The sequence below is a fragment of the Hordeum vulgare genome, chromosome 4H, assembly GCF_904849725.1.
Source record: "Hordeum vulgare subsp. vulgare chromosome 4H, MorexV3_pseudomolecules_assembly, whole genome shotgun sequence".
Taxonomy (NCBI): domain Eukaryota; kingdom Viridiplantae; phylum Streptophyta; class Magnoliopsida; order Poales; family Poaceae; genus Hordeum; species Hordeum vulgare.
In genome coordinates, this window is record NC_058521.1 from 602,419,508 (window position 1) to 602,491,596 (window position 72,089).

General features: G+C 45.1%; 2 protein-coding genes across 2 annotated transcripts; both read right to left on the bottom strand.

Moving 5' to 3' along the window:
* Window positions 1-28,163: 28,163 nt before the first annotated feature.
* Window positions 28,164-29,760, bottom strand: LOC123447510 (coniferyl alcohol acyltransferase-like). The gene has a single exon (XM_045124117.1). It carries the CDS (start codon window positions 29,736-29,738, stop codon window positions 28,332-28,334), a length of 1,407 nt encoding a protein of 468 aa, XP_044980052.1. The 5' UTR covers window positions 29,739-29,760; the 3' UTR covers window positions 28,164-28,331.
* Window positions 29,761-31,930: 2,170 nt separating this feature from the next.
* LOC123447511 (flavin-containing monooxygenase FMO GS-OX-like 4) lies at window positions 31,931-37,188 on the bottom strand. Its single transcript, XM_045124119.1, has 7 exons — window positions 36,654-37,188; window positions 36,451-36,521; window positions 36,057-36,206; window positions 35,829-35,911; window positions 35,566-35,713; window positions 35,313-35,486; window positions 31,931-32,264 (listed from the first exon to the last, which is right to left on the bottom strand). The coding sequence occupies exons 1-7, from the start codon at window positions 37,186-37,188 to the stop codon at window positions 32,082-32,084; spliced, it is 1,344 nt and encodes a 447-aa protein (XP_044980054.1). The 3' UTR covers window positions 31,931-32,081.
* Window positions 37,189-72,089: the final 34,901 nt, after the last annotated feature.

Consider the following 72,089-nt stretch of genomic DNA (forward strand, 5'->3'; position numbering starts at 1 on the left):
GTTAAAATCTACGGAAAAACTAACTAAAAATAATAAAAACAATAATTAAATGACTAAAACAACTATATAAGCAAAACAATATTTCTTTAATTAAAATCCTAATTTAAATTATTCTAAAAATAACCAAATATTACTGTGACAACAATCTAACACATGAGTGGGAGCAAAAAGAATTAAATTAAAAACTATTTGTAAACTCAAGTTATTCAAAAACTGGGTTTGAAGCAAATTTAAACAAATTCAAATTTAAACCATTCAAATTTGAAAACTAATGGCACAAACAGAAACTAGACAAAATTTGGAATCTAATGCAAAAAGAATCAATCAAAAACATCAAATATCCTAAAAGATATAAGCAATTTAAAACAGAAACTACAAACAAGAATTTAAAAACAGAAAAAAAAATCTGAACACCTTTAGTCCCGGTTCGTGTCTGTCTACCCTTTAGTCCCGGTTCAAGACACCAACCGGGACTAAATCCTCCAAACCCTTTAGTCCCGGTTCGAGACACGAACCGGGACTAAAGGTCCAAGACACGAACCGGGACTAAATCCTCCAAACCCTTTAGTCCCGGTTCGAGACACAAACCGGGACTAAAGGCTCCTTACGGGCCGGGACCAAAGCCTCGTGCGATTTGGGGCGACGTGGCCGGGCCTTTAGTCCAGGCCAAAGGCCCTTTTTCTACTAGTGTCACTCCCTTATGACACTTGTCCCAAGCTAAGAGTTTTCCCTTTTTTTCATATATTATTTTATTCAAAACGTTTCATCTCTCAACCCGATTGTCCAAATTTCAAACTATTTTCACGATTGGATTCCTTGCGTCGAGATCTTCAAATCTAGCTCCCGTGTTGATAGGTTTCGACGAAAAAAACGAACGAGAAGCACGGTTTTTTTATTACAAGAGAGGCAAAAATTAAACGTATCTCTAGCGTAAGAAAATTTGTGCCTGCACGTGAAGTAAACGCATGCCTCTCACAGATGGAAAAAATATGTCTTCCACCTTTCCAAGAGGCACAGCCGTGCCACTCACGAAAGTAAATCCGTGCCTCTACGAGAAGTAAATTTGTAATACTCATGGTAGGAAAAAAAAAGTAAACACAGTTTTTTTTTCCTTTACAAGAGGCACGACCATACCTTTCACGGGGACAAATCCGTGCCTCTACGAGAACTAAATTCATGCCTCTCATGGTAGGAAAAAAGTGCATTCTTTTTGTATTTTGCAAGAGGCATGGCCCGGAAGCAAATCCATGCACATACGAGAAGTAAATTAGAGGCTCTTGTGGTAGGTAAAAAAAGGTAGGACAAAAATGAAAATGTATTTTTTCCGTTGTTCGAGAGGCACGACCATACCTTTCGCGAAAGCAAATCCGTGTCTCCACCTCTCTTGCGGAAGAAAAAAATACAGAAAACATGTTTTTCCAGATCAAAAATATTTTTTCTTCGACATTGTTGGAAGGCTGAGGCCTCGTGCCCAAGCGTACACTACAGAGAATGACCGCCCATTTAATGCGAGGTGGAAAAACGCTCGCCTAGAGCGCTATAACCAGCAAAGCGACGATTTTTGCTGTCCCGTTACGTTCAGTTTTTAATTTTTTATTTCTATTTTGTTCTCTTTTGTTTTTATTTTATTTTTTACTTTCATTCGTACAGTGTTCATCAGTTTGACAAAGGTCAATCATGTATCTCAAAAATGTTAACACACGTACAAAAAATGTTTAACACATATACAACAAATATTTTAAAACATATTCGAAAAGTATTCCGCCACATATCTATTAAAACTTTCATGTATTTAAAAAAGTTAGATGAGCATATAAATGTTCCAGAGATGTACAAAAAATGTATAACATGTATGAGAAAAACGTAGACACCTAAAGCATATATTTTCGAAAATGTTAATTAAGTATCTAATATTTTTTAACCACATGCCTAAAAAAGTTCCTGGTATATGAAAAAAATTAAAAGGTATACAGAATGAAGTAGGCATCAAAATATGTTCATCATGTATTTTGAAAATATTAAAAATATATAAAAGTGTTTTATATGTACACTAAAAATGTACATTGCATACAAAAATAAAAAATGTGTCAAAGCCTTATATTTGAAAACCCGGTGGAAATGGATGAGGACAATAAAAACCGATGCAAAAACATTATAAAAATCGTCAAAATCCAAAAAAGAAGAGAAATTGACAAAAAAAATGAAGGAAACAGAAGAACCTGAAAACAAGAAAGAAACAAATAAAACCAATGAGAAAAGAACCGTAACAACAGCAAAGGAACAAATCGATCGAACTACCTACCCAAAAAAGGCCAAACGTATGTGCGCTAAAAAAAAGCGCAGACCTATGCTATTTTCGCAATAGTGAGTAATCCAGACCAATGGTCTGTTAACTCTTTATAAAGATGCAGCACCCACCGTGAGTAATTCTGATTTGTACTTAAAGCTGCAGATCATAAATTTCTCCCGTGCATGTTCGAACGTGTCCCGGGACATCCGACACCCTCCCTTCCCCCCCCCCCCCCCCCCCCCTCTCCTAATACTGAAAATAATCAAAGACAAATACCAATGCATATCAATAACTCCAAGATAAACATTTCAATGCAACTATAATTCAAATATAAATATTTAAACTCAAACATAAGGTTTTAAAATAAAATAGTTTAAATTATAATTCAATTTATTCTGACATATTGTTCAAGTGAACATATGAAACACCCACAAGTGCTCAATCTGATCATTATGAAGTTGTGTACGAGTTTCTTGATTGCAGATTTGATGATACATTTCGAGAAATTCCTTAAATGATCACCGGATTCGGTTGTGGAAGTTGGATAGCTAAGGTCACCCATCTATTGAACATCCTGACCATGGCGATCTGCCTAAGTCTCACACTGCACAATCATGTTATGCATGCACACAAAAGTGGTCATCACCTTCCACAATATTATGATCCTACTATTTAGCAGGAACACGAGCAATTGCAAAATAAACATGGAGCACTCCAAACGTCGTCTCCCCGTCATTTCTAGCACCTTCATGTCTTGTACCAAAGTGGATTTTTTTTTTGTTTCTATCGGATCAGAGATGGTCTTGACAAAGGTTCCCATGGAGGACAGATACCATCACAAAGATATAATCCCATCTTGTACTCATGCCCATTGATGATATGGTTCCATATGCATGAGCTTTGCCCACACACCAACCTTGCAAACAATGGAGTCAGCTCCAACACGTTGATGTCATTGTGACTTGTGAGAGCCTGGCATGTCAAAGAAAGAGTGCCAAATCCTCAGGTCTTCTGATGCAAATGCTTCAATAATGATTGTGGGATTTTTATGATGGCTGTAGTATTTCCCTTGTTGATTATATGGGCAATTCATCCATTTTCAGGGCAGGCAATCTTGGTATCTGATAATACCTGAAAACCCTCTTGATTCTGACCCTTGTTGTGTCTTCGACATTTGGTTCTCTCTCAAGTACTCAAATCTAACACAGTAGCAAATCTAACCATGACTTGTACTCAAATCTAACACAGTAGCAAATCTAACCATGACTTTTAGGAATGTGCTCTCAGATATCTAGAGGTATTCATTTCATACATATACTACTCCCTCCGTTCCTAAATATAAGTCTTTTTAGAGATTTCACTAGTGGACTACATACGGATGTATATAGACATACTTTAGAGTATAGATTCAATCATTTTGTTCCGTATGTAGACCCTTAGTGAAATCGCTTAAAAGACTTATATTTAGGAACGGAGGAAGTATATAGGAAGGTGCTCTCAGATATCTAGAGGTGCATTATTTTCTCTAGCACATAGATACATATAGTAAGGCGCATGCAACGGACAGGTGTAGGTGGATTGGCAAGGAATTTTGCACTGGTTGAGGAGGGCCACAACGTCGACGTGGATGAGGCCGAGGACGATCGACGATCACGTTGCAGAGGCACGCGGCAGCGTCCAGGCCGGCCAACCCGCCCAGCAGCTGGCAGCACGGGTCGTTCGGCGACATGCCGAGGCTGACAATCGGCACGCTCAGCAAGCTCACACACACTCCCAGATCCGGGCACGAGCCGCCGCTGGTTGATGGTTGTGGTGGTGCATGGTGGCGACGGCGGCGGGCACGAAGGAGGTGGAGGCGACGTCCGTGAGGTCTCGCAGTTGTATCCGCAATCGAGCACGGTGGAGACCATCAGTGTCATGGCAAGGAGGAGGACGACGAGCTTGGACGAGGGCGCCATTGCCAGAGGAAGCTAGTTAGATCCAATGTATTTTTTGCTTTTCCACATGTGCATATTTTTTCCAGTATCCAATGTATTTTTTAACACATATATGTATATTTTTTGATGAACTTCCAATATTTTTCAACACATTATGTACATTTTAAAAGTACACCTTACAAAAAAAATACATGGTAATATTTTTCTAAATAAATATTTTATATTTTATAAATAACAATAAACATTTTATAAAATTGATATTTTTTTTTGAGGTATAAATAACAATAAACGTTGAATGTTTGGCGCTAGGATTATGCTCCTACAAATTTATAAAATGCATGTTCGGGATTGTGGTATTGCCAGAATTCCGGTGTGCCAAACGGGCCTAGGGTTTAAAATAGACCAGGATTAAAAGTTCGAAGTGCCAATTTCAGGGATTTAAAGTTTAGGATTTGATTTAGCTTTCGTCTATAACTTTAAGGTTTGTTTTGGACTTCTTCCAAACTTTTAAACCATAAAGCACATGTACCCTCATCGATCGAGATGTTCTGACCCTGGCTGCTAGCTCGGTGGAATATAATTCGATACTATTTTTTGGGAGAACACATGGCCATGCGCTACTTGCTACTTGTGCAGTACTATAGATACCTAGACAGTAGACACGTACAGTACTATAGATAGTACACGTATGTATGCATGTAATTCAGGAGCAGGCCAAGTCAACTATGTAATCCGGGGCTACCTATTTTATACGTGATTTCGCATGGTTTTATTTTAATTTGTATCTACCCTCATGCACACAAGTTGTCTACTAGGAGGCCAGGTAGGTGGATTGGTGCCGCATTTGGTGGATGGTGGTGTCTATCCTACAATATGCTGATGATATTATCTTGTTTATGGAATATGATGTAGCAAAAGCCAGGAATATGAAGCTTATACTCTGCCTCTTCGAACAATTGTCAGACTTAAAAACAATTTTCATAAAAGTGAGTTGTTTTGTTTTGGGAAAGCCAAAAATGAACAAAACACTTACAAACAATTGTTCGACTGTGAACTGGGAAGCCTACCGTTCAGTTATTTAGGCATACCTATTCACCATCGCAAGCTTTCCAATAGTGAGTGGAAAAGCATCGAGGATCGATTTCAGAAAAAACTAAGCTGCTGGAAGGGCAAGCTCCTCTCATATGGAGGAAGATTAATTCTAATAAATTCGGTACTTACGAGTATGCCGATGTTCCTTCTATCCTTCTTTGAGGTGCCCGTAGGGGTACGCAAAAGATTGGATTTTTATCGGTCTACATTTTTTGGCAAAGTGATGATGACAGGAAGAAATATAGATTGACTAAATGGAATATTATTTGTAGGCCCAAAGACCAAGGAGGTCTGGGAATTGAGAATTTAGAGGTAAAGAATAGATGCCTGCTAAGTAAGTGGTTGTTTAGACTTTCGGTAGAGACAGAAGGCATGTGGGTACAAATTTTGCGTAACAAGTACCTCCATTCTAAAACCTTATCCTAGATAAAAGTCAGACCCAATGATTCATCATTCTGGAAGGGATTGATGAGAGTAAGGTCAACCTTCTTCCATAGAACCAAATTTATTATTGGTAACGGTGAGGGTACGAGATTCTAGGAGGATTCATGGATGGGGGAGATGCCTCTCGCCGTTCAATATCTAGCTCTCTATAATATTGTGCAATGCAAGGAGGCGTACGTAGCCACAATACTTCAGTCAAATCCTTTAACTATCCAATTCAGACGGTCATTGATAGGCCATCGTTGGGCGGATTGGCTACACCTTGTCAGGAGGCTCATTAATATCCAGTTATCAAAGGAACCTGATAGGGTGCATTGGAAGCTTACAAATAACAGAATATTTATGATCAAATCGATGTATCTGAATCTTATTGACACGACTAATATTCCAAAATCCATTAATATTTGGAGAGTCAAGGTACCCTTAAGGATCAAGGTCTTCATGTGGTTTGTGCATAAGAAGGTGATTCTAATTAATGATAATTTGGCTAAACGTAATTGGGGGGAGTACTCGATGTAGCTTTTGTGATAACGAAGAGAACATTACACACCTCTTTCTCCAATGTCCACTTGCGAGAGTTATTTGGCAGACAGTGCGTATAGCCTTTAACATTGTACCTCCGGATAACATTGACATGTTATTTGGAACGTGGCTAGATGAAGTTGATATGATTGTTGCTGGACACATTCGTATTGGAGTTTGTCCACTTCTTTGTGCTATATGGAACTATAGGAATGACGTGGTTTTTGACAGACATAGGAATATACATTTTTTACAGGTACTTCACAGAGCTGCAGCATTGATCCGTATATGGCCATTACTCACTTCTGCGGAAACCAGGGAGCCTTTGGTTACTGGGTCTATCCGATGGGGGATGATAGCGCGGGATATCTTGAACCGGTCTGGATGGCGGTCCAGTAATAGGATAGATGGTTATACATCTAGGTTTGTTTTGCCGGTTTTAGCACTTTTTGCTTTATTTTTACTTCTATACTGCTATGTCGAAGACTATGTTGAATCGAGATCCGTTTGTTTATTTTAATAAAAAGGTCGTATGCATCATGCTGATGCAGAGGCCGGAGGTAACCCTCCTTTTCTAAAAAACACAAGTTGTCTACCTAAGCCAGTGGTTCTCGTAGTAGACCAATTAATATGTGCAATAGCACGGCCAGTGCCTCTCCCTACTTGATCATAGCACACTACGATTTGCTATGATCTCATTTGGATTCACCCTCATGCACAGTGGCGGAGACATGCCTACGGTAGTTGGGGCTCTAGCCCTAGGCCTAGAAACAATAACCTTTGTAATTTCCAACACAATGGCCCTTTGACTATGGAAAATATTACCTCCATTTCAGATTAGTTGTCTTAGATTTGTCGATATGAATGTATTTCTATCTTAACAAATCTGAGTCAACTAACTCGAGATGGAGGGAGTATCTATATGATACAGGATATAAGCACATTGTTAGTTAGACAACTTTAACAGACTTTTATTCCACGGACATATGCATCTCAACAACACAACAAGACACCCCTTTTACGATCACGCGCACGTATCTACCTGCTCCCTTTGTATCTAAATACTTGTAGTTAGAGAGAACAGAGGGAGTAGTAATCACTGTTGCATGCGTCCAGGGATCTTAGCGTGCATGACACGAGACTGAAATGTAAGATGAATTATTGGAACGGAAACAAAAACTAACAAAGAGTACGGGTATGATCGGAGGTGCATGCATATATATAAGTGAATGGGTGATCGATCAGCGCCGGCAGGTGTAGGTGGGTGGGCAGGGATTGTTGCACTGGTTGAGGAGGGCGACGACGTCGACGTGGATGAGCCCGTGGAGGACGACCACGTCGCAGAGGCACGCAGCAGCGTCCAGGCCGACCAGCCGGCCCAGCAGCTTGCAGCACGGGTCGTACGGCGACACGCCGAGGCTGACAATCGGCACGCGCAGCAGGCTCACGCACACGCCCAGATCCGGGCACGAGCCGCCGCTGGTTGATGGTGGTGGTGGGGCCGGCGGCGGCGGCGACGGGTATGACGGTGGTGGTGGCGATCGTGGTGGCGGCGGCGGCGGCGGGCACGACGGTGGTGGTGGAGAAGGAGGCGGCGGCGGCGGGCTCGACGGCGGTGGTGGCGGCGGCGGCGAGCTCTGGCAGTTGTATCCGCAACCGTGCACGGTGGCGGTGGCGAGCATCAGTGGCATGGCAACTAGCAGGAGGACGAGCTTGGATGATGGCGCCATTGCAACAGCTTTGGTCGAGGAGCTAGTCGATCAGCTGTTGTGTGTGTGATTGTACTGTATGTTTTTGGGTTGTTTTCGTGCAGTATTTATAGCCGGATTGTACATGATGCAGGACGGTGTGTACGTACGTGTTGATGATGAGATCAGAACACGTATCGAGTTTCACTCTAGCCAACTTAAACAACAAAGCATCTGTACCCTCACGGATGGATGCACTGACTCTGGGTACAGGGTACCCTCATGGCACTAGCTGGAATTCACTGATATTATTTGGGAGCACGCCTTGCCCACGCGCTGCTTGCTCCTACTACACGAATGCAATATTGCGTTTGCTCTTTTTTTTTCTTGAAAAGGAGGTTAAAACCTTCGATCTCAACATCAATCGATGCTTACATTTATCTTTATTAGTTACTCAACAAAAAATTAACAAAAATATACATAAAACTATCCGAAGTCATCACTCGCATTTACAAACTCGATAATGTGAAGTGCTTTTACTTTTCATATTTAAAATTGATGTCGTCGCTTGATCCATTCACAACCGGTACGTATAACAAATGTAAAGCATACATCATATGCACACCTTTTAAAAGCAATTATTGTTATCGAACCGCTGATCCATCCTTAGAAGAGATATGTTTGCTCTTATGATTTTGACTTTATAGTTATAGGCACGGAGGTTCAGAGCCATAGGCTAAAACTCAATTAGGTACTAGAACTAGCAGGCCAAGTCAACTATATGCTCCCGTACGTAGCTAGGCATTGGCTCCTCTCCTCATATGTGGCACAAAATTGGTAGTTGCATCCCCAGATCGGATCGCTAACAATCCGGGACTAGCTACTACTATATATGTGATTTGATTTGGATTTGTCTCGATCGAGCCACACACGTGGACCAATTAGGTAAAACCTATACAGCTCAATCACAAATTGAGGTGCATTGATCGGCTTCGCTACTTCATCCCTACGTCGTTGGTTGACACAAACCAAGCTTTCAAGGCCAGTGCTCTCCGCCGGTCAAAACTTTCTGTCGGTCCAGCGCGGGCCGTCCGATCCGTCAGCTGCACGCGGACCGCACCGTTAGATCTTCAAGCGGTAAACTTCTCGATGCAATAAATTTTGTCCATGATGCAGCGATTTTCGTTCACGGTTGCAACAAAAATATAGTTGTAGCACCAACGTGGTCGTAAAAAAAACGAACCTAATGATGTGTGATAGCAAAACAATATAAGGGTTGTAGCAAAACAATCCGGTAAACTCAGGTTGCAACTCTGACGAACGTGTATGCAACTTTTTTAGTGAACGGTTGCAGCAAAAAAAGATACCGGTTGTAGCAAAAATTAACACGGTTATAGCAAAAAAAAAAAACATCAGTTCTAGCAAAAAATTCGATGAACTGAGGTTACAACCAAACGTATATGCAGCTTTTTTAGTGGATAAATGTAGCAAATTTAAACACCGGTTGTGGTAAATTTAAACGATCATCACAGAAAAAAATGTTGCATGGCCATAAACACGGATCACGCGCGAGACGCATGTGCAACGAGCAACCGGCGCGTTGCTTTCGCCGGCGCACCAAAGGGAAGCGTTTCCCAACTTTCAAGGCAAATTACCGAAGTATCAGTGGGATTTTCATGAACTGACACCCCTTGTTCACGTCAAATGAGGTATATCAGGTCAGCTCAATGTTTAGTATTGCAACACCTCCACTAACTCATGTACCTCTTGTTGTTTCCATGTCTGGTAGCATGCCACCCTCTTCTCTGATTTATCTTGTGCAATAAGATCAACTGCAAGACCGCCCAGGGTGTCTTTCCCTCTATTCCGTGTAGCGGTGACGGCGGATACATCAAACATATTAAGCATGGCTAGAATGATGACCAACCAGCTACGCAACGTGGTGCATGCAGGTGACTGCAGTGATTTTTTTTTTTGATTTTTTAGAGTTTTTTCAACATAAAAGTCAGACTATTTTCTTTTTCTTTTTCAGAAAAGTTTTTTAGGTTTATTTTTCGTTTTGTAATGGATGTGATGTTCATATGATATATTTTTATTATTTTAAAAAGAAGGTATGATGCGTACGACTTTCTCTCGAGCGGCCCGCAGTGACAGGCACCAACCACTAGTAAATATGAAGTATGTCTATTTTGTGAATTTTTATGTCCCGCGAACAACACTCCTTACACCATCAAAAATGGGTCGGCCCAATCAGCGTATACTAGGCTTTAGTCTCGGTTGGTGGCTCGGACCAGGACTAAAGGTCCCTAAAGATGAATTTCACCAGCCCAAAGGATGCAAAACACTTTAATCCGGGTTGGTGGCTCCGACCGGGACTAAATGATGGCCTTTAGTCCCGGTCGAGACCGCTAACTGGGACTAAATACCTTTTTCCTATTTTTTGTTTTTGAGTTTTTTAGGATATTTTAGTTTTAGTTTTCTTTTAGATAGATGCATACATGGCTAGTTTTCATTTAATTCTGTTTGCTATTAAAGTTTTCAAGAAAAAAAATACTTTATGGAAGTTTTAGTTGGATAAATTTTATATTAAGTTAATATTATATTGATCATAACTAGAGTTTTATAAAAACTTTCTAGTTGATTTTTTTTTTGCTATTGAAGAATATTGTGAAATACATTTTGTTAACCTAATAACCTTATTGTTTTCTTTATTTCTTTATTTATCGATTGTATATTGATTGCTAGAATGCTTGCAAGAGTGAATGCTTATATGAATGCAATGTTTGATTATATAGATTTTCATGAGAGAGTGCCAAATAGTTATGTCAAGTTATTTTTCATAGGTACCATTGCCGCAACATTTCGCATTGAAGGGCGAGCATCACATGGTGGTTTGTCAATATGTTTTTGAAAATATGACACAAGGCGATCAATGTTGTCAAAATCTTTCTTCCGAAATCATTATTTCACCCACTTATTAATTTGGAAGCCACTACAAATGAAATCTGAAAAGTTTAAAACTTGGCATGGCATCATCATTTCACCCACATAGCATGTACTAAAAAGTTGAGAGGGTTACAGAAAAAATAGGATGCACTACGTGTACAAACTGGACAATCTTTTTCGAAGTATCACGGTTTCGGATGAAAACTCGCGTGTTAGAAAGGCATTTCATTTTTTAAGCTTATTTCAACTCCGGACTTTTTGTGTTTTCAACATGCACCATTCAAAGCCACGTCATCAATTTTCAACCCTTTTTACTTCATTTGGTACTTTTCTTGCATTTACTCAATTTGTTTTGAGAAGGTTACGACGAAAATTGGATACACCTCGTATACAAACTGAACAATCTCTTTCGAAGTATCACTGTTTCGGACGAAAACTCATCTGTTACAAAGCGATTTTATTTTTTAGAACTTCTTTTAACTACAGACTTTTTGTACGTTCAAGATACACTATTCAAAGCCACATCATCAATTTTCAACCCTTTGTGACGTCATTTCCTAATTTTCATGCATTTAATGATTTTTTTGAGCTAAATGACCCTGAAATTGAAAAGCACTACAAATTAACTCTGAAAAGATTAAAATTTGGCATGGTACCATCATTTCACCCACATAGCATGTGCTAAATAGTTGAGACGGTTACGACAAAAACTGGATGCACTTCGTGTACAAACTGGACAATCACTTTCAAAACATAAGGGTTTCGAACGAAAACTCATGTTTTACAAAGGCATTTCATTTTTTAAGCTTATTCCAACTCCAGACTTTACGTGCGTTCAATAGGAACCATTTAAAGCAACGTCATCAATTTTCAACCCTTTATTTCATTTGCTATTTTTCATGCATTTAATGATTTTTTATTTCAGCTAAATGACCCTGGAATTGAAAAGCACTACAAATGAACTCTGAAAAAGGTTAAAATTGGCATGGTATCATCATTTCACCCACATGATATGTTAAGCATGCATTGTCACTGGGTCGTTGCTTTAAGCTATCCACAGGATATGTTAAACATGCATTGTCAAAGAACGGATGGTACAGACGGCTTCAGCAACGAGTTTATGCACTCCGGTGAAAACACAAGATCTTTGATCAGACTATGTTGTCTCGCGCATGTGGCGTGTCCTTGCTGAAGGTGGTGGATTGAAGCTTGGTTTTGAGGATGGGAATTCAAAGTTCAACCTTGTCGCGGACTCGCCATCACCAACACACGTGCGACAATTCCTTCTTAAGGCCGTAGCCTAGTAGTTGTCTATTTTTCTTTTATATGGTGTCTTGTATCATAGAGATTAGTGGTTATCTCGGGGAGGTACTGTCATGGGTATATGGCATCAGGGTTTGTTTTCCGTTTTATTTCCGGGTCGATGATGTTCTACTACTAGATTTTGCCTTTTTAATAATATACTAGCAAAAGGGCCCGTGCGTTGCAACCGGAGAAAAAATACCACACGCTTTTAATATTTTTATAATCATTTTAATTTATTAAAATAATAAGCTAACTAACTAATGTAGTCAGTCCTATCCTATTTTGTTGAGAAATCAACCCGTCCATTGTTAATTCCACCATGATGAGAAATTGAGCGGGACAAACAAAGCAAAACAAAGAGGCTACGTGAATTGATCAATGGACTGTTATCTTATTTCACTCATGGGGTAGAGAATGTGGGGTCAGATGACAAACTGAAGGTGGTGTTCCATTCTCTGTCTCTATAACAATGCAATCTTACATTCAATACATTCATTCATCACCAAACAAATCCCCACAAAACAAAATTCTTGCCGGTGCTTGGCACACGGTTGGAGACATGGGGAGGGGATCTCACCAGATGATGAGTTTCTGCCAGAGGAGGGGATACCATGAGGGGAGCAAGTGTTAGGCGCCTATATCTGGCCATAAGGAGTCGTGATTTGATCCAGAAAATGCCGCGGTGGGTTTTCCGACGGAAGCAATAGCCGCTTTATTATTAAAAAATTAGGTATAGATATAGCTGCATGAATCATTTTGATGTAGAGGTCGGGATTATCCTCCTTTTCTGAATAAAAAAAATATCTCCACACGTGACATGGCGAGCTCGATCCGTGCGCATGGCCAGCTGTAAATACCCCCGCAGTTCCTATATCCCCCACATCACCATCATAGTAGTACCTAAAACACGCCATACCCGCACATTAATCTTTGTTTGTGCATATCATCGGACCAAGAAAATGACTGTTGAATAAAGAAGAAATACAGATTCTTGCTTGCGCAAAAAAAAAAATGATTTCGAAGTTGAACCGTCAACACAATTCATGGAAAGAAAATTTCATCATTGAGAACATTGAGGGTGTCTATGATAGGAACAACGCTTGCTAGTTAAAGAATCGAAAAAACAAAACCATGCTGGACAGTCAGATTGGAGATTGACGACACGTTATGATTTGGGAGGTTTATAACTTGTGGGTGTAAGTTTTTTAACTTGTATTTGTGTCATCTCCAATCCAACGACCCAGACTAGTTTCTTCTGTCTCAAAAAATAAGTGTCACACGTGTGGTACCAAACAATCTCGTTCTGATATTTTTAAACTAAAAGTACAATCTGAAAAGAAAGAAACGAACCTAAAAAATAATTTGAACTTGCCATCCGGAAAAGGCATCTAAATTTACCATCGTTGCGTCACTAAACTTGTCCTAAAAAAAGTTTTTTGTTCTTGCCACACGTTTGGCTTTTCTTTTCTTTCTTTTTTTTCGATGCACACGTTTTGCATTTTTCTGGGTACTTCTTGTATTCATTCACTACAAGCCCTGTTTTTATTGTAGTTGTCCCTCAAACACTAGTGCAACCAAATTACCAAAAATTCAGAAAACAAGAAAAGTGGAGAAAGCGCGGATGGATCGATCACCCGTCAAATCAATAATCAAAACTTGTGTGGATTCATTACACAAATACTAGTACCACGAGATCTGAAACAAAATTTACGGCTTATTTTTGGAGGGCTGTTATGCGTTCACCGACGGATGTTTAGTAAACATCCATCACATCGACGGCTGTCTGATCTACACGCACAACCGTCCGATCCATCCATCCGATCCGCGCACGGGGCTTCGGTCGGCACCCAGTGATTTCTGAAACGAAAATCGAGTTGCAGAAACAATCGCTTTGTTGTAAAAAATAAACTTTAGACCCATTAATTCGTGAAACAAAGGTCGAGTTCCAAAAACAATCGTTTTGTTGCGGATTTTTTTCCTTCGTCTTTCTGCAACAGCGGTCGTGTTGCAAAAACAATTCCTGAAACAATGAACGGTTGTAGAAACAATTTCTGAAACAACGAACAGGTTGCAAAAATAATTTCTCCAACTCCTGCAACAACAACCGCGTTGCAGAAACAACGACCGCGTCATAGCTCTGCTCTCCCATGACCTGCCTCCCTCTGACACACATCCTTCTCCTTCTCTTGATAGGAACCATGCTCGCCGCCTTCGAGTCCTTCACCTTTGCCTGCTTTCTTGACGAGCTCAAGCCAGATCCGGCGCATAGGGCAGGAGAGATGTGAGCGACGGTGGTGTTCGGATGCCCGGTATGAGCGGCGGCGATGGCCGGCTTCCAACCCCCCGTCCAATTCGTAGCATCTATACTACAAATAAAAGATCAAACGAGAACTTCTCTAAGTACACACAGCTATTACACCCATAAAAAACAAACACCAATCGCCACCACACAATTAGTCAACAAATTGCAATCTAACGGCCTTCCACCATCCATGCACCACGACGGTGTGCAGTTACCAAATTCACCAAAGGCTGACCGTGCTCCACCTCCTTACAGCGAGCAAACAAAAATAGATCCAACTGCTGCACCTCCCCGCAAAAAAAAAATGAGCCAATCAACTACAGAAATTTAGCCACAATTAACACCTGCCCCTCCCCGTCCGCCTCCGCCTCCCCCTTCCCCTCCCCGTATGCCTCCGCCTCCGCCGCCGTCGCGAACTGTTGCCGCGAGCAGCGTCGCCATCACCAGCGGAGGATGACCGCATCTCTTCTCGCCCCGCTCGCCCCCGCACCAGCCTCTCATTCCCCACTAGCACCCGCACTCCCCTGTTGGGGAACGTCGCATGGGAAACAAAAAATTTCCTACGCGCACGAAGACCTATCATGGTGATGTCCATCTACGAGAGGGGATTTCCGATCTACGTACCCTTGTAGATCGCACAGCAGAAGCGTTAAGAAACGCGGTTGATGTAGTGGAACGTCCTCACGTCCCTCGATCCGCCCCGCGAACCGTCCCACGAACCGTCCCGCGATCCGTCCATCGATCCGCTCCGATCTAGTGCCGAACGGACGGCACCTCCGCGTTCAGCACACGTACAGCTCGACGATGATCTCGGCCTTCTTGATCCAGCAAGAGAGACGGAGAGGTAGATGAGTTCTCCGGCAGCGTGATGGCGCTCCGAAGGTTGGTGTGATCTAATCTCAGCAGGGCTCCGCCCGAGCTCCGCAGAAACGCTATCTAGAGGTAAAACCGTGGAGGTATGTGGTCGGGCTGCCGTGGCAAAAGTTGTCTCAAATCAGCCCTAAAACCCCACTATATATAGGAGGGAGGGAGGGGAGGAGGCAGCCTCAAAACCTAAAGGTTTGGCCGAAATTGGAGGTGGAGGAGTCCTACTCCAATCCTACTTGGAGTAGGATTCCACCTTCCCACTTGGAAACTCTTTCCACCTTGTGTTTTTTCCTTCTCAAACCTTATGGGCCTTAGTGGGAACTTATTCCAGCCCACTAGGGGCTGGTTTATCTCTTCCCATAGCCCATGAGACCCCTTGGGGTGTGACACCCCTCCTGATGGTCCCCGGCACCCCTCCCGGCACTCCCAGTACACTACCGATGAGCCCAAAACTTTTTCGGTAATGCACGAAAACCTTCCGGTAACCAAATGAGTTCATCCTATATATCAATCTTTGTTTCCGGACCATTCCGGAAACCCTTGTGACGTCCGTTATCTCATCCGGGACTCCGAACAACATTCGGTAACCAACCATATAACTCAAATACGCATAAAACAACGTCGAACCTTAAGTGTGCAGACCCTGCGGGTTCGAGAACTATGTAGACATGACCCGAGAGACTCCTCGGTCAATATCCAATAGCGGGACCTGGATGCCCATATTGGATCCTACATATTCTACGAAGATCTTATCGTTTGAACCTCAGTGCCAAGGATTCATATAATCCCGTATGTCATTCCCTTTGTCCTTCGGTATGTTACTTGCCTGAGATTCGATCGTCAGTATCCGCATACCTATTTCAATCTCGTTTACCGATAAGTCGCTTTACTCATTCCGTAATATTAGATCCCGCAACTTACACTAAGTCACATTGCTTGCAAGGCTTGTGTGTGATGTTGTATTACCGAGTGGGCCCCGAGATACCTCTCCGTCATACGGAGTGACAAATCCCAGTCTTGATCTATACTAACTCAACGAACACCTTCGGAGATACCTGTAGAGAATCTTTATAGTCACCCAGTTACGTTGCGACGTTTGATACACACAAAGCATTCCTCCGGTGTCAGTGAGTTATATGATCTCATGGTCATAGGAACAAATACTTGACACGCAGAAAACAGTAGCAACAAAATGACACGATCAACATGCTACGTCTATTAGTTTGGGTCTAGTCCATCACATGATTCTCCTAATGATGTGATCCCGTTATCAAGTAACAACACTTGCCTATGGCCAGGAAACCTTGACCATCTTTGATCAACGAGCTAGTCAACTAGAGGCTTACTAGGGACAGTGTTTTGTCTATGTATCCACACAAGTATTGTGTTTCCAATCAATACAATTATAGCATGGATAATAAACGATTATCATGAACAAAGAAATATAATAATAACTAATTATTATTGCCTCTAGGGCATATTTCCAACAGTCTCCCACTTGCACTAGAGTCAATAATCCAGTTCACATCACCATGTGATTTCAACGAATCCAACACCCATATAGTTCTGGGGTCTGATCACGTCTTGCTCGTGAGAGAGGTTTTAGTCAACGGTTCTGAAACTTTCAGATCTGTGCATTCTTTACAAATCTTTATGTCATCTTATAGATGCTGCTACTACGTGCTATTCGGAAATGCTCCAAATATCTACTCTACTATACGAATCCGTTTCACTACTCATAGTTATTCGGATTAGTGTCAAAGCTTGCATAGACGTAACCCTTTACGATGAACTCTTTAACCACCTCCATAATCGAGAAAAATATCCTTAGTCTATTTAGTTACTAAGGATAACTTTGACCGCTGATCAGTGATTAAATCCTGGATCACTCTATGTACCTCTTAACAGACTTGCTGCAAGGCACACATCAGGTGCGGTACTCAGCATGGCATACTTTAGAGTCTACGGCTAAGGCATAGAAGACGACCTTCGTCTATTCTCTTTATTCTGCCATGGTCGGGTTTTGAGTCTTACTCAAATTCACACCTTACAACACAGTCAAGAACTCCTTCTTTGCTGATCTATTTCGAATTCCTTCAAAAACTTGTCAAGGCATGCATCTTGTTGAAACTTCTATTAAGCGTTTTGATCTATCTCCATAGATCTTGATGCTCAATGTTCAAGTAGCTCAATCCAGGCATTCCTTTGAAAAACTCCTTTCAAACAACCTTTTATGCTTCACAGAAATTCTACATTACTTCTGATCAACAATATGTCAACCACATATACTTATCAGAAATTCTATAGTGCTCCCACTCACTTCTTTGGAAATACAAGTTTCTCATAAACCTTGTACAAACCCAAAATCTTTGATCATCTCATCAAAGTGTATATTCCAACTTCGAGATGCTTGCACCAGTCCAATGAAGGATCGCTGGAGCTTGCATACTTGTTAGTATCTTTAGGATCGACAAAACCTCCTGGTTGTATCACATACAATGTTTGCTCAAGGAAACCGTCGAGGAAACAATGTTTTGTCTTCCTATGTGCAATATTTCACAAATAATGCAACAACTACTAACATAATTCCAACAGACTTTTATCATCGCTATGAGTGAGAAAGTCTCATCATAGTCAACTATTTGATCTTGTCAGAAACATCTTTGCGACAAGTCGAGCTTTTCTTAATAGTGACTTATCACCATCATCGTCTGTCTTCCTTACAAAGATCCATCTTTACTCAATAGTCTTACTACCATCAAGTAGTTCCTCCAAAGTCTACACTTTGTTTTTTATATGGATCCTCTCTCGGATTTCATGGCCTCAAGCCATTTGTCGGAATCCGGACCCACCATTGCTTCTCCATAACTCGTAGGTTCACTGTTGCTCAACAACATGACCTCCAAGACAGGGTTACCGTACCACTCTGCAGTAGTACGCGACCTTGTCAACCTACGAGGTTTGTAGTCACTTGATCCGATGCTCGATGATCACCATCATCAGCTTTCACTTCAATTGGTGTAGGCGCCACAAGAACAACTTCCTGCGCCCTGCTACACACTGGTTGAAGTGATGGTTCAATAACCTCATCAAGTTCTACCACCCTCCCACTCAATTCTTTCGAGCGAAACCTTTCCTCGAGAAAGGATCTGTTTCTAGAAACAAACACTTTGCTTTCGGATCTGAGATAGGAGATGTACCCAACTGTTTTGGATATCCTATGAAGATGCATTTATTCGCTTTGGGTTCGAGCTTATCAGACTGAAACTTTTTCACATAAGTGTCGAAGCCCCAAACTTTCAAGAAACGACAACTTAGATTTCTCTAAACCTCAGTCTATATTGTGTCATCTCAACGGAAATACGCGGTGCCCTATTTAAAGTGAATGCGGTTGTCTCTAATGCATAACCCATAAACGATAGTGGTAATTCGATAAGAGACATCATAGTATGCACCATACCAAATAGTGCGTGGCTATGACGTTCAGACACATCATCACACTATGATGTTCCAGGTGCATGAACTGCGAAAGAATTTCCACATTGTCTTAACTGCGCACCAAAACTCGTAACTCAGATATTCATTTCTATGATCACATCGTAGACAGTTTATCCTCTTGTTACGACGAACTTCACTCTGAAACAGAATTGAACTTTTCAATATTTCAGACTTGTGATTCATTAAGTAAATACTCTTGTATCTACTCAAATCGTCATTGAAGTAAGAACATAATGATATCCATTGCGTGCCTCAGCACCCATTGGACTGCATACATCAAAATGTATCACTTCCAACAAGTTCCTATCTTGTTTCATCTCAATGAAAACAAGGCCTCGCTCATGTGGTATGATTTGCATGTCACAAGTGATTCAAAATAAAGTGAGTATAAAGATCCATCAGCATGGAGCCTCTTCATGCAATTTATACCAACATGACTCAAGCGGCAGTGCCACAAGTAAGTGGTACTATCATCATTACCTTGTTTCTTTTGGCACCAATATCATGAACATGTGTAACACTACGACCGAGATTCAATAAACCATTGAAGGTGATTATTCAAGCAAATAGAGTAACCATTATTATCTTTAAATGAATAATCGTATTGCAATAAACACGATCCAATCATGTTCATGCTTAACGCAAGCACCAAATAACAATTATTTAGGTTTAACACCAATCCCGATGGTAGAGGGAGTGTGCGACGTTTGATCATATCAACCTTGGAAAAACTTCCAACACGTATCGTCACCTCGCCTTTAGCTAGTCTCCGTTTATGCCGTAGCTTTCATTTCGTGTTACTAATCACTTAGCAACCGAACCGGTATCCAATACCCTCGTGCTACTAGGAGTACTAGTAAAGTACACATCAACATCATGTATATCAAATATACTTCTTTCGACTTTTGCCAGCCTTCTTATCTACCAAGTATCTAGAGTTGCTTCGCCTCAGTGACCGTTCCCCTCATAACAGAAGCACTTAGTCCCGGGCTTGGGTTTAATCTGGGGTCTCTTCATTAGTGTAGCAACTGCTTTGCCGTTTCACGAAGTATCCCTTCTAGCCCTTGCCTTTCTCGAAACTTAGTGGTTTTACTAACCATCAACTATTGATGCTCCTTCTTGATTTCTACTTTCGCGGTGTCAAACATCGCGAATCGCTCAAGGATCATTGTATCTATCCTTGATATGTTATAGTTCATCATGACGCTCTCATAGCTTGGTGGCAGTGACTTTGGAGAACCATCACTATCTTATCTGAAAGATCAACTCCCACTTGATTCAAGCAATTGTCGTACTCAGATAATCTGAGCAGACGCTCAATGATTGAGCTTTTCTCCTCTACTTCATGGACAAAGAATCTTGTCGGAGGTCTCATACCTCTTAACAAGGGCACAAGCATGAAATCAAAATTTCATCTCTTTATAACATCTCTTATGTTCCGTGACGTTTCAAAACGTCTTCGGCGCCTTGCTTCTAAGCCATTAAGTATTTTGTACTCAACTGTCGTGTAGTCATCAGAAATGTGTATGTCGGATGTTCACAACATCTACAGACGACGCTCGAGGTGCAGCACACCGAGTGGTGCATTAAGGACATAAGCCTTCTGCGCAGCAACGAGGACAATCCTCGGTTTTACAGACTCAGTCTGCAAAGTTTGCTACTATCAACTTTCAACTAAATTTTCTCTAGGAACATATAAAAACAGTAGAGCTATAGCGCAAGCTACATCGTAATTCGCAAAGACCATTAGAGTATGTTCATGACAATTAATTCAATTAATCATATTACTTAAGAAACCCACTCAAAAAGTACATCTCTCTAGTCATTTGAGTGGTACATGATCCAAATCCACTATCTCAAGTCCGATCATCACGTGAGTCGAGAATAGTTTCAGTGGTAAGCATCTCTATGCTAATCATATCAACTATACGATTCATGCTCGACCTTTCGGTCTCATCTGTTCCGAGGCCATGTCTGTACATGCTAGGCTCGTCAAGCTTAACCCGAGTGTTCCGCGTGTGCAACTGTTTTGCACCCGTTGTATGTGAACGTTGAGTCTATCACACCCGATCATCACGTGGTGTCTCGAAACGAAGAACTGTCGCAACGGTGCACAGTCGGGGAGAACACAATTTTTTCTTGAAATTTTAGTGAGAGATCACCTCATAATGCTACCGTCGTTCTAAGCAAGATAAGGTGCATAAAGGATTAACATCACATGCAATTCATAAGTGACATGATATGGCCATCATCATGCGCTTCTTGATCTCCATCACCAAAGCACCGACACGATCTTCTTGTCACCGGCGTCACACCATGATCTCCATCAACATGTCGCCATCGGGGTTGTCGTGCTACACATGCTATTACTACTAAAGCTACGTCCTAGCAATATAGTAAACGCATCTGCAAGCACAAACGTTAGTTTAAAGACAACCTTATGGCTCCTGCCGGTTGCCGTACCATCGGCATGCAAGTCAATATTAACTATTACAACATGATCATCTCATACATCCAATATATCACATCACATCGTTGTCCATATCACATCACAAGCATACCCTGCAAAAACAAGTTAGACGTCCTCTAATTGTTGTTGCATGTTCTACGTGGTGATCATGGGTATCTAGTAGGATCGCATCTTACTTACGCAAACACCACAACGGAGATATATGAATTGCTATTTAACCTCATCCAAGGACCTCCTCGGTCAAATCCGATTCAACTAAAGTTGGAGAAACCGACACTCGCCGGTCATCTTTGAGCAACGGAGTTGCTCGTAGCGATGAAACCAGTCTCTCGTAAGCGTACGAGTAATGTCGGTCCGAGCCGCTTCGATCCAACAATACCGTGGAATCAAGAAAAGACTAAGGAGGGCAGCAAAACACACATCACCGCCCACAAAAACTTTTGTGTTCTACTCGAGAAGACATCTACGCATGAACCTAGCTCATGATGCCACTTTTGGGGAACGTCACATGGGAAACAAAAATTTTCCTACGCGCACGAAGACCTATCATGGTGATGTCCATCTACGAGAGGGGATTTCCGATCTACGTACCCTTGTAGATCGCACAGCAGAAGCGTTAAGAAACGCGGTTGATGTAGTGGAACGCCCTCACATCCCTCGATCCGCCCCGCGAACCGTCCCACGAACCGTCCCACGATCCGTCCCACGATCCGCTCCGATCTAGTGCCGAACGGACGGCACCTCCGCGTTCAGCACACGTACAGCTCGACGATGATCTCGACCTTCTTGATCCAGCAAGAGAGACGGAGAGGTAGATGAGTTCTCCTGCAGCGTGACGGCGCTCCGGAGGTTGGTGGTGATCTAATCTCAGCAGGGCTCCGCCCGAGCTCCGCAGAAACGCGACCTAGAGGTAAAACCGTGGAGGTATGTGGTCGGGCTGCCGTGGCAAAAGTTGTCTCAAATCAGCCCTAAAACCCCACTATATATAGGAGGGAGGGAGGGGAGGAGGCAGCCTCAAAACCTAAAGGTTTGGCCGAAATTGGAGGTGGAGGAGTCCTACTCCAATCCTACTTGGAATAGGATTCCACCTTCCCACTTGGAAACTCTTTCCACCTTGTGTTTTTTCCTTCTCAAACCTTATGGGCCTTAGTGGGCACTTATTCCAGCCCACTAGGGGCTGGTTTATATCTTCCCATAGCCCATGAGATCCCTTGGGGCGTGACACCCCTCCTGATGGTCCCCGGCACCCCTCCAGGCACTCCCAGTACACTACCGATGAGCCCAAAACTTTTCCGGTAATGCACGAAAACCTTCCGGTAACCAAATGAGGTCATCCTATATATCAATCTTTGTTTCCGACCATTCCGGAAACCCTCGTGACATATGTGATCTCATCCGGGACTCCGAACAACATTCGGTAACCAACCATATAACTCAAATACGCATAAAACAACGTCGAACCTTAAGTGTGCAGACCCTGCGGGTTCGAGAACTATGTAGACATGACCCAAGAGACTCCTCGGTCAATTTCCAATAGCGGGACCTGGATGCCCATATTGGATCCTACATATTCTACGAAGATCTTATCATTTGAACCTCAGTGCCAAGGATTCATATAATCCCGTATGTCATTCCCTTTGTCCTTCGGTATGTTACTTGCCTGAGATTCGATCGTCAGTATCCGCATACCTATTTCAATCTCGTTTACCGGCAAGTCTCTTTACTCGTTCCGTAATACAAGATCCCGCAACTTACACTAAGTCACATTGCTTGCAAGGCTTGTGTGTGATGTTGTATTACCGAGTGGGCCCCGAGATACCTCTCCGTCATATGGAGTGACAAATCCCAGTCTTGATCCATACTAACTCAACGAACACCTTCGGAGATACCTGTAGAGAATCTTTATAGTCACCCAGTTACGTTGCGACGTTTGATACACACAAAGCATTCCTCCGGTGTCAGTGAGTTATATGATCTCATGGTCATAGGAACAAATACTTGACACGCAGAAAACAGTAGCAACAAAATGACACGATCAACATGCTACGTCTATTAGTTTGGGTCTAGTCCATCACATGATTCTCCTAATGATGTGATCCCGTTATCAAGTAACAACACTTGCCTATGGCCAGGAAACCTTGACCATCTTTGATCAACGAGCTAGTCAACTAGAGGATTACTAGGGACAGTGTTTTGTCTATGTATCCACACAAGTATTGTTTTTCCAATCAATACAATTATAGCATAGATAATAAACGATTATCATGAACAAAGAAATATAATAATAACTAATTATTATTGCCTCTAGGGCATATTTCCAACATCCCCATCCCACTCGCCCCCTCCGCCGCGCCGTAGCCCAGCCCAGCCTCACGGCGCCCCCGTATCAAGCATTAATTTGGGTTTTTGACGGGCAAATGCGCGAGCTTTTAGCGCTCCGGCGCCGTCCAGATCCGCCGCGCCATGGCGGAGGCGGAGGCGGCGGACGGCGGCAGCTGGCAGGAGATGATGCGGCGGATCCTGCCCCCCGGCGCCCCCGTCCCGGAGAACCTCGACTACTCCATCGTGCTCGTCTACGACGGCCCACCGGTGCCCTACGACCTCCCCAGGGTCGACCCGGTGGAGATCCCCACGGCGGAGCGTGCGTCGGGACCCCACACCCGAGGGCTCCCCGTGGCGCCGATGGTCGAGCCGGTCCGCCTCCCGGTGTCCCGGATAGCCCGGTGCGCGGAGCCCGCGACGGCCGCCAGGCAGGGCGGCGACGGCAGCTCGGGGTCCGTCAACTCGGTGTTGCAGAACGAGGAGTTAGACGACGAGGACGACGACTCCCGGTCGCGGTCGCACGGCTCGGCGCAGAGCTCGCCGGGCTCGGGGAGCCGAGACGGGAGGAGGGCCCCCGTGGTGACCTTCGGGTTTACGCCGGACAACAAGTACGTCGGGAGCGGCGACGACATGTCAGAGCAGTACGTGGCCGTCACCAAGCAGGAGAAGAGGCGACGCCGGAGGCGGATGGCGTGCAACCGGTGTGGGAAGAGGAAATGGGAGAGCAAGGAGGCCTGCATCGTCTGCGATGCCAAGTACTGCGGCTACTTCGTGCTGAGGATGATGGGGTGGATGCCCGAAGGCCGCAAGTGCGTCACCTGCATCGGGGAGCCCCTTACATTGTGGTTGCTTTGTGCAGATCCCCTTGTAAATGAATTTAACCAAATCATATCGAGCTCCGCTTTCAAGGATGTTCACAGTAACACTGTCATTTTTGGAATTCATACATCAACTGCAAGTATCATTTATGCCTTTTGTTGGTTGACGTATCATTTATCTTTTTATAACCAAGCCCTGTTATGCATGATTCATGTTATGTGGGAACTTTATTTTGTTGTTATCGTTTGGATAAGAATACTTGCAAATATTTAAGTTGGTAGCTTTTCTTTTTCCAGGTCAGAACATAAACTGTGCAGTTCACTTATCATTTATTGCTAGATTCGGTGAGTTGGTGGTATTATACACGAAAAACAGAATATTTCATATTTAGCTATTGTACTCTGCTGACAGACGAGTGCCAAAGATATCATTTCATTATCACGATGCAGCATTTGTTGCTAAACCCAAACTGTCCTTGTGTTATCTTTTGACGGATGACTTTAACTCTCCTATGTTTGTTCATCAGTCATTGGGTTTTTTATGGATCATTTATTGGCTGAAACAACATTTTTATTGCAGTTGACCAAACCCAACTAGACTGTGCTAAATCATGAGTGAAATCAGCTATCTCGGCGAACCTAGAATCAAAGGTATGCATACTCATGTGATATTTCTGTAATTGTGTCTGACGGTCTACTAATAATTAAACTCACATGCATCAGCAACTGAAGACATGGGGCGCCAAGTATTAGCATTTGTTGAAAGGTACAATGTTTAAACATTTCCGCTAAACCTTAATATTTTTGCTGGTGCCTATGGTTCGATTCCCATCAAGGTCGAGAAAAACGTATGTTTATTCTTCGCTCTAGACATTTTAGAATTTATGGCTCGGGGATGATGATGTCTGCTTTGCCATTTTAGTTGGTTAGTAGAATAATTAATAGCTCGAGATTGACAATGACATGTTAATTTATTGCACATATTGTAATCATATTAGATATGAGTACGAGGGAGCCCTCTTAACCATCTTTTATTATTTGGTACAAATTATATGATTATTAATGCAGAGTTGCAGACCCGTGCTACTCCCTCCGTCACGGTATAGAAGGCGTGCATGCAAATTCTCTAGGACCTAGGTGGTTATTGATTGGCTGTGAAATGAGTTAAAACTATCATTCACACTACGCATGCATATAGAAATAGTACAACGGAGTACTAATTAGCTGCTAGGAGTAAATGCAACGCGCCTTAATCTTTGTCTATTTTGAAAACGCACGCAAGTCTAACTGTGCCTTCTAAACCGTGACGGAGGGAGTACTTGTTTTTTTAATGATGGTTGCTTAACCAAACTGTAATTTTGTTCCCCAGATGGTGCAAGTACAGAAGGAGCAGAAGATTGTACGCCTGAGTGATGCTTGCTTAACCGTACTTAATTTGTTTTACTAAGATGGATTAAGCCTGGGTGGAGGTACCAGTTGTGTGCAGGGTGGATGTGTGCAAGCTAGAAGTTAAAATTTTAATTGTGATATGTTATTCATCATGCGGGCGGTTTAACATATGTTTTAGTTTATAGGAATAATAATAGCATAACCATCTCTTGTGGCCACACATTGAAGGAACCAACCACAGAGTGTGCAGTATTGGCAGCATGAGGAAGCAGGGATGGTGACCTGACGAGGAGAGGAGGAGGTTAATGGGAAGCAGGGACGGATGACTTTAACTCTCCTATGTTTGTTCATCAGTCATTGGGTTTTTTATGGTTCATTTATTGACTGAAACATCATTTTTTATTGCAGTTGACCAAACCCAACTAGACTGTGCTAAATCATCAATGAAATCAGCTATCTCGGCGAACCTAGAATCAAAGGTATGCATACTCATGTGATATTTCTGTAATTGTGTCTGACGGTCTACTAATAATTAAACTCACAGACATCAGCAACTGAAGGCATGGGGCGCCAAGTATTAGCATTTGTTGAAAGGTACAATGTTTAAACATTTCCGTTAAACCTTAATATTTTTGCTGGTGCCTATGGTTCGATTCCCATCAAGGTCGAGAAAAACGTATGTTTATTCTTCGCTCTAGACATTTTAGAATTTATTGCTCGGGGATGATGATGTCTGCTTTGTCATTTTAGTTGGTTAGTAGAATAATTAATAGCTCGAGATTGACAATGACATGTTAATTTATTGCACATATTGTAATCATATTAGATATGAGTACGAGGGAGCCCTCTTAACCATCTTTTATTATTTGGTACAAATTATATGATTATTAATGCAGAGTTGCAGACCCATGCTACTTGTTTTTTTTAATGATGGTTGCTTAACCAAACTGTAATTTTGTTCCCCAGATGGTGCAAGTACAGAAGGAGGAGAAGATTGTACGCCTGAGTGATGCTTGCTTAACCGTACTTAATTTGTTTTACTAAGATGGATTAAGCCTGGGTGGAGGTACCAGTTGTGTGCAGGATGAATGTGTGCAAGCTAGAAGTTAAAATTTTAATTGTGATATGTTATTAATCATGCGGGCGGTTTAACATATATTTTAGTTTATTGGAATAATAATAGCATAACCATCTCTTGTGGCCACACATTGAAGGAACCAACCACAGAGTGTGCAGTATTGGCAGCATGAGGAAGCAGGGATGGTGACCTGACGAGGAGAGGAGGAGGTTAATGGGAAGCAGGTAACAACCTACGATCTCTTCCTATTTTTTATCACCTTCTTGTTTAGTACCACAACAGATAACCATCTCTTGACACTTCTTCGCTAAACAGGTAAGCATCATGGGCAGTGGGTATGAGGAGGACGTTGGAAAAATGATTTTTTGGGTGCTGATTTCCCCAATGCTGGTTGGTTAGATGATATATCTCTTGATAATGCAGTGTGCTTTCAATTTCGTGAGTTTGACCTCTTTCAGAAAGCTTTTCAATTGCAGGCCTCTCTCTCATGGATGGATGGTCACATGGAAGTAATCAATTGACTAGCTATGAAGATTGTTGGGATTGACAAAAACGCAAAAGTGATCCAGTTGGTGGAACTATTGTAGAACTCCTCAAGGAGGTAACCCTTTACGAGAGGGTGCAAGTGTTACTGTCTGCTGCTATATTTAACGGTAAATAAAAAACAGTCTACAAGTAGTCAAATATTCTTGATTGAAAGTCTGCAAGTAGTCAGGTAGTCTTACTAAAGGCCATTCCAGAAGATCTTTGCTTGTTGTAGCTATATAGTTTACCTCTATTTTTTGCGAGTAGCTAGCACTGTATTTAATTCTCTTTGTGGCCTTGGCGAGGATTTTTCTGCCCGCTTTTTTTCTTGCACCAAATTAGCTCCTTTGACTCTGATGCGATTAAACCTTGTTATAATAATATGTCAGAAGCAGGCTAGCATTGCTTTTATGTAACTGGGCATAAATCACAAACAACAAAGAGAAAAAGGCACCACCCAACTTTTACTCAGGTGGATCAAAATGTGCAGAAACAAGATAAGTACGCACAGGCGTGCCATAGGAGGCGCCATCAGGTGGCACCCACACCAGCTTCTCCTACCGAAAAGCAGTGTCGTGGCTTTAGAAAAGTAAAAATCAGTTTATTTTGTCGAAGTATGTATACGTGTAAATTTACTAGTGAGAGAAGGGATGGGGGAGAGAGAGAGAGATTAGAATCGAGGAAAGAACAGACACTGTGTTGCACAACGAAGAAGGCGGATACCAAGTCTCTTTTCAGCCGGTTGACGCTGAGAGTTCAAGTTATTTTTTGGGATCGCTGGTCCTCTTATTGTAAAATTAATTAATGCCATGCATGCATGCGGCCAGGGTCGGCTATACTAATTTTCTGCTGACACGAGGCCGAGATACTCGGCGGTGAGAGGCTTGAAGATGCGCTGCTCGTCGGAGTCCAACGCCGCGGCGAGCTTCGGCCAAACGGACATGCCGAAGATCCAGCAACCACCACCACCGTCATCCTCCGGACGCGCCATGATCTTCACGAAGCCGGAGCACAGCCTCCCGCAGTCAACCCACGTAGGCATCACCATGGCGGCGCGCCCGAATCCGAAGTCCGTGTAGATGCTAAAGGACGCGAACGACGTCACGCCCATCGCCGAGCTGCCCAGCCCGACGGTCGCCGTCTCCACGAACTTCACCGCAGCCTTGCCATTGTCGTTGCCCTTGTGCTCCTCAACCCAGTCCACCAGCTCCTGGAAATGCTCGTCGGTGGCCGTCGACCTGATCGACTCGCGCATCATCGACGCGATCTCCGGGAGCGACTGCCGCTGGATCGCGTCCACGCTCGCCTCCGCCACCGCGAACGTCGTCACGTTGCCGACGTAGCTGCGCATGGCTTCCCCCGGCGCGGTGGTGAGACGCCGTCGCCCGTTCACCCACCAGCCCATGCGGCAATTCTCGTCGGACGAACCCACGGTGGCGGCGAACACCTTCCACAGGTACGCAGACACCGCCTCGACGCGGCTCGCGCCGCGCTCCCCGTCGCCGCTCGCCTGCACGCGCAGCATGGCGAGGTCTCGCTCCTCCACGTAGTAGGTGCGGCCGACCAAGGAGCCGCCGGCCGTGAGGGAGTTGACGAGACGATCGCTCGCCAACGGCATGAACAGCTCGCCCACCGAAGGGCCGTACGACGGCGCAGCGCGAGGGCAGAACACGGAGCGGTCGTAGTTCGGGGCAGCGACGATCGTCCCGGACCGCACGACCTCAGGCCACGCGTCAACGATCATGGACAGCGCGCACCCATCCGCGAGGCCGTGGTTGGTGCTCCAGGCTACGACGAACCCGCCGCAGGCGAACAACACCAGCTGCACCGACAGCGCGACGTCCGCGCCGTACTGGACGGGGACGCCGATCCTCGCCAGCGACGCGTCCAGGTCGCCGAAGTGCAGGCTGGCCAGCGCCACGCCGACCTCGCCGACGACGAGCTCCGCGCCCTGGTTGTAACAGTGCACCTCCGGGAGACCTGAGCGCGGGTCGGCCACGATGCGGCCAGCGAGGTGAAAGAAGTGGTCCAGCAGGGACGGCAGCTTGGCCTCGAAGGTGGCAACGACGTCGACGAAGCCACCGCCGCCCGTCGAGGGCCTGCGGTAGGCGCAGACCATCGAGAGCGGCATGGGGTAATACAGCAGGTCGAGGTTGGAGACGGGAAGCACGGCGCCGGGCCGCGTGACGGAGGCCTTCACGGTGCTCCTGCGGATCACTCGGACGCGCGCAGAATCGTTTGCCATTTCTGCTTGCCGCTTACTACAAACTCACCTGCTCTGAGGTACGCTTTCCCTTCCTGGCCCTCAAGTTATACATGTGTTGCAGACAGTAGAAGTTGACCTTGCAAATTCCAAAGTCAGCGTGGAATCTTTTGTACTGGCTAGGGCAGCATTGGATGCCAAGATGATAATATACACAAATATATCATCAGATCGATGATGCATGCATTTACCCTGCAAAAACAAAAAATGCATGCATTCTTAGAAGAAGAAAAAATGCATCATTTTAATGTTTTTACAGTCATCAGGGTGGAATCTTTTGTACTGACCAGGGCAGCCTTGGATGCCAAAATGATAATATACAAAATGTATATGATCAGATCGACGATGCATGCATTCTTAGAAAAATATCGACGATTGATTCTTCTTAATGTTTTTACGGTCATCAGCAACTGCACTCGTCCCCCCGCAAACAAAAAAAGTTATGTAGTGATGATGCTATTAAGTGGGGGAGCGCCGGAGCCAGCGCCCAGCTACCCTGAGCACTTGCCCGAGCTCGCTGCGTATGCGAAGCTGTACGACGTCATTTTTCAGCTGACCAAATCCACGTGTACGTCAAGGTTTTCTAGGCAAAACTGCTTTGGGCTTCTTTCTCTATTCTGCTTGATGAAAATTAGCAACAGGCCTCGGCCTAAAAAGGGAGGAACGCATGTTTTACTCGATAGCAATCGCTCCAGCCTCTCCACCTTACCTGCCAGCCCGTTATGTAGCTGTTCACCTCACGATTACAAATCATGGAGAATGACTGGCGGTAAAATTACAAATTGATTATCAGCATCCTCTACTACTCATGCTCTCTTTACTCGGTAGATAAAATTACAAATTAATGTGGCCATCGGATGCATAGGTTTAGGCCTTCAATTTTGATGTATGTACTCCCTCCGTTCGTAAATATAAGACATTTTAGATATTTTATTAATATGGACTACATACAGATGTATATAGTCTTATTTTAGAGTGTACATTCACTCATTTTGCTTCGCATGTATTCTATATTGAAATATCTAAAAGGTCTTATATTTAGGAACGAAGGGAGTACGTGGGGATTATCCATTTGAATGACGAAAACTTTGTGAACCTAGTCGTTGATTTAGACATTTTCCTCTTGATAGCTGAATGTTAACTTGAATCACTAAATTTTACAGGTGTTTTTTTTGTCTATAGAGCAACCAACGAAAATGTGAATGGTGACCAAAAAAAATAGAAGTAGAGCCACTGCAACGGTGCAACCACATAAAAATGCCGATGAATTTAATCCAAATGATATTGAGTGTGATATGAAAAAGAAAAAACAAATTCCTGAGTATCGTCCTGATATTCAAAACCAAGTGAGACGAGCATATGTATTGAAGGTTTCAATATATTGATATGTTATATAGTCCTTCCATCCCGAATTACTTGTCGCGGAAATGAACGCTCCATTTCCGCAACAAGTAATTCGGGGCGAAAATAATATATTAGCTCACTTTAAATTATGTTTGTATTTATATTTTTTACTTCATTATTAATATAGAATTGTGGTTCAAAACTTTGAGACTATTTTATATGTTATATATCCAAACACCCAATTGCTGTTTGTCGTGATCATTCTGAATCAATCGTCGACCCGATGCCGTTTGTAGATGATCTTTGTTTGCTTGCATATCAACGTTTTTATTTAGTCTGTTGGTTTCTTATTTGTTTTGGGTTTAAATTCTAATTTATTGGCAATTGAGCCTTATTTTGTAATTTATTATTTTAGAAATGTCACGAGGAGTAGTTATACTCCCTCCGTTCCATATATAAGTCTTTTTAGAGATTTCACTAGAGGACTACGTACGGATGTATATAGACATACTTTAGAGTGTAGATTCACTCATTTTGCTCCGTATGTAGTCCCTTAGTAAAATCGCTTAAAAGACTTATATTTACGAACGGAGGGAGTAGGTGCTAATATTTATTCATGTTGCCAGAAATTATTTGGACCGGAATTTGCTTCAATCCTGGCTCGGTTGCTGGCGACATTTATCTTAGATGGATGATGTTGGTCTATAGTATCATGAATGTATCGCCTATATGTGCCGGGTTTGATTCCACTTTTTGCTTTTTATGAACTGCATCACTCATCTTTTTTTATGAACTGCCCTCACCTGAATATGTTGATCAAAACGGGCTAAAATCCCAGATGGTTACAAAGGCACACATCACTCATCTTGATGTCAAGCACAAAAGTTATTGGTGTCACGAAGAAGAATGATGCGATCCAATCCACCTAGCAGTAATAGAAACAGAACCGTAGCAAAGATCATATATGCATATGCATATATATCATAGGTACTTGGCGAAATCACGATGCGCTTGGTCCAGCAGGTGGGCGTCGTCGTCCCACTCGTCCCGGTAGCTCTCCGGCCGTCCCCTCAGTCTGCCTCTCGCCGCGACATAGATCGCCCTCCTCCACTCCTCCATCCTCTCCAGCCCGGACCGCTCCGCCAACCAGTCCTCGTACTCGAACTGCAATGCCAAGTTCAGTCATTAGCCAAGCATGAACAAAATTGTGTACTTGGTTTTATATTTCCTTATTTATTTACACAGGGTATATGTTAGAGTTGTGTCGAATATTCTTATACAAGATAGGTTACAGTTGGACTCTGAGTAGTATTGTGTTTAGACAGGACATGGAGTCGTGTCCTGATAGGATACTTGTATCCTAGGCCTCTCATATATAGCGGGGGTAGACACATGATGTAACCCATGCCAACATAATAGCACAGGCACGCGGGGAGCCGGCGGCGTGTGCCGGCGTCTGGGCGGCCGGGATGCGGTATTGTGACGGTGTCACGGGGAGGAGCGCCCTTAGTCATGCCCCGGAAATGTAGCCATATCGGTGAACCTCGTTAACAAATCTCGGTGTCGTGCTTGTGTGATTGCTTGGTCCTCGGTAGATCGACGGAAAGCCTTGGATTATTCTAACAAATGGTATCATGAGCAAGGTTCGAAGAAATTTTGGTTGTTAATCTAGAGACAAGGAAGAAAATATCTATGAAATTGTGCGGGATGATCATTGAAGCAGAAGGAAATTGGCATGCATCGTCGATGAGTTGCTGCGGACACGGTCTGGAACAGATGGATTCGTGGTGATATTATTTTCAAGGAAGCAATCGGAAGCAGGAAGAGTATGCAGATCGGTTTTCAGCGGCGGCGTAACATACGTGCAGCCAGCGCTTCGGGGCTGATCGGATAGATTTGATCCGGTTGGGCAACCTAGCGACGGTGGCACTGGAATAGCTACGGAGCCGCGTGTGCAGGCAGACCAGCTAGGGCAGGCAGCGTGTCCTGTAGGGCAGCAGCATGTTGCCCAGGTTCAGGTGGCGTGAAGGGCAGGCAGCCCAAGCATGGGGCCTAAGACGTGGGGCTCTATCAGCTGGTGGGCAGGCCGGTCCAAGGCGAGGCTGGACGAGGCCCAGGCGCGGTGCCGTTGTGTTGCAGATGGCTGGCTGTAAGTTGTGGACGTGGCGATGTACTGCATAGCTGTGACACGAGTTTTGTTGGGGAAAAAGGAATGCGTCTGGACTCATAGATGCACGTTGAATGCTGGTGTTGACCATCTTGAGCAAGGTCAGGGAGAGGCAAATCAATCTAGACGCTACAAGCATGCATGGAAACACGATGGAGTTTGAATCTCTACGATTGTGTGCATATGGAAAGTCTACTACAGGGATTTCCTCATTGTCTTCTTGCTTGGTACACCTACAGTTTACGTACAGGATGACGACGTGCGTATATGGCTCGGAGGAGTCTGGAGCGCGTTGTGGCGGGATCATGCATACATATGGTGTCAAGTAATGCACCGGGATGTGCGGGCGGATATGACACAAGGTGGAGCATGGTTACAGTTCGATATTTTCGGCTGGGTCGGACTGGACTGTCTGACGGATCGACGTGATGTCGATCAAAGCAGAAGAAGGCGGTGATTTCAGCGACGACGACATAGGAGCGTGATGCTGATGGTGGTCGACTTCTGGGGCGTGGAAACACGTGGTGCAGGTCTGAGGGCTTGTGCGGCGTCAACAGACTATGACGCATGGTTGATTCAAGACAGTGCACACATGAGAACTTGAAGTCGACAGGGCGCGGGGTAGCACGGCCAGCTACATGGAGTCATGTTGAAGGTGGAGCTGGAGTCTAGCGAAAGACTTCACTCTGTGCTGATGGAGGGGCTACGGCGTAAGAATTCGGAGAATCGTAGCCTATTTCAGTGGGATAGCGAGAGACACGTGGATTGGACTGGGTACCACTCGTCTGATGGAGACGTGATACTCGGCATCGGTCGGTGATGATCGGTGGTTCTCTGCAGTGGGGGTTGAGTGGTGTGGGTTCGCGACCTTGGAAAACTTGAATAGGACAGCAGAGGCTCGACGCGGTGATAGCGACGAGGTGTGCGGTAAGCACGGGACACAGCTACAGAACAAGGCACTGGTGGTCAAACATGTTGTCGGACAAAGTGTGTAAAGGGTGCTGAAGCAGTGTTGACGGGTACCAAATTGAAGTTGATGACTGGGTCTATCGGTGCTAGTTGATGGACAGGAGTTGACCATAAAGAATCTGAGAAAGTGACGGAAAGTCTAAATTGTCATAAGCGAAGAAAGTACATGGCCGCATATGTTGTGGTGTTTAGTGCACATGGGAAGGTGCATATGACAAGTACAGAAGGAGGCGGAGTGCTATAGCTTTGGGACATTGTCAGAGACTATCCGGAAAAAGGATGAGACAACTGCGAATTTGACTCGGGGATGACACACGGCGCCGGTGAAATTCTTTCAACTTTGAGATAGACGGTCAAGGAAGAGCGAGGATGTTGAGTTCAGATAACTCTTATACGTGGCATCCAATATGTGGGTTATTCACTTTCATGCAGGTCAGTGATCAGTGTGTGATGACGTTGAATGGATAACTCTTATACGTGACATCCAATAAGGAACTTAACTTTGCTCGAGGGTTGACTGTGAAGAAGACGAGAAGGGACTACAGTTGCAGGTGGAGTCACATGGAGTCTGGGAGTAGCAGTGGTGCTCATGGCGTATCTCAAGTCCAATGTACATGAAAGTTTGACCCATGGATGAACTCAATGTGGTGGAGAATATTCGCCAAGGTGGAGTTTGTTAGAGTTGTGTCGAATATTCTTGTACAATGTAGGTTACAGTTGGACTCTGGATAGTATTGTGTTTAGACAGGATATGGAGTCGTGTCCTCATGGGACACTTGTATCCTAGGCCTCTCATATATAACGGGGTTAGACACACGATGTAACTCATATCAACATAATAGCACAGGCACGCGGGGAGCCGGCGGCGTGTGCCGGCGTCTGGACGGCCAGGATGCGGTATTGTGACGGTGTCACGGGGAGGAGCGTCCGTAGTCATGCCCCGGGGATGTAGCCATATTGGTGAACCTCGTTAACAAATCTCGATGTCGTGCTTATGTGATTGATTGGTCGTCGGTAGATCGACGGAAAGCCTCGGATTATTCTAACAGTATATAGTAGATGATGGGTGCACGCACCGTGCTTGCTCCCAGGTCGTGGGTGAACCTCTTGGGGCATCCACGGGCTTCCATGTCCGAGTAGAAGGCCGCCACTTCTTGGGTCATCTCCTCCGGCGACGGCAGCTCGATCCTCCCCGACAGAACCCCGGCCACCCAGCTGCTCTGCAGCTGGAACACTGGGAAAAGGATTGCCTGGACGTACGTATGCATGCATGTAGATCAAAGTGAGCTAACCTAACCTGACATATGATTAATGATGCGGATGACTGACCTTGAATGGCAATCCGATGAAGGAGATGTGAGGTGCCAGATGCGGCGGGAACACGTGCTTGTACAGCGGGCCCACGCGGTTGTCGTCGACGGCGATAACAGGGTCGCCGTCTTGGTCGCCGTCGAGGAACGGGAAGTTGTACTTGTACCTACGACGACCGAGCACATGTCCATCGATACGTAAACATCGATCTCCATTAATAAGCGGCATGATTTGAGACCACATTGGAGCGTTAATTTGGCAAGATCGATGTGCGCATGTACCCAGTGCAGTGCACGATGGCGTCCGCCTTCACCCGGCTGCCGTCCTGGAACACCACGCCGCCGTCCTCCTCGGCACGATCCACCTGTATATATGGATGTATCCAACCATATTTGAAACAGCTCGAGACGACGTGGGGATTGGATGTGGGCGTGATGATGTTGTGTACTACGTACTGCTCTCTCCATCCCAAATGTATGTAAGACATTTTTTGACACCGATTATATTACCATGGGATGTAGCCACAGGTTGGCATGGGCAGTGGCGCTCTGCATCTCAGCAGGCGCCGCTCGAATTGCGACATGGACCTCCTTGGCGACGCCGGCGATGTCCCTCGAGATGTCCATCCCGCTGGGATTGTATCCTATTATCACCACAACCTACCAATATATATATATAAGATACATGTTGCAAATTTTAATTAATCAATCTGTAGCATAGAACCACATTGATTAAGCAGCCTAGCCACAAAAACTAACAAAGTGTTGCCGGCCAGAAATTATCATGTAGGAAGAGATGTACTCCCTCCGTTTCAAAATAAGTGTCTCAACTTTGTACTAGCTCTAGTATAAAGTTGTATTAAGATTGAGACAGTTATTTTGAGACGGAGGGAGTACTACGCACTTGGCCGTGGAATGGGTCGGGCAGACGGTAGCTGTGGCTGTGCGTCTGCTTCCCCGGCCAACCGTCCATGCCTGCACATCATGCATGGCATCATCCATCAATCAACAAACCTTAATACGTACTCCATATAATTATTCGATGGATCGATCGCCATGGAAATTGTACCTTGTAAACTAGTTTAGCTAGTGGGATGGATGCATTACCGGCGATGTGCTCCGCGAGGCGGGGCTCGGCGAAGTGACCGTTGCAGACAACAACGGCGTCAAACAGCTCCGAGCGCGCCTCCTCTGGTTCGCCGGCGAGCTTCGTCGGGGAGGAGGACGACACCCTCCATCTCCCTCTCCCTCCCGTGTCCCTGCGGACGCTGACGACGTCCGTCTCCAGCCGGATCAGCCCGAGGAGATGGAACCGCCGGGCGAACTCCTCGAGGTAGCGGAGCACCTCCTGGTGCCCGGGGAACCTGCGCGGATCAACGGAGCCCTCATCGGCGACGAAAGGGAAGTCGAGGAAGCCCATGCACTCGCGGGGCAGGTTCGTGCGGAGGGACGCATAGAGGCTCCCGTGGACGCCGCCGGCGCCGAGCGGGTCCGCCGACGCCGCGTCTTGGTAGCGCCAGCTGCCGCCCACGCCGGCTGCGCGCTCGAAGACGACGGGCGTGTGGCCCTCGCGCCTCAGCTCCCGCGCAGCCACCAGGCCGGCCGCCCCCGCGCCGATCACGGCGACCCGCGACGATGGCATCGGAGGAGGACAAGTCTCCAAGTCTTGGCTCTCTCGTCGTCGCGTGTGTCGTCTTTTTCATTCACATTCGCGTCAATCTTTAGTTTCTTTAAGAGCATCTCCAGCTGCTGCTTCTCCTATTTGCACATCCGCTAGAGGTCACTCGACTCAAAACAAAAATTAATGTGTCATCAACAAATCATGATAGTTACATTTATTTTGGCTCCATTATTTATCCGCGTAGGCAGCCCGCCCCCCCACCCAGCTAATCTGGCCGTTGGCTTAGTTAGGTTAGTTTGCTTTTGCAGCATGAAATAATGGTCACGAGCCGCGACCTGTGCGCGCCGTGAAGGTAGCTAGCATGGGCGGATCGGACATGGTCACCACGTCGTGCCCGGTAGTCTCGCAGGTAGCATAGGAGGCACGATTGAAGCTTGTGGGATGGCGCGAGCAAAGCGGATCGTGGCGCGTAGATAGGATCGCTACCTGCCTCATCTCTCTTTGTACCAGATAAATAGCAGTGAAAAAAAGGGAAAAGTCGCTAGTTGCACGCGACGCAAAACCATTGTCTACCTGTGATCGAGATCAGCGCATCTTCGTTTCCAACAAGTGGTATTCAGAGCACATGCCTTTGAGCGATCTCGGTCGGAGCCCGGGACAGCGCCGGACGCGCCCGCAGCAGCGTGCATGGCTGGCCTGAACGGAGGCGCGGGCGGACAGGCTCGCTCGCAGACTCCACCACGGGACCGCAGCCGTGGGCGAAGCCGCGTCAGGCGGGAGCGGCAGGTGGTAATCCACCAGGCTGCCGCGGCGGAACGAGCGCCGTTCGTACCGGGCGCCGGCACCACCTTCCCAACCCTCACCTCGACCAACTACATCGAGTGGTCGCTGGTGATGAAGGTGCACCTGGAGTCCTGAGGACTCTGGGATGCGATCCAAGGCAACGCGCAATGCGTGCGCGACAATAAACAGGCGCTAGGCGTCCTGTTCCGACCGTCCCACCGGAGATGCTCGGCGTCCTCGTCGTCAAGGAGACGGCGAAGGAGGCATGGGACACCGTCAGGATCATGCGCATGGGGGTGCACCGGGTACGTGAGGCCACCGCGCAACGGCTTCGCGTGGAGTTCGAGCAGATCACGTTCCACGACGGCAAAACCCTTGATGCTTTCGGCATGCGCATCACCGGCCTAGTCAACCAGCTGCGCACCCTCGTCGACAACCTGGAGGAGGTACGGGTCGTTCAGAAAGTCTTGTGCGTCGTTCCCTCCCGCTACTCCCAGATCGCGGTGGCGATCGAGACCCTTCTCGACCTGAGCGTGATCTCGGTTGAGGAGCTGATCGGCCGCCTCAGGACCGCCGAGGAACGTTGCGCGGCGCCCGCACCGGCCCAGGGCGGAGGGCACCTACTTCTGACGGAGCAGCAGTGGGAGGCGCGCAAGCAAGGGCGGGAGACTAGCCAAGGTTCTGGCGATGGCGGCGCCGGCCAGAACACCGGCCGGGGAAAGAACCAAGGAAGGAGGAACGACTCCCGTCCATCCCAAAACGGTCACCCCACTTTCTTAGGTGCAGATAAGTGACACCACTTCTGGCAGCCTGGGTATTTTTTATTTTTTTCATAGATGATTTATTCAAAACATTTTATAGTTTGAATCGTGTGCCCAAATTCAGAACAATTTTCACCGTTGGATTTATTGCACTAATCTTTAAAATTAGATCCCACGTTAACAAGTTACGACGAACTTCTTTCCTGCAAAAATAGAAAACTATGAAAAAAAGAAAATCCTAAAAAATCTGGTAAAAAAAGAATACCAAAAGGTGGCAAGAAAAGAATGATTACTGAAAAAATAGAAAGAAAAAACAGAAGCACAAAAGCATGGTTACGTTTTTTTACTTTTCCCTTTTCAAGAAGCATTAAGGAAACAAATATATGCTTCGATGAGACGCAAACTTTTATGAAAGCACATATTTGTTTTTGCTTTGCGAGAAGCACAACTCGCTGAAGCAAACTTGCGCATCAAGAGAAGTAGATCTATGCTTTTTTTGTTGAAGCCTAAAATTTTATTCTTTTCAGAAAACACGATTGTGCTTCGTAGAGGAAAAATGCTCCAAAACTAGGAAAACAAAGCAAAAGGCAAATGACACAAAAAACCAAAATAGAATAAAAAACATACAGAAAAAACAATAAAAAATCCAGAGGGAATGTCAAGCAGACGACACGTTGTAGCAATTGGGCGTCAAGGATGAGTGAATTTGTACTCTAAAGTATGTCCATTTGCATCCGTACGTAGTCCATAGTAAAATTTTAAAAAGACTTATATTTAGGAACGAAGAAAGTATTTTGTTAATTGGCACCGGAAGCATTCAGAAATGGCGGGGCCCACCTATGTTCCCGTGGGAGGGAGCTATTTCCGGTTTTGGAAGGTTCCCTGGTCATTTTTGTTCGTTTTTGATTTATTTTTCTGGACAGGTTTTTGATCGGGTTTCTTCTTTTCTTTTTCAGCTTCTTTTCCTTACTCATTTTTCTGGTTTTTATAAAATTCCAACATTTTTCAAATTTAATGAACTTTTTAAAAAAATGAAAAACTTTTATTCAAACCAATAAAATTTTGTAAATTCTGATAAACTTTTTTATAAACTTGATGAACTTCTATTTGAAAATTTGCAATCTTTTTTTCTAAAATTGATGTACTTTTTAAACAATTCGTGAACTTCTCTAAAAATTGATTAACCTTTTTTGGAATTTGCAAACATTTTAGCAAAATACATGAACAGGTTCAAAAATCAATAAACTTTTTAAAACTTTCTGGACTTTTTTTCAAACTAGTGAACTTTTCTTCAAAATTGATGACTTTTTCCAAATTTGCCAACTTTTATTGAGTTCGGTGAAATTTTCTGATTTTTGCATTTTCTCTAGTTTTTTCAACTTAAAGTCAACTAGTAAGCTGACATGGTCCACCAGCCTGGTCAATTTTGCCGGTCAACCACGAGGAGAAAATTACATAATGAGGCCATTAACACGCGCTTGTACTGATTAGGAGCTTCCCAAGGCTTTGACCCAAGGCTTTGAGTTTGACTAGGAGCTCCCCAAGGTGCGACCCTTGGATAATATACGTCTCGCCACAAAGTTTTCAGTGTACATATGTTTTCTTGTCCGGTCATTTCGTTGATCTTTCTTTACATTAAAAGGCTCGCACATTTGAACAATTTGTTGGTTTGCTCTTCTTTCTGAGGGAATGTTTATGTCTATTGGTAAGACTGTCTGGTTTTAATCACTTTTTTCTTCTTCTTTCTAGTGTTCTTCGGTATTCTTTTGTTTCCTCTGTTTGTATTTTATCCTACTTCCTTTTTTGTGTTTTCTTTTTATTTTTCAGTTTTTGATTTTATAAATTTCATGATTTTTCTTCAGATTCCATTGGTTCTTTCTTTTTTGTGTGATTATTTTAAGGATTTTCATTCTTTTTTTTATTCTTTCCTTTGCTATGTTTTCCCTTAATGTTTTCATCGGTTTTTTCTTCTTTATTTTCATATTTTTATTTTCCTTTTACTTTCCTTTTCGTTATCTTTCTCTTTCATTGCACGTCTAACTCTTTTAGTACACATTGTACATTTTTTAAACATCTAATTGTTTTATACATGTTTTAGGTTTTGAAAACATGATTAACATTTTTTCAATTATATTCTTTCATGTGTATTACTTACATATAAATTGTACATTTTTCATATACATTTGAAACATGTTTTTGTACATGTTGAACATATTTACAATACATAATTAACAAACAAAATCATGTCTACTTTGTCATATACATGGTACATATTTTGTATAGATAAGGAACATTTTTTACACATATTTATCATTTTCTACATATATGAATAACATTTTTTTAGAATACCTATTTTTGATGAATTTATAATACACATTGTACATTTCTTGTTGGAAAATTTAACGAATGAGACTGATAACTTTATTAGACCTTGAATACTGTTGGAAAATTTTGCAGATTTTTTAGAAATTCCAAAGAAAAGTTTGACAACGTAATAAATTTTGAATTATTAATCATCTTTTGTAAAACACGGACATTTTTAAAATCCATAACATATCAAAGTTTTTGGGAAAGTCCCAAAAACATAATTGAAAATGCTAATTTGTTTGAAGTAGTGAACATTTTTTGGATAGAAAAACGAACCAAAGAAACCCGGTAACACAGCAGGAAAAATGAAAAAATATCAACAAGGATGTGTAGAACTTAAATGAGCAATTAGTCCAATTAAGGGGTGTTTCTTTTCAGGGATTTTTTGGTGTAGGGATTAAAAAAGTACCTTTTAGTCCCATGTGAAAGAAACCTGAGGGACTTTTAGTGACTAAAATGGGGTATTTGGGACTAAAGGAAGAATTACCTATGGGAGGGACTTAACTTTTTTGGCACTTTTTCCAACGATGCCCCTACTTTTAGCATGTCATTTAATAACTTTTAGTATATTAGTAGGGATAACATGATCTTTTTGCATTTCATTTAATGACCTTTAATCCATGTTTAGTCCTTGGAAAGAAACGGGTAAGGACTAAAGACTTTTTAGTTGGGACTAAAAAAAGTCTAAGGACTTTTTAAAGAAACAGGGCCTAAGTCGCTCTGGCACCAGCCCAGTGGGGGACAGTTTGCCGTTGCGGCAAAATGGGATACATCATTATCGGTAATGAGTAATTAGAGCCCTATAAACCAGAAAAAGAGGAAGTAGGGCTTTGTCTCAGAGGGTGCTTGGATACGTTTTAGTCCCATGACTAAAAGTAATGAGACTAAAACTTGCTAGTCTCACCCATGCTTCGATCCAAGTACTAAAGAGACTAAAATCAAGTTAATGAGCATTTATTATCCTCCAAACCCTCCAATCCGGAACTTGCATGAGGAGTTAAATGAGGAGAAAGAGGACTAATGCACATTTTAGTAGGGGTACCCCTGACTAAAAGATTTTAGCCTCAAGACTAGTTTTAGCCTCTCTTTAGTCAGGGGTGCTTGGAACTTTAGCCTCTTAAAGAGGCTAGTTTTAGTCAGACTAGTTTTAGAGGGTGCTTGGATCCAAGGGACTAAAACTAGTCTGACTAAAACTAGCCTCTTTAAGAGGCTAAAGTTCCAAGCACCCCTGACTAAAGAGAGGCTAAAACTAGTCTTGAGGCTAAAATCTTTTAGTCAGGGGTACCCCTACTAAAATGTGCATTAGTCCTCTCTCTCCTCATTTAACTCCTCATGCAAGTTCCGGATTGGAGGGTTTGGAGGATAATAAATGCTCATTAACTTGATTTTAGTCTCTTTAGTACTTGGATCCAAGCATGGGTGAGACTAGCAAGTTTTAGTCTCATTACTTTTAGTCATGGGACTAAAACGTATCCAAGCACCCTCTTAGTCCCTTGGATTCAAGCACCCTCTCAAAAAGTAAAAGAGTTAGCCTTAAGCTGGACATGCACGCATGCATAGATCCTCGATCAATCATCGCGTGGAGATTCGCACGCCAGCTGCCAGCTGCCAGCTGACATAGGAAACGTGCTTCTCGCAAAAAAGAAAAGAAAAAAAAGAGACATAGGAAACGTAGTACTGTACTACATATTCAATTTGCCAATCACATCAGATGACATATGTCTAATGAGGAGTAGTATTCTACTCAAGGTGCTTTTGAGAGAAATAAATGAATAATAAATGGACTAAAGTCAGGCAGATAGATCGATCTGTGCATAAACAAAGTAGTGGCAGCATCAGCTACAAAAATGTACTCCACCATCTTACCTTTCGGCCGGCCATCTAGCTAGTACGACCATACATATACTCTATGACTTCATCTATTTACAAATTTACTCCCTCTGTTTTCAAATATAAAATCTTTTAGAGATTTTATTAAAAACTATATACGAAGAAAAAGAATAAATGTACACTTTAAAATACGTCTATATGCATCTATATGTAGAGCGGGAGAGAGATCCGCCGCCATCGCCACCGCCTGATCTCCCACCTTCAGCCAGCTCCTTCACAATGGAGACTAGATCTGAAGCCCTCTCCTTACCCTCTCCCCATCCACCCCGAAGTCTGGCGCTTTCGGGCAACTCGGGGGCGACCCCCCTCCCACCGCCGGCATAGTCACCTCCTCTCCCTCCCTTCCTCGCCACCGCATGAGGCAGGCGTCGGGCAAGCCCGTGGCGCAGCCGGGGAATCCGATGACAGGGGCCCTTGCTGCTCCGCTCTGCGCTAGAGAGTAATTGGATCCGGGCGGCGTTCCTTCCAGCGAGGCCCCTCCGTGCTGTGGCGAGCGGCGGGGATGGCGTGGTGTTGGTGGTCTGGTCGGACGACCGCTAGATCTTCGGTGGACCATGGCTTAGCGTGGCTGCTTTGGCAGTCGACTGCGCGTGATCTAGCCGTTGTCCTTCGGTCTTGATCGGCGTGCTTCTCTGATGTTGGTTCCTGGCAGTGCCGGCGTTGCTTGCCGGGACCCTCGACGTTGGCTGTGGGTGAAGCTAGTGAAGGACATCCAGATTGGGGGAAATCCATTGGTCGGCCTCGTCCGCTCGCATCAACAACGACGCTCAAGGGCGCCACTTTTCTTCTTGGAGATGTCATTCTTCGTCTGCTCCTCCACTTCCAACATACCTGCCTCTCGGGTGAAAACCCTAACTCTGGTGGGCGACAACGGTGTCTTTGACGGCGGCGTCGCCTTGAGTGTTGAGTGATGGTGGGCACTGTGTTGGTCCTTGACGGTTGCTGGTGATGGGCATTGCTTCGGGGGAAACCCTACGATCTGGTCTTCTCTTGGGAGCCGTTTTTCTCTTGGGAGCATCGTTTGTGAAGCAGCACTCGATTGTAGATCCGCTTTGTCTTGCACGGAGCTTTGGTGGAGCTGTCAAGTCATGCCTGACCGGTAGGTGCTGTGCTGAGTCATGTCTGGTTGGCAGTTGTTATGCATGATAGTTCTTCCAGAGTCTTCGCGTCTGGACGGATGAGCTCAGGGCGGTGACGCTGTTAGGCGCCATGGTGGCATTGACGGATGTCCGGACTGACAAAGATGATGCGAATCTCTATCCTGAAGATGGATCAGTGGTCTGATGATGATGACGGCTTCTAAAACGTGTGCATGTGGTATGCGGTTTAGATTAGCTGCACCGGTTGTTGGTCCCGATACGTTATGTGGATGGATTGGCGACAACACCGTTTTAGATATGGAGAGTGAGAGCACTACCCATTATCGAGTTTGTAGGTGTCAGTGATGGCTTTGGATGAATTGATATATATTTTTACCAGACCTTTATGAAATAAATAGTAAAGATGACTGCATGCATTGTTTGATGCAGAAGCCAGAGGTTTAACCTCTTTTTTCTAAAAAACAAAATCCGTATATACTTTATAATAAAAAATTTAAAGGTGTTATATTTAGAAACGAATGGAGTAGATGATAATAGTTCGTTACTGGTTGATTTATGTCTAAACCTAGAGATGGAAGATAAATTATCAGCCATCTGGGTGTTGAGTAAATAGACAATTTTCCGAGTAGATTAATCCACAAAATAATAACTAGCATGGCATTGACTAGATTAATGACATACTGATCTTGAGCTAACCTAGCACATACTACGCATATAGTGGATACATCTATGCAAACAAGTAGTACTGCTAGAATAAATACGAGCAAGAGGATAAACGAGTCATACCCTCCAATCGGCCAGTTGGCCGTAGCAGCAGCGGCGGCGGCAGAGGCAGTATCCTCTGCCGTCTTCTTCTTGGCTTCCTCGCGGAGACGATCAGCTTCGCTTGGTGAAGACATGGCGATGACGAGGGTGACGCGGACGTAGACGAAGCAGACGGACGGAGGCGAGCAGTCGCGTGATCGCTCCCCAAAAACCTAATCGCCCCTCTCCCGTACAGGAACCGGAGAGGCGAGGTTTCGGAGGCCTGCTCTCCCGTCGACCGTGTACGCGGTAAACGGGACGGAGTCGCCGGCGGCAGCAGCAGTTCAAGGAACGAACGCGTGAGGCAGATGTGATCTGATTTCGTGACGGCTAGGGTAGGCGATCGCGTGCTTATAAAGGCGGCTGGGTGGAGAGTCCGAGTCGGTAACGATCACGATCCGACGTCTCGGATCGTTTCCTTGTCCGTTACGTATTCTCCGTTCCTGACCGGCAAAAATAAGCGCGTAGGTATGAGCTCGGCTCGGCTCATTCCCGCAACCCGCGGCGCGGCGCGGCGCGGCGCGTCGTGACGAGGCGTGGCGGGCGGCGGAGGAGGAGTGCGCGAGGGCACCTTCTCTTCTCACTCTCCAATAGCATGTGGAAGAGAGACCCTTATAAAGGGGTCCAAACTCTCCTCCACTAGCGGGGTGGGACTAAACTCCCACCACCTTGCCATGCCACCACCTACATGGGCCCTTGTAGATTTTCTGAAATTCTCTAATGGGCCTAAGGCCCACCTCCAAATTTCAACAATCCCCCACCAGATCTCAAGGGCACATCGTGTTCCCTCGTTCCAATCACTGTTTTAATATACCAGCATTTCAGTGAAGACCTGTTAAGGTTGAGCTTCACCTAGAACAAGTAGCTACACCCCTTCACAACTGAACAATGGACTACGCCTTGAATTGTCAGTTTGGCGTAAAGGAGCTTCACCACAAGTCTTACTAGTACTAGGCTGCCGAAGGTGACCCCTCGGGTGGAGCATATTAGTCACACTCCTGGCCTATTCATGAGTTTACTAGAGATCACCCAAATCTCATAGACTGTGACCACCAGTCAAGCTCATATAGGTGTGTTCCTCCAAAGATCGCTCTGTAGGACAGCATCTTGCTTACATATAAGCTTTAGAACACATTAAGACAGTAGTCATCCTACCATACAGTATCCGAGAGTATTGCATCTCCAACGGAGTGAGTTAGTAAAGTTACTCTCCTCAGTTCACCACTGGCTTGTTTTCCCAGGTCCTACTTCACGGGATCTCCGATCATATAGGTTAGGTTACTACCATGGCAACTCATGTGGGTCTCATACCCATCTCCCTCGATGCACTATCTATCACAACACGTGATAGCCCTTTAGTAAAGGGATCTGCCAGATTCTTAGCCGTTTGGATATAATCCAACGCTATCACTCCGGAGTTTCTCAAACGTCTGACAGACTTCAATCTCATTCTTATATGTTTGTTGGACTTCATATTGTCCTTTGAACTCTTCACTTTAACAATAACCGTCTGATTATCGCAGTTCATAAGGATAGCCGGAACCGGCTTCTCAACCACAGGTAAGTCCATCAAAAGATCTCGAAGAAATTCTGCTTCGATACCAGATGTGTCTAATGCTGTTAATTCTGCTTCCATTGTCGATCTTGTTAAGATCGTTTGCTTGCAAGACTTCCAGGAAACAGCACCACCCCCAAGAGTAAACATATACCCAGTAGTGGCCTTCATCTCATCAGCATCAGAGATCCAATTCGCGTCACTATACCCTTCAAGTACCGATGGGAATCCCGTATAGTGAAGCCCGTGGTTGACAGTACCTTTCAAGTAGCGCATAATTCTTTCAACAGCACGCCAATGAACATCGCCCGGGTTTGCAACAAACCGGCTAAGTTTGCTCACAGCAAACGCGATGTCAGGCCTCGTTGCGCTAGCTAGGTACATAAGTGAACCGATAATTTGAGAGAATCTCAATTGATCTATAGCTGTGCCTTTAAACTTTCGAATAAGCACACTAGGATCATATGGTGTTTGACAAATCTTGCAGTCTGAATATCCAAAGCGACTCAAAATCTTGTCAACATAGTGGGATTGCAGAAGTGTAATCCCACCCTCATCATCTCTCAACAGCTTGATGTTCAAGATAACATCAGCCACCCCAAGGTCCTTCATCTCAAAGTTTTGAGACAGAAAAGACTTAACCTCCTCAATTACTTTGAGGTTGGTTCCAAATATCAGTATGTCATCAACATACAAGCACAATATAACTCCTTCGCCCCCACCATGGCGATAGTATACACATTTATCAGCTTCATTAACAACGAAGCCAACAGATGTCAGAGTTGTATTAAACTTCTCATGCCATTGCTTAGGTGCTTGTCTCAGACCATATAAAGATTTCAGCAACTTACACACCTTTCCTTCCTGACCTTCTATCACAAAGCCATCTGGCTGTTGCATATAGATTTCCTCATTTAGCTCTCCATTCAAGAAAGCCGTCTTAACGTCCATTTGATGAACGAGAAGACCATGAGAGGCCGCCAATGAGAGTAGTACTCTAATGGTGGTCAGTCTAGCCACAGGTGAATAAGTATCGAAGAAATCTTCCTCTTCTTTCTGGGCATAGCCCTTGGCCACAAGCCTAGCCTTGTACTTTTCAATCGTACCATCGGGCCTAAGCTTCTTTTTGAACACCCACTTGCATCCCAATGGTTTGCAACCATAGGGACGATCAGTGATTTCCCATGTCCCGTTAGCCATGATGGAATCCATCTCGCTACGGACCGCAGCTTTCCAGTAATCAGCATCTGGAGAAGCATACGCTTCTGAAATAGAAGTGGGATTATCATCCACGAGGTATACGAAGAAATCATCACCAAAGGTTTTTGCAGTCCTTTGTCTCTTGCCCCTACCACGGGCTTCCTCGTCATCCTCCTCAGGATTTTCATCATGTGTTTGTTCATAATATTCCATAGGAATGGCAGGCTCAGGAGTTATCTCAGATTCCTGTCTAGAAGTGCTTTGCATATCTCTCATGGGAAATATATCCTCAAAGAATGTAGCATCCCTCGACTCCATTATTGTACCGACCTTCACGTCAGGTACCTCAGATTTCACTACTAGAAATCTATAGCCTACGCTATTCTTAGCGTATCCCAAATTAACGCAATCCACAGTCTTTGGTCCAAGCTTACGCTTCTTGGGAATCGGTACATTGACTTTCGCCAAGCAGCCCCAAGTACGTAAGTACGAGAGTGTCGTCCTTCTCTTTGACCACTCCTCGTAGGGAGTGACCTCATTATCTTTTGTAGGAACTTTATTCAGGACATGACACGCGGTCAATATAGCCTCCCCCCACCATGCCTTGGATAAACCCGATGTATCTAACATGGCGTTAACCAAATCAGTTAGAGTACGGTTTTTCCGCTCGGCAACCCCGTTTGACTGGGGTGAATAGGGAGGCGTCCTCTCATGAATAATGCCGTGTTCCGCACAAAATGAATCAAATTCGTTTGAGAAGTACTCTCCACCACGATCAGACCGGACTCGTTTAATTTTCTTTTCAAGTTGATTCTCAACTTCTGCCTTATAGATTTTAAAGTAGTGTAGAGCCTCATCTTTAGTATTTAACAGATACACATAGCAAAATCTAGTGGAATCATCTATCAATGTCATGAAGTATTTCTTTCCACCTTTAGTCAACACACCATTCATCTCACAAAGATCAGAATGTATGAGTTCTAATGGTGCCAAGTGTCTCTCCTCTGCAGCCTTGTGAGGCTTGCGAGGTTGCTTTGCTTGCACACACGAGTGGCACTTAGAACCTTTGGCTAAAGTGAAAGTTGGGATTAAATTCAGTTTTGCTAGCCGCGACATAACACCGAAACTTATGTGACAAAGACGTGAATGCCAAACTTCAGATTCATTAACACTCGAATGAATATTGTTCACGACTTTATTACAAAAATCTGCTAGAGAAAGGCGGAACAGTCCTCCGCATTCATAACCTTTTCCAACGAAAAGTCCATATTTCGTAACTACTACTTTATTAGACTCGAACACCAACTTAAACCCTTCTCTACACAGAAGGGAGCCACTAACGAGATTCTTCTTGATGGCGGGGACATGCTGCACGTTCTTCAGCTGCACGATCCTTCCCGAAGTAAACTTCAGATCGACCGTGCCAACACCAAGAACAGAAGCACTCGCGCCATTCCCCATCAATACGGACCCGCGACCGGTGGCCTGATAAGAAGAGAACAATGACAAGTCAGCACACACATGAATATTTGCACCCGTGTCCACCCACCAATCGGTGGACTGACAAACTGTAAATACAGTAAGTAAATTACCGTACCCAGATGCACCACTTTCATTGTTGCCCACAATCATGTTTGCAGACTTGGAGTCCTGCGCCGGCTTCTTGTACTTGTTTGGGCATTTGTTCGCCCAATGTTCCTCTGAACCACAAGTATAGCAGCCATCTCCCTTCTTATTCTTCTTGAAGGGCTTCTTCCCCTTCTTCTTGAAGTCGGTATTCTGTTGGACAGAGTTCTTTCCCTTGGGCTTGTGAGAATTGAAGTTCCTCTGATGTACCATATTGGCAGCAGAAGAGCTTTCCACCGCTTTTCCATTGGAGTCCTTTGCTCTCGAGTTCTGCTCAACACTCAGATGGCCGATGATGTCCTCTACTGAGAACTCGCGCCTCTGATGTTTCAGAGTAGTAGCAAAGTTCCTCCAGGAATTAGGGAGCTTAGCAATTATACAGCCCGCGACAAACTTGCCCGGCAAATTGCACTTAAGAACCTCAAGTTCCTTAGCTATGCATATTATCTCATGAGCTTGTTCCAATACAGAACGGTTGTCAACCATCTTGTAATCGTGGAACTGCTCCATAACATACATCTCACTCCCAGCATCGGTGGCCCCGAATTTAGATTCGAGCGCCTCCCACAAGTCCTTGGCAACATGCATATGTAAATATGCATCAACCAGCTTATCTCCGATCACGCTAATGACTGCTCCAAGGAATAGGACGGTGGCCTCCTTAAACATCTTCTCCTGCTCAGGAGTGATAGTTTCCGTAGGAGTGACACCGGCTACCCAGAACACGTTCATAGCCGTGAGCCATAAGGTGGTTCTCGTTTGCCAACGCTTGAAAAAGGTACCGGTAAACTTATCCGGTTTCAGTGCAGCAGCAAAACCATTACTCGAAAAATTCCTACAGACATTAGGTTTTTGGATTGTTGAGTAAATAGACAATTTTCCGAGTAGATTAATCCACAAAATAATAACTAGCATGGCATTGACTAGATTAATGACATACTGATCTTGAGCTAACCTAGCACATACTACGCATATAGTGGATACATCTATGCAAAACAAGTAGTACTGCTAGAATAAATACGAGCAAGAGGATAAACGAGTCATACCCTCCAATCGGCCAGTTGGCCGTAGCAGCAGCGGCGGCGGCAGAGGCAGTATCCTCTGCCGTCTTCTTCTCGGCTTCGCTTGGTGAAGACATGGCGATGACGAGGGCGACGCGGACGTAGACGAAGCAGACGGACGGAGGCGAGCAGTCGCGTGATCGCTCCCCAAAAACCTAATCGCCCCTCTCCCGTACAGGAACCGGAGAGGCGAGGTTTCGGAGGCCTGCTCTCCCGTCGACCGTGTACGCGGTAAACGGGACGGAGTCGCCGGCGGCAGTTCAAGGAACGAACGCGTGAGGCAGATGTGATCTGATTTCGTGACGGCTAGGGTAGGCGATCGCGTGCTTATAAAGGCGGCTGGGTGGAGAGTCCGAGAGCGCGTAGGTATGAGCTCGGCTCGGCTCATACCCGCGGCGGGGCGGGCGGCGGAGGAGGAGTGCGCGAGGGCACCTTCTCTTCTCACTCTCCAATAGCATGTGGAAGAGAGACCCTTATAAAGGGGTCCAAACTCTCCTCCACTAGCGGGGTGGGACTAAACTCCCACCACCTTGCCATGCCACCACCTACATGGGCCCTTGTAGATTTTCTGAAATTCTCTAATGGGCCTAAGGCCCACCTCCAAATTTCAACACTGGGTTTATATACATCCACCTTTCGAGTTCATGATTCCCATAGTAGGCAGTGATCATTTTCCAGTTTATTTAGCGATAGTACTATTCTCTGCTATGTCTGGGTGGACCAGACGGCCACTTGCCCCGTACTCTTCTTACTGGCCTTAACTATTCATTAATGGTGCCCTACCATGTTTCTTCCCTGCGATCATGGTGCTCTTTTTCTCGGTACAACTATAAACGAATACAATGCGGTGATGTAGACAACATGTAAGATTTTACATAGTACTATATTTTGGTTAAGTTGAAAGAGAGAAGACGAAACAGGGGAGAAGCAGGCTATTAATTGACGGCCGGCTACAACACGTGCTTTTACAAGACTTTGTGAGAGAACATTATTAGTCATGTATCAATAATATTGTATTTACATATAAGTATTCTACTCCAATGCTCTAAACCCAAATTAATCGCATCATGCTAGTGCAACCACCAATGCAACCAACTAACAAGAAAATGAAGCGTGGCATGGCACCCTGATACATCGGGCCCCTGTGAAATCAAATCTTGTTTACCATTATATTAGGCAACTACTTCCTTCGTTTTTAAATATAAGTTTGTTAAAGATTTTATTAATGGACTACATACAAATATATATAAACATATTTAAAAATATATATTCATCTACTTTGTGTTGTACGTAGACTTTTAGTGATTGTTTTTAAAAAACTTATTTATATTTAGTAAGGGAGGGATAGATAATGATGCTCATTCGTGTGGAAAAGTAGCTATCTCTGTGACTGCTGGTGATGGTACGGACCTTAATGGACTGATGCGTGGGACCCAGCCCAGCGTAATTAGGACTGTTCCGACCAGATAACCAATGTGTGTCAGTGTCATGGCAGTATGCATATGCAGCAGTGAGCCCCAGCGTCAGCGTGCACTCCGCCGGCTTCACTGTTGTGAGGTGGGCTACACATGGGAGCTTTCGTTAATTAATCAGTTGTTTGTGAAGGTGGTTGATTGGTCAACAACAGCTACTACAGTTGCATCTTGCATGCATGTGAGCTACTGTACGTAGATTTTTGTTTGTCCCAAGTGTACGCCCTGGTCCCTCTCTGGCCGCAGGCCCCGTGTTGTTGTCCTAGCTCACTTGCATGCTCGCTTATTTATTCTACAGTAGATTTACATTCTAAAGAAAAAACGTAGCTCTATAGCATGTGCTTTCATAGTCTTGGTTTATTAGGCCACATCATATTTTAGGTCAAATTTAGGTCGCATATTTGCCTAATAAAACATATGTTATATGTAGTAAAAATAGTATGAATAGAAAAATATTTATAGATAGGATTCTAACAATATAAGGCTACACATAGCGCAGAGTATTATACATTTATTGTCATGTATGACACATAAGAAAATATTATTTTATTATGAGACGGTATCATAATATGATATTCAACTATCTCTTTCTTTATTGTTTAGTTTGTATGCATGATATTGTTATGATACTCCATTTGCCAGAGGTCTAATTATAATGGCATGTCATTTTTACTTAATAATCTTAAATATGGTACACAAATTGACCCCAAATCCAAGGTCTGAATGGAGGAAGTTGGTCGCTAAGAACATTTCAAGGGGATTTTCCGGGAATACCGTAGTAAATAATAAAGTAAAGTTTGGCAGATTAATTCATGCATAAAAAGAATCACTCAGATGATGCTTAGGAAAGAATAATTCAGGAAATAGTTAAGTAAATTTAGCCAAACGAACTCGTTAATCTACCTTTATGTGATAACCCTCTTGGAGTTCGTCATTAATATATACTAGAAGGGTTGGACGCACTTTGCTGCATCATTTTGGTTATTGTTTTTTCATAAAATTAAGAATCCCTCTATTTCAAAAAATTAGGTGGATTAGTTTATTAAAAAAATAAAACCTCTTTAAGTTTGACTGGATTTGTACATGGAACGAATTTAATATTTTATTTGTTTAATATTGTGGTTGTCGATAATTTTGGCACTAAACATAGTCAAAGTTAAGGAATTTATCTTTTCGAAAACTAATTCATCTTATAATTCGGAAGCAAGGGAATATTTGGTTTGGTGAGTTGGGAGATGATGTAGTTCGTTTTAGTTTTATTTTAGAATGCGATGTTTTAGTGAGCATTTCGTGGTGTGATTCTGGGTTACCTGTTGATCGACCCATACTTATGTGGAAAAAAAATCTCCACATCGGTGGTTGCATGTATTATATTGGTTTTACAATGCCATATGTTTACACTTTTTTCTAGATGACGAGAAAGTGCATTCGATTGATACATTTTTATAGGCTGGTTACTCCAGGTCGATTTGAAAACTTAATTGACCGAGTCAAAATGTGGACCAAATCTAAAATCGAATATCTCAATCATATGGGAGAGTTCAACATATACTAATACACTAAGCTCCCTAGTTGTAAGGGTCTCACAATCAATTGAGGTCTTCAAATTGGAATTGGGTCACTCGATTTTGACCGTGGGAAAAAATTCTCAAGGAGCTCTCTCATTCTATTCTTTTAAGCTCTCCAATTTAGAGGCCTCGCAATAAAGTGAGTACTCTTGTTTGAAATTGGGTCACACAATTCTAAAGGCCTCACAATCAATTGAGGTATCCAAATTGAAATTGAGTCACTGAATTTTGACGAGGTCAATGATTTTTTAAAGGAGCTCTCTCATTCTATTAATTTAAGCTCCCTAGTATTAGAGGCCTCACAATAATTTTAGAACTTCAATTTGAAATTGGGTCACTCAATTTTTACCGGGTCAATAATTTCTTAAGGAACTCTCTCATTCCATTCTTTTAACTCACTATGCTCCTTAATTTTGAGCTCTCCCATTTGATTGTGGTATTGAATTTATTTAATCCATATTTTGATGGGGTCAATGATATTTGTTTCAAATAAATTACATCAACCAACTTATCAAAACATATCAATCTCACTCACCGCCACACCACATAGAAAAAAGAATCACACCGGCCACGAAAGGATCCCAAAGCTTCTGGGTGCTCCAAGTTCTTGCAGGATACCGAACAATGTTCCATCGAGATTGCAGAACGCCAAAGGCACACTCCAAATCCTTCCTAGCATTCCTTTGCTCTTAGGAAAATCTCTTTCTCTTCTCTTCTACAGGGTTTGGGATTGTCTTGACAAGAGTAGTCCACTTTGGATAGATATCGTCAGCTAGACAGTACCCATTGTTGCAGTGGTGGCCATTGATCTCAATATTGACCTCCGGGCAATTGCCTTCTACCATCCTAGCAAACACTGGAGAGCGCTGGAGGATATTGATATCGTTAAAGTGCCAAATTCAGATATCTTGGGAAGAAATGACCTCAAGTATGACAATACAAGCTCGGACATGGCCCTTATACTGCCCCTACCAAGTAGATGGATAGTTGTCCACTTACAGTGCATACAAACTATGCTACCAAGCATCCCCGGGAACCCCCTGTTGGCATTCATGACCATCAATCGTGTGTATCAACAATAGTTGGCTCTCTCAAGTACTCCGGTCCAAACACAACTATGACAACCTTGCAAAACCTATACATGGAGTCAAGGCAGGTGGACTCACTCATCCGGACATACTCATCAATGAGATCACCAGGAACAACGTATGCAAGCATCCGAATGGCGACAGTGCATATCTGATAAGAGGAGAAGCCAATCTTTCCAAGGGCATCCATCTTGCACTCGAAATAGTTATCGTACCCCCCCCTCCTCAATAAGGTTGAACACATGCCTAGACATCAGAAAATGGCACCAGAACAAGTGATGTTTGAAAAGGGGTTGAGGGTCTTGCAGTAGTTGTTCCAAAGTAGGAAATGGCGACTATCCCGATTGCGATTCGACGCCGGCGTGTGCCCCAGAATCGATCCCCTAAAAATGGATGCTCCATACTTAGGTGGTTATGGACGACCAACGCAGCTGCCACGTTCTCCTCATCATCGAATGAAGAATCATTCAAATCACAAAGAACGTTGTATAAAAAACTCGTCGTCAGAGCCAATTTGTACCTTGCGGGCAAACCGTCGAATAACTTATGGGCGTCATGGAAGAAGTCGGCCGATGAAGAGCCTCATGTGCCCACCGGCGCAATGTAGCGGAGCTGGGCGGCGGCGACGGGAGATGCGGCGGCTAGGAGGGTGACCTATCTATGGAAGGATGGCTGGCGGCATCGGCGGAACTAGGCAACGACGGCGGCAGATGGGACGACTGGGTGAGTCGGGGATGAAGGGAGGAAGAGGAGACTCGCCTGCATGCCACTGACCGGCGGGCGAGGGAAGGAGAAGGGCGGGCGTCATGCGCATTCGTCCCTTATCCGCATCGACACAAATGCGACCCAAGTTTGGACATGGAATGGGTCTTGGGTGGACAAAAATCGAATATGTCCGTAAGGGTCGCCGCGATGGACCGTTTTTTGTGTCTGCGGTGACCCAAACATACACGCGCGGACAAGATGGATCGCCCGATTGGGGTTCCTCTTAGAGCAACCCTAGCACACCTTCTATAGCTCGTGAACCCGCAAAAGAACCACCATTTTATAGTTCCGTGCGGAAAAGTGTCCCGAATAGACCATATAAACGCGGCAGACCCTTAACATTTCTTAAATGGCGCAGTAAAAGTGCCCCTCCGACCCGCGAATGCATACTTTTCGCCCCCGCCTCGTCGGAGCCATGTATCTCGTGGAAGCGGTTGGCGGGAGGGACATTTCAGCGCATGTTGGTTTCTTCCCCCATCCCGCGGCACCGCCGCTCGATCGTCATTGCGATTTTGGCCATACCCATCGTCAGAATCACGTCGTTGGACCGCTCGTGAGCCCACTCCATCACGCCACCTCACCGCCCCACCGAATCCGCTGAGACGTGCCACCTCCGGGTGCCCATTGGAATAGACATCCCTTCATCGAGCTGCCGCTGGTTCCGCCCCACCTCCTCCTCAGATTCGCAAGTATGTGGCCGCCCCCGGACCGCTTTCGGTGAGTCCTTTCATGCCCTTTTTTAGTTTGAAGTAGCGGTATATTTGGTGAAGAAAATCCTTTCATGCAAAGTGGTGGGCGGATGGGAGGGCGGTGCGTGGGAGGGTTTTGGGGGGAAATGAAATGGAATGGGGCGTGGGGGCGGAAATGTTGGGGAACGTCGCATGGGAAACAAAAAATTTCCTATGCGCACGAAGACCTATCATGGTGATGTCCATCTACGAGAGGGGATGAGTGATCTACATACCCTTCTAGATCGTACAGCAGAAGCGTTTAAAGAACGCGGTTGATGTCGTGGAACGTCCTCACGTCCCTCGATCCGCCCCGCGAACAATCCCGCGATCAGTCCCACGATCTAGTACCGAACGGACGACACCTCCGCGTTCAGCACACGTACAGCTCGACGATGATCTCGGCCTTCTTGATCCAGCAAAAGAGACGGAGAGGTAGAAGAGTTCTCCGGCAGCGTGACGGCGCTCCGGAGGTTGGTGATGACCTTGTCTCAGCAGGGCTCCGCCCGAGCTCTGCAGAAACGCGATCTAGAGGAAAAACCGTGGAGGTATGTGGTCGGGCTGCCGTGGAAAAGTCGTCTCAAATCAGCCCTAAAACCTTCGTATATATAGGTGGGAGGGAGGGGACCTTGCCTTGGGGCTCAAGGAGCCCCAAGGGGGTCGGCCGAGTCCAAGGGGGGAGGACTCCCCCCCCAAACCGAGTTGGACTTGGTTTGGTGGGAGGGAGTCCCCCTTCCTTCCCACCTCCTCCTTTTTTTTTCTTTCCTCTTGATTTTCTTTTCCTTGGCGCATAGAGCCCTTTTGGGCTGTCCCACCAGCCCACTAAGGGCTGGTGTGCCACCCTCAAGGCCTATGGGCTTCCCCGGGGTGGGTTGCCCCCCCCCCCCCCCCGGTGAACTCCCGGAACCCATTCGTCATTCCTGGTACATTCCCGGTAACTCCGAAAACCTTCCGGTAATCAAATGAGGTCATCCTATATATCAATCTTCATTTCCGGACTATTCCGGAAACCCTCGTGACGTCCGTGATCTCATCCGGGACTCCGAACAACATTTGGTAACCAACCATATAACTCAAATACGCATAAAACAACGTCGAACCTTAAGTGTGCAGACCCTGCGGGTTTGAGAACTATGTAGACATGACCCAAGAGACTCCTCGGTCAATATCCAATAGCGGGACCTGGATGCCCATATTGGATCCTACATATTCTACGAAGATCTTATCGTTTGGACCTCAGTGCCAAGGATTCATATAATCCCGTATGTCATTCCCTTTGTCCTTCGGTATGTTACTTGCCCGAGATTCGATCGTCTGTATCCGCATACCTATTTCAATCTCGTTTACCGGCAAGTCTCTTTACTCGTTCCGTAATACAAGATCCCGCAACTTACACTAAGTTACATTGCTTGCAAGGCTTGTGTGTGATGTTGTATTACCGAGTGGGCCCCGAGATACCTCTCCGTTCACACGAAGTGACAAATCCCAGTCTTGATCCATACTAACTCAACTAACACCTTCGGAGATACTTGTAGAGCATTTTTATAGTCACCCAGTTACGTTGCGACGTTTGATACACACAAAGCATTCCTCCGGTGTCAGTGAGTTATACAATCTCATGGTCATAGGAATAAATACTTGACACGCAGAAAACAGTAGCAACAAAATGACAAGATCAACATGCTACGTCTATTAGTTTGGGTCTAGTCCATCACGTGATTCTCCTAATGACGTGATCCAGTTATCAAGCAACAACACCTTGTTCATAATCAGAAGACACTGACTATCTTTTGATCAACTGGCTAGCCAACTAGAGGCTTGCTAGGGACGGTGTTTTGTCCATGTATCCACACATGTAAATGAGTCTTCATTCAATACAATTATAGCATGGATAATAAACGATTATCTTGATGCAGGAATTATATTAATAACTATATTTATCATTGCCTCTAGGGCATAATTCCAACAGTCTTCCACTTGCACTAGAGTCAATAATCTAGCCCTCACATCACCATGTGAATTACATTGTAATAAATCTAACACCCATACAGTTCTGGTGTTGATCATGTTTTGGCCGTGGAAGAGGTTTAGTCAGCGGGTCTGCTACATTCAGATCCGTGTGCACTTTGCATATATTCACGTCCTCTCCCTCGACGTAGTCGCGGATGAGGTTGAAGCGTCGTTTGATGTGTCTGGTCTTCTTGTGAAACCGTGATTCCTTTGCTAAGGCAATGGCACTAGTGTTGTCACAGAACAAGGTTATTGGATTCAGTGCGCTTGGCACCACTCCAAGATCCGTCATGAACTGCTTCATCCAGACACCCTCCTTAGCTGCCTCCGAGGCAACCATGTACTCTGCTTCACATGTAGAATCTGCTACGACGCTTTGCTTGGAACTGCACCAGCTTACTGCACCCCCATTAAGAATAAATATGTATCCGGTTTGCGACTTAGAGTCGTCCGGATCTGTGTCAAAGCTTGCATCGACGTAACCTTTTACGGCGAGTTCTTCGTCACCTCCATACACGAGAAACATCTCGTTAGTCCTTTTCAGGTACTTCAGGATATTCTTGACCGCTGTCCAGTGATCCACTCCTGGATTACTCTGGAACCTACCTGCCATACTTATGGCCAGGCTAACATCCGGTCTAGTGCACAGCATCGCATACATGATAGAACCTATGGCTGAAGCATAGGGGACGGAGCGCATATGCTCTCTATCTTCATCAGTTGCTGGGCACTGAGTCTTACTCAATCTCGTACCTTGTAGAACTGGCAAGAACCCTTTCTTGGACTGTTCTATTTTGAACTTCTTCAAAACTTTATCAAGGTATGTGCTTTGTGAAAGTCCTATCAGGCGTTTCGATCTATCCCTATAGATCTTAATGCCCAGAATGTAAGCAGCTTCTCCTAGGTCCTTCATAGAGAAACTTTTATTCAAGTAATCCTTTACGCTCTCTAAAAACTCCACGTTGTTTCCAATCAGCAATATGTCATCCACATATAATATTAGAAACGCCACAGAGCTCCGACTCACTTTCTTGTAAATACAAGATTCTCCAACCACTTGTATAAACCCAAATGCTTTGATAACCTCATCAAAGCGTTTGTTCCAACTCCGAGATGCTTGCACCAGTCCATAAATGGATCACTGGAGCTTGCACACCTTGTTAGCATTCTTAGGATCGACAAAACCTTCGGGTTGTATCATATACAACTCTTCCTTAAGGAAACCGTTAAGGAACGCCGTTTTGACATCCATCTGCCAGATTTCATAATCGAAAAATGCAGCCATTGCTAACATGATTCTGACGGACTTAAGCATCGCTACGGGTGAGAAAGTCTCATCGTAGTCAACTCCTTGAACTTGTGAAAAACCCTTTGCCACAAGTCGAGCTTTATAAACGGTCACATTACCGTCAGCGTCCTTCTTCCTCTTAAAGATCCATTTGTTCTGAATAGCCTTGCGGCCCTCAGGTAGTACCTCCAAAGTCCACACTTTGTTCTCATACATGGATCCTATCTCGGACATCATGGTTTCTAGCCATTTGTTGGAATCTGGGCCCACCATTGCTTCTTCATAATTCGCAGGTTCATCGTTGTCTAACAACATGATTGATAGGACGGGATTACCGTACCACTCTGGAGCAGCACGTGGTCTCGTCGACCTGCTTGGTTCGACAGAAACTTGAACTCGGGTTTCATGATCATCATCATTAACTTCCTCCTCAACCGGCGTTGCAATGACAGAGGTTTCCCCTTGCCCTGCGCCACCATCCAGAGGGATGAGAGGTTCGACAACCTTGTCAAGTTCTATCTTCCTCCCACTCAATTCTCTCGAGAGAAACTCCTTCTCGAGAAAAGCTCCGTTTTTAGCACCAAACACTTTGCCCTCGGATTTGAGATAGAAGGCGACCCAACTGTCTCTTTTGGGTAACCTATGAAGACGCACTTTTCCGCTTTGGGTTCCAGCTTTTCAGGCCGAATCTTTTTGACATAAGCATCACATCCCCAAACTTTAAGAAACGACAACTTTGGCCTCTTGCCATACCACAGTTCGTATGGTGTCGTCAACGGATTTTGATGGTGCCCTGTTTAAAGTGAATGCAGCTGTTTCTAATGCATAGCCCCAAAATGATAACGGCAAATCAGTAAGAGACATCATAGATCGCACCATCTCTAATAGAGTACGATTACGACGTTCGGACACACCATTACGCTGTGGTGTTCCAGGCGGTGTTAACTCTGAAACAATTCCACATTGTCTTAAGTGAGCACCAAACTCGAAACTCAGATATTCACCCCCACGATCAGACCGTAGGAACTTGATCTTCTTGTTACGATGATTTTCCACTTCACTCTGAAATTGCTTGAACTTTTCAAATGTTTCAGACTTGTGCTTCATCAAGTAGATATAACCATATCTACTTAAATCGTCAGTGAAGGTGAGAAAATAACGATATCCGCCGCGTGCCTCCACGCTCATCGGACCACACACATCGGTATGTATGATTTCCAACAAGTCACTTGCACGCTCCATTGTTCCTGAGAACGGAATTTTAGTCATCTTGCCCATGAGGCATGGTTCGCACGTGTCAAGTGAATCAAAGTCAAGTGACTCCAAAAGTCCATCAACATGGAGTTTCTTCATGCGCTTTACACCAATATGACATAAGCGACAGTGCCACAAAAATATGGCGCTATCATTGTTAACTCTAACCCTTTTGGTCTCAATGTTATGTATATGCGTATCGTTATCAAGATTCAATATGAACAATCTTCTCACATTCGGTGCATGACCATAAAAGATGTTACTCATAGAAATAGAACAACCATTATTCTCTGACTTAAAAGAGTAACCGTCTCGCAATAAACAAGATCCAGATATAATGTTCATGCTCAATGCAGGCACTAAATAACAATGATGTAAGTTCATCAATAATCCTGACGGTAACTGAAGTGACACTGTGCCGACGGCGATTGCATCAACCTTGGAACCATTTCCTACGCGCATCGTCACTTCATCTTTCGCCAGCTTTCGCCTATTCCGCAGTTCCTGTTTCGAGTTGCAAATATGAGCAACAGAACCGGTATCGAATACCCACGCACTACTACGAGAGCCGGTTAAGTACACATCAATAACATGTATATCAAATATACCTGATTTTTCTTTGCCCGCCTTCTTATCTGCCAGATACTTGGGGCAATTGCGCTTCCAGTGACCCATACCCTTGCAATAGAAACACTCCGTTTCCGGCTTAGGTCCAGCTTTGGGTTTCTTCGTCGGATTGGCAACAAGCTTGCCGCTCTTCTTCGAATTGCCCTTCTTGCCTTTGCCGTTTCTCTTGAAACTAGTGGTCTTATTCACCATCAACACTTGATGCTCTTTACGGAGTTCAGACTCTGCGACTTTCAGCATCGCAAACAACTCGCCGGGAGACTTGTTCATCCCTTGCATGTTGTAGTTCAACACAAAGCCTTTATAGCTTGGCGGCAGTGATTGAAGGATTCTGTCAGTGATAGCTTCTTGCGGGAGTTCAATCCCCAGCTCAGCTAGACGGTTTGAGTACCCAGACATTTTGAGCACATGTTCACTGACAGATGAGTTTTCCTCCATCTTGCAAGCATAGAATTTATCAGAGGTCTCATACCTCTCGATCCAGGCATTCTTCAACACAAATGTCGCGTGAGCCATGATCTACAACACAAATATATTCAAAGTGGACTTAGACTATGTTCAAGATAATTAGAGTTTAACTTAATCAAATTATTTGCTAAACTCCCACTCAAAAAGTACATCTATCTAGTCATTTGAGTGGTTCATGATCCACTTACACTAGCTCAAGTCCGATCATCACGTGAGTTGAGTATAGTTTCAGTGGTAAGCATCCCTATGCTAATCATATCATCTATATGATTCATGATCGACCTTTCGGTCTCATGTGTTCCGAGGCCATGTCTGCACATGCTAGGCTCCTCAAGCTTAACCCGAGTGTTCCGCGTGCGCAACTGTTTTGCACCCGTTGTATGTGAACGTTGAGTCTATCACACCCGATCATCACGTGGTGTCTCGAAACGACGAACTGTAGCAACGGTGCACAGTCGGGGAGAACACAATTTCGTCTTGAAATTTTAGTGAGAGATCACCTCATAATGCTACCGTCGTTCTCAGCAAAATAAGGTGCATAAAAGGATTAACATCACATGCAATTCATAAGTGACATGATATGGCCATCATCACGTGCTTCTTGATCTCCATCACCAAAGCACCGGCACGAACTTCTTGTCACCGGCGCCACACCATGATCTCCATCAACGTGTTGCCATCGGGGTTGTCATGCTACTCATGCTATTACTACTAAAGCTACATCCTAGCAAAAAATAATAAACGCATCTGCAAGCACACACGTTAGTATAAATACAACCCTATGGCTCCTGCCGGTTGCCGTACCATCGACGTGCAAGTCGATATTTCTATTACAACATGATCATCTCATACATCCAATATATCACATCACATCATTGGCCATATCACATCACAAGCATACCCTGCAAAAACAAGTTAGACGTCCTCTAATTTTGTTGTTGCATGTTTTACGTGGTGACCATGGGTATCTAGTAGGATCGCATCTTACTTACGCAAACACCACAACGGAGATATATGAGTTGCTATTTAACCTCATCCAAGGACCTCCTCGGTCAAATCCGATTCAACTAAAGTTGGAGAAACCGACACTTGCCAGTCATCTTTGAGCAACGGAGTTACTCGTAACGATGAAACCAGTCTCTCGTAAGCGTACGAGTAATGTCGGTCCAAGCTGCTTCAATCCAACAATACCGCGGAATCAAGAAAAGACTAAGGAGGGCAGCAAAACGCACATCACCGCCCACAAAAACTTTTGTGTTCTACTCGAGAAGACATCTACGCATGAACCTAGCTCTGATACCACTGTTGGGGAACGTCGCATGGGAAACAAAAATTTTCCTACGCGCACGAAGACCTATCATGGTGATGTCCATCTACGAGAGGGGATGAGTGATCTACATACCCTTGTAGATCGTACAGCAGAAGCGTTTAGAGAACGCGGTTGATGTAGTGGAATGTCCTCACGTCCCTCGATCCGCCCCGCGAACAATCCCGCGATCAGTCCCACGATCTAGTACCGAACGGACGGCACCTCCGCGTTCAACACACGTACAGCTCGACGATGATCTCGGCCTTCTTGATCCAGCAAGAGAGACGGAGAGGTAGAAGAGTTCTCCGGCAGCGTGACGGCGCTCCGGAGGTTGGTGATGACCTTGTCTCAGTAGGGCTCCGCCCGAGCTCTGCAGAAACGCGATCTAGAGGAAAAACCGTGGAGGTATGTGGTCGGGCTGCCGTGGAAAAGTCGTCTCAAATCAGCCCTAAAACCTCCGTACATATAGGTGGGAGGGAGGGGACCTTGCCTTGGGGCTCAAGGACCCCAAGGGGGTCGGCCGAGTCCAAGGGGGGAGGACTCCCCCCCCCAAACCGAGTTGGACTTGGTTTGGTGGGAGGGAGTCCCCCTTCCTTCCCACCTCCTCCTTTTTTTTCTTTCCTCTTGATTTTCTTTTCCTTGGCGCATAGAGCCCTTTTGGGCTGTCCCACCAGCCCACTAAGGGCTGGTGTGCCACCCTCAAGGCCTATGGGCTTCCCCGGGGTGAGTTGCCCCCCTCCCCCGGTGAACTCCCGGAACCCATTCGTCATTCCCGGTACATTCCCGGTAACTCCGGAAACCTTCCGGTAATCAAATGAGGTCATCCTATATATCAATCTTCGTTTCCGGACTATTCCGGAAACCCTCGTGATGTCCGTGATCTCATCCGGGACTCCGAACAACATTCGGTAACCAACCATATAACTCAAATACGCATAAAACAACGTAGAACCTTAAGTGTGCAGACCCTGCGGGTTCGAGAACTATGTAGACATGACCCGAGAGACTCCTCGGTCAATATCCAATAGCGGGACCTGGATGCCCGTATTGGATCCTACATATTCTACGAAGATCTTATCGTTTGAACCTCAGTGCCACGGATTCATATAATCCCGTATGTCATTCCCTTTGTCCTTCGGTATGTTACTTGCCCGAGATTCGATCGTCAGTATCCGCATACCTATTTCAATCTCGTTTACCGGCAAGTCTCTTTACTCGTTCCGTAATACAAGATCCCGCAACTTACACTAAGTTACATTGCTTGCAAGGCTTGTGTGTGATGTTGTATTACCGAGTGGGCCCCGGGATACCTCTCTGTTCACACGGAGTGACAAATCCCAGTCTTTATCCATACTAACTCAACTAACACCTTCGGAGATACCTGTAGAGCATCTTTATAGTCACCCAGTTACGTTGCGACGTTTGATACACACAAAGCATTCCTCCGGTGTCAGTGAGTTATACGATCTCATGGTCATAGGAATAAATACTTGACACGCAGAAAACAGTAGCAACAAAATGACACGATCAACATGCTACGTCTATTAGTTTGGGTCTAGTCCATCACGTGATTCTCCTAATGACGTGATCCAGTTATCAAGCAACAACACTTTGTTCATAATCAGAAGACACCGACTATCTTTGATCAACTGGCTAGCCAACTAGAGGCTTGCTAGGGACGGTGTTTTGTCCATGTATCCACACATGTAAATGAGTCTTCATTCAATACAATTATAGCATGGATAATAAACGATTATCTTGATACGGGAATTATAATAATAACTATATTTATCATTGCCTCTAGGGCATAATTCCAACAGGAAAGGTCGTGCTGCTTTGTGCCACCGACGGGCGGGCCAGGGGAGGACAAGCGCGCGCGTCCTGCCCGTCCGCGCGGCGTACGCGCGCTGTCCGTTTCACCTCAAAACCGGACCAAGTTTGGGCCGGGAATGAGTCAAAAGCGAACAGAAAACAGACAAATGTCTCTTTGCGCCCGCATGCTGGGCCGCATGGTGCGTCCGTTTTGCCCAAAACGAACCCGTGCGGACATGATAGGGTCGCGCGCTGGAGTTGGCCTAACATCACGGACACAAAAATTAGTCCAAGGCGACGACCCAAACGCACATGCGTTTGGTTTTTGTTCGCCACACGACCCATTTGCAGCCTAAATTTGGATCTCCAATGCATCGACACGGACACGAAACGGACATGCGCCTCGCCTTCCTACTACTTTCCCTCGCCCGCCAGTCCAGGACACATAACCCTTTTTTCTATCACCTTCCCCGCCCGCTATTCGCGTGTGCACAAATTGTACACCGCCGCCCATTTTTTCGGCCACCACGGTCTCTAGCCCCTTCCCCTCCTCCTAGCACAACCACCGGCTTGGTGCCTCCCTTGACCCGATGTGGGATGCCAATCGGTAGATATGCGGCGGTGAGATCTGACGCATCCTGTCGGCCGGATTTGCCGAATTCGACCGCTGACGACTGCGCGTTGCCATGGATTGGTCGGGCGCCGGTCCATCCAACATCGTCAATGCCTCGGTGCTGCATGTAGGTTTTGAGTCAGACTCTAGCCGCTCGAATCTATCCCATCGTCGGTTCTTCGGCAAAGCCACGACCGGTTGTCGCCCTGGCTCGACCTGGTCCAGAGGCCTGTCCGCTCACTGTTGCCGCTCATAAAGTGCGATGGCTGGAGTAGTTCAACTAGTAAGAGTAGTTTAACTAGTAAGTGTAGTTACTATCAAAATTTGACACCTTTTATAATGTTTAATTATGATTCTTGTTTTCTTATTTTGTTCTTATAGCAAAGAATCGATAAATGCATGTATAGTCTTTGACGGAATAAAAATAGTGTTTTAATGACAATCATAAATATTTGTACACAATAAAAAATGGACTCAGATCGGCTGTAAGGACAAAAATGTCAGTCCAAACACACAAGATGATAAATGAGTCGATCCAAACGAATTAAAAACAAGTTGCTCTAATGGAGTATAGCGAGACAGGTCGACGTGCGTAAACAAAACGTTAGTCCGCACAAACTAAATTTAGTAAATGTACTTGTCCACGATCTACTTTTCTGTGAGAATCCTTCCGGACATCTACAACCGTAATATACGAAAAAAAATCAGTCTTTGAATTCTGATCACATGTACTACTCTGCACTAGTACCATAGTGGCCATAGGAGGACCACACGACCATCCCTCCATCCCCCTCTTTAATATCTACTCCCACTGCTCACAAATGTAAAATGTTTTATCGTAGTAATTTTTTTTTGAAATCGGATGCATATAGAAACATTGTTGTATGTTTTTCCTCTCAATTTTCATATTAGAAGATTCAAAACACCTTGCGTTCATGGACGGGGGGAGTATTTTCTATGCTACTAATAGTACTCTTGCTTGCTTCCTCTCGTTTGCTTCCTCTTTCTTTCTTGGCATTATTAGAGCATCTCTAAGGATGACTCATAATTTTTTTTCAGCACCATCCGTTCGCGGACAATAAGGAACCAGCCCGCGACACGGATGCGACAGGTCGCGAGTTAACCATAGCCGTACACATTTTGACAACAGTTCAAACCATCTAGACGAAATCCATGCATATACGACCAAATTTCATATAAACATGACGAATCTCATACAATTCAGACAAAAATTTATATTTTGAATATATTTTAATTAAAAAGGTAAAACTATATGGGTCGCACGGAGCTCCACTCGTACAACACTCATACTGTACACTAGTCTACGATCGACCGCGGCGAATCCCTTTTGTCTTCCCCTATGCGCAGCAGCACACTCAGTAGACTGCTCAGAACCCAACAGGTATATGCTTCAGCGCAAAGGGCGGCTCGCTTGCCATTCGCTCGTCGGACTGGAATCTTTGGCTCATGCTTCAGCCGGAGGGGAAGGACGCTCCTCCGCTTCCGTGGAGCCCGGGCGGGGGCCGCCATTGGTCTAAGATAAAGAACCGGGTAGGTCACCGGCTACACAAGACGGCGACGCGCCATCGGTGGCCCACATGGGACACAAGCTATGGTGGCCTCCCGTGTTCTACTTTCCCTCGATGTTGGTGGTAGATGTGGACACGCCGGCCGCCGACTAATCGATCTTCGCGTAGCCGACTTCTTTCTTTGCCGACAGGGCGCGGTTACACGCACATCAACGATGGGTGGCGCGGTCGCATGCACGGGAGGCGCGGCACGACCCAACATTGTCATCGTGCTCGTGTCGTGCCGGCTTGGAGCAACTCGCCACTCCTCCGCGAGCTGGCTTGGAGCGGCGAGTTGTTGAACCACGTGCTGGAAGGGACGACACCTTGCTTTGTTGGGCCATGCGCGAGAGGTGGAGCAACGAGCTGGCTCACTCATATCCGCAAGGCTGGACGGGACACCCAGCCGGTTTTTATGCTGGAGAACTGCTCTTCCTGCTCGTCGGATTGCATCCAAAGGGTGGAAAAGGAGGAAATGTGGAGCGGACTTGGTGGTTCAATTCTGGCCCGTTGTGTGGCCTTGTTTAAATAGAGGGCGGGCGGGAAGAGCTTGTCCGACATTTGCGTTTAAGGTTGGCCCACTCGTGAATGGACATGTCACCGGATTAGATTCCCGGCTTCCACGCAGATTTAAGGAAGGTGTTTGAATGCGTCGAGGAGGATTGTTTAGCCAGATGTGCAGCTGGCGACACCCCCGGTCGACGTGCCACTTTAATGACGGAGGTAGTGAGAGGTTGTGTCTGTCTTAAACATCTTTAATGTCAAACGACACACCCTACAAAGCATGAATGCGGACAGCTGGCGCCCGGTGGGAACACAAATGGACGAGGGAGGAGTGGCTTGAGTAGGCTAGGGCGGTTAGAAACAGACTTGGGAGCGGTCCGGACTCCCACAAAGCCCTCCCCCTTCCCCTCACGTTTTCTTCGATTTGTGATAGAAAGCATCACCGTGTCACAGATCGATACATGGCCTTGTTGGAGGTTTGCGGTTTAAACAGAATGGTCCGAACGCTTGCATAAGGTATGCGATTTGGCGCTAAGGATGCCCTTAGTCCATTACTAATAGAACTAACCTAGCGAGATTAGATAGTTAAAGATAATTGACAACCCACAAACATTCATGCAAATATGGTTAATTAGTGTGATATGGTTAACTAATTTTGGCAGTAAGAGCAAATCCAACGGGGCGACCCATTTCGTCCGCCGCCGTTTGTTTGGGTCTACGGAAAAGTCTGCCCAACACGCGAACCCAAACGGACGCGCGTCCGCTTTTCATCCGTCTGCCGACCAATTTCCGGGCCAATTTTCAGCCTGATTTGGATTGGCGCGGACACAAATCAGACGCGGATGACGCGCGCGTACTCCAACTCCTGGCGCGTCAGTCGGTGACACATTGGTCGTTCTCCATCCCTACCGACAGTGTCGGCAGCTTGCCCTCGCCTCACCCCCAGCCCGTCGCCACCGCCGCCCAGTTTTGGCGCCTCCTGCCGTACCTGCCCAACTCCTACCCACGCCACCAGCTGCATCACCGCAGGGACAACACAGCTTCCCCGACCGCAATCCGCCGTCGCCCGTCAGCTTCGTCCTCCACGCGCACAAGTTGTTCGACAGTTTGCCTCAAGGTACAAATGAACTGCGTCGACGAGTTCTTTTCCCATAATGTTTTGTGCGACTCTGGCGATTCCTCATCCGACGATGAGGAGATGCTGCTTGCCGTGTTGGTCCATGCCCACCTTAATAGGCAGTGGCCGCTATATCGGGGCTCGATTTCGGGACATGTTCCGGCGTTGAATTGCAACAGAAAGAGCGGTCATTTCCTTCTATGGAAGGGCTGCTTTGACACATGGAATTCGCTGTTCAAACAACAGAAATTCAGGCGTCGTTTCCATATGGCTAGGCATGTTTTCAACCAGATTCGAGAGGGGGTGATCAGATACGATGACTACTTCGAGTGCAAAGAGGATTCCATTGAAAAGATTGGCTTCTCATCTTATCAGAAATACACTGCAGCTATTCGGATGCTTGCTTACGGAGTACCCGATGATCTTATCAATGAGTACGTCCGTATGAGTGAGTCTACATGCCTAGAGTCGCTGTACAGATTCTGCAAGACTGTGGTTGTAGTTTTTGACCCTGGGTACTTGAGAGAGCCGGCTGTTGTAGACACACCCCGCTTGTTGGCGACCAATGCCAGCCGGGCCTTCCTAGGGATGCTTGGCAGCATAGACTGCAGGCACTGGGAGTGGAAGAACTGCCCTTCTGCTTAGGAAGGCCAGTACATGGGTCGTGTCAAGGCTTGCACTGTCATACTTGAGGTCGTGGCCTCTCAAGATCTCTGCATCTGGCAATCTTTCTTTGGCATGGATGGATCGCACAATGATATCAACGTGCTTCAACGGTTACCGGTATTTGAAAGGCTTGCCGAAGGCAACAACCCGTCGATCAATGTTAACATCAACGATCACTACTACAACAAATGATACTATCTAGCTAACATAATCTATCCACAGTGGACCACTATTGTGAAGACAATCTCCAACCTTGTCGGAGAAAAGAGGAAAAGGTTTGCCCAAGAGCAAGAAAATGCTAGGAAGGATGTCGAGCGTGCCTTTTGTGTTCTGCAATCTCGATGGGGGCATCAAGAAGTTAAGGAAAGTGATGACTGCTTGTGTGATCATGCACAATATTATCGTAGAGGATGAGCGCCCAGAACTTCTCCACGATCAAGGGTTTGAGTTTGCACAGTTCATCTAATTTCATCATGAAATGCGTGATTAGGAAACTCACATTCAGTTGCAAAATGATTTGGTTGCGCATATGTGGGACCATGTTGGCAACTAATACATGTATGTTTTAGACAATTTAATTTTTATTGGGCTTGTAAAACTTTGTTATATTTTATTCCGATTGTGAAACTATGCTATTTCATTTGATTTTGGAAAAAATGCAAAATGTTTGTAACCCGTGGCTTGCCGGCAACACGGACAAATATAGATCGGCATGTTGCCAATTTCAATCATAGACCGGACGGACACAGAGTCGACGGACGATCCATACGGACAAAAAAAATAAAATTACCGCCGGTTTGGATTGGCATGTTGAAGTTGATCTAATTGACCGAAGTTCCATCTCAGCAAACATGGGCAGAACGACCTGGCTGTAAAAGTAAAGTGCAATGAAGAGCAGGACCCATCATGTCGCATCACATGAGATGGGGTGGGTACATACATCCATGCATGAAGGTGAGTATAGCTTGTAATTGTAGCTGAGGTGACAAAGGTAGGGGCTTTTTGGGCAAGACATCAACTTGCATGCAGTACTACGAATGGCACGATGTAGTGGTAGTTTATTCTCCATGACAACTTATTATCCCTGTTCGCGAGTCGTGACTTATAAAGTTGCCAACCTAAAGTGTGTGAAATAGACACTTCCTTAGCATGGGTTCGAGATAAAACCTTGGAACTTCCCACGTAGTAACAAATTAGTACAGTATACATTTAACAGATACGTTAATAATTCCGATGGTATGGTTACCAGTTACATGCAAACAAGCATTTGACAGTTTCATTTCGATAATTGACACAGAAACAAAGAGCTTCGCATTGGATACCCTCGTTTTTAAACAATATATAAAAACACTAGTACACGTACATTTATCTCTACAAACATTAGTAGTAGAAAAATGCAAAGTAGAGCAGACAGTACCCATCACGTCACATCGCATTAGGAGAGGAACGAAAGCGGCCTTCTTTCACAGAACTAAATTCATAATTCGCATCGGTAATTCGACTAGATTCTAAAAGCATAATTGATTAGGAAAGGCACCTCTAGCCACATAATATCCATCTTTATATGATATTATGAAACGTAAAGAGACTTCCATTGCTACAATATTACGCTCCCCACTCCCTCCCCCTCCCAACCCTAGCCGCCCAACTCCCTCCCCCTCCCTTCCTCGCCGCCGCGTGAGGTAGCCACCGGGCAAGCCCGGGGCGTCAAGGATCGTGGCGGTGGGGCCTTGGCTGCCCTGCCTCTGCGTGGGGAACTCCGGATCTGGAGCGGCGGCTTCATGGATGAGGCACGACAAGCTAGCAGTCGTGCGAACGGTGGATCTGGCGTCCGAGCCGCGCGGGCGGCGGGATCCAGTGGTAGTTGGCGGCTGACGTCGGCTTCTGCGGTGGTCGGTGCACGCGATCTGGCGCATCCCCTCCTCCCATGTTCGGCATGCGGGCTAGCCTGGTCAGGCCGCGCTTCCTTGGGTCGTCGGTTCTGTACAGGAGGCGCTGCTGGTGACGGGGATCTAGTTCGGGCGAAATCCCTGGCCGGCCGCGTCGACGGCGACGCCTGAGGGTGTCGTTCCCCTCCTTGGAGGCGTCGTATGGACTGATCCCCTCACTTCCCCTTCCCCTTCCCCTAGGTCTCCCGGGCGAAAGCCCTAACTTTGTTGGGCGGCGGTGGCGCTCACGGCGTCGTTCCTTTTTTGAAGGCGCCGTTTTGGGAACCTTGGGGCTGGGTGGTGCTTGTGGATGGTGGGCGACGGCCGTGGTGCGGCCCTATCCTAGCATGGATCTACGTCCGCTGCTTGAAGATGGACTCGCGTAGGTGGAGGTCGCCGTTTGGCGTCATGGTGGCGTCGATGGCGTAGGCACCTGCCAAGGATGGTACCTCAATCTGCTCTGAAGATGACCTAGTGGAAGATGGTGGCGGCAAGACATGTGAGTGCGTCAGACTGGTTTGTGCCACTGACCCGGTATGTGGCTTGGTCGGGGCCTCCGGCTTTAGATGTTAGGCTTAGGTGAGAGGTATGAGAATTTGGCTTAGCTTGCACCCCTTCATCATATGGATAGGAGTAACGGCAAATGTTGCCAAGATGGCGGATTCAGACATATTGTTGTACTACTTTGTAAGGTCCTCAGAAATAATCAATAAAATGGTCGCATGCGTCTTCCAGATGCAGAGACCGGGGGTCATCCTCCTTTTCTAAAAAAATTGCTACAATATTGCAGTCTACTGCCCTAAACACTAAATTCCGGAGATCTTTAGTAGGAGACTAATGAGATGCATGGCTACATCTTGTGCGAAGGTTGATGGATGTTCAACTCTCCGATGAGCCAGATACGATCCATTGGAGATTATCTAAAAACAGAATCTTCTCGGTGAAATCTATGTTAAACCTAATTGACTCTCGTCCAATTCCTAGATGAAT

Coding starts and splice junctions, on each gene's coding strand:
- LOC123447510 (XM_045124117.1), bottom strand. CDS start 29,738: ATGGCAAACGATTCTGCGCGCGTCCGAGTGATCCGCAGGAGCACCGTG.
- LOC123447511 (XM_045124119.1), bottom strand. CDS start 37,188: ATGCCATCGTCGCGGGTCGCCGTGATCGGCGCGGGGGCGGCCGGCCTG. Junction 35,912..36,056: donor ACCTGTGGCTACATCCCATG/GTAATATAATCG, acceptor CCATATATACAG/GTGGATCGTGCCGAGGAGGA. Junction 35,714..35,828: donor GCCATCGTGCACTGCACTGG/GTACATGCGCAC, acceptor CGGTCGTCGTAG/GTACAAGTACAACTTCCCGT.